The following is a 62828-nucleotide window of genomic DNA, read 5'->3' on the forward strand; positions in this document are numbered from 1 at the left end:
TCCCTCTGATTTTGTCCTCTAATTCATGGGAAGTTTCAGTATTTTCTCATGCATTTTTTACATTATTTCTGTCTTTATTAAGCCTTTTATATTGATAATGCAGCAGTGATATCTTTAGCTCAGGCAAGTTCTAATATCAAAATGAAATCTTTTTAGTATAAATGAGAGCTTTTTCACTTAAGAATCTAAGATAATAAACTTCATTCATGTTTTGTACTCTTTGGTAAGGCAGCATTTTTTTTTTTTCACATCATTACTGGTCTAGTGACTATGGTACTCCCATTGTGTAGAACAAGGCCTTAAAGTAATTAAAATTATTGATGTCTGCCAATAATTTGTAAAATCCTCACTTTCCATCCGTATTTACTATATTTTTTTCAATGCAAAAGAACATGTGGTGTGTTAACTTTGCTGTCCTTCCTATCTAACAGAATTTCCCTTCCAGCCCACTTTGTGGTTGTCAACTGGTACGTGGCAAGTAAGTTCCAGCCCCACAGATGGATCAGTAGTGGCAACCACACAATTGCTGAGTTTTGCAACACAGGTGCTTGGATTGGCTTTGCCTGCCCCTGCCAGCCATATACAGATTTTTGGCAGATCCCTACAGTGGTGAAAATTTGGAGAGAGTGAGCACATACTCATTCAGCTGGCACTCGTCCTCCTCTAGACTGGGTCCCGTGGTTGAGCCAGATCCACTGCTAGCTTGCCTTTCAGTTTCTGAATCACTGCAAGATTCTTGACCCATCTCTTCAAGTTGGGAAGAAACTTTGCTTTCATTATACATGAAATGTATTTCCATACCTTTAGTATGGGGATAGCATGTTCCTTCATGCAATGTTATTACCGTTCAAGGAATGGAAACCAAGAATACTTCAAGACAATACTTCGACTTCTCCATCTAAAATAAAATGTTTCTACAATAAAATTAAAGCACATTACAAAATGGTTTGCTGGCGGCGCCTGTGGCTCAGTGACTAGGGCGCCGGCCCCATATGCAGAGGGTGGTGGGTTCAAACCCAGCCCCCACCAAAGTGCAATAAAAAAAAAAAATAGCCGGGCGTTGTGGCGGGTGCCTGTAGTCCCAGCTGCTCGGGAGGCTGAGGCAAGAGAATTGCCTAAGCCCAAGAGTTAGAGGTTGCTGTGAGCCATGTGACGCCACCGCACTCTACCCAAGGGCGGTATAGTGAGACTCTGTCTCTACAAAAAAAAAAAATAATAAATAATAAAAAAAAATGGTTTGCTTTGATAAAAAAACATATTTTTGCTATCAGTTTTTGAGCCACGCTTTGTTTTCTGACTATATCTTTGTCCTTCCTATTTTAAGATCTATCCAGAGAGAGTGATTACTGTTTATAAGCAAGAGTGTATATGAAAATACTGCTTGTGAGTGTAGTACAGCATAAGTGCATTCAAAAGTTTGTTTTTAGTGATATTTATAATAGTTTCCAGAAATCTTAACATGAATTACACATAGACTCACTCTTGAGGAACTTATGGGAGAGCTAATGAGAATGTCAGCTGAGACCTTCTATTAAAAACTATGAATAAAATCAAATGTTACTGCTGGGATAAGGCATTGTTGCTCACAAGGGTCAGGGGAAGCTACAGAAAAAAAACTGGCACAGTTTTAGGGCATCCTGGGTGTGTAGTGTTCACTAGGAAAGTGTGCGAATGTGAGTAGTTAGGGCAAAGGGAAACAGAACAGCAATTTTGTTTGGAAGATGAGATTTGCGTATGCTTGTTGAGATTAACTAGAGCTGTAGTTGAAGAGATAGTCTTGGATCAGAATCGAAGATGGAATAATTTATCCTAAGAAATACGGGGCTTATCTTCATATAAGCAATGTAAATTATAAGCATGTCTAGAGAAGAACATTTGAATTATTCCCTCAACTAACAAATTTGTTCGCATGTGACTTCCCCATCTCATCTCAGCGCACCCTCGTATGCTCAGTTAATCAAAACCAAAACCACAAATGCTCCTTTTCTGCGCCTTCCATAGTCAACACATTAAAAATACATGATGGTTTTACCTCCAAAGCATATTCCAGTCTCTTACCTGAACCTTTCTACTCCGAATCTCTTTATAGCCACAATCATTTAAGCCAAAACTTATTTTTTTTGGGGGGGGGGGGTTTGGACTATTTCAATAACCTCTTTATTGGTCTCCCTGCTTCTACTAGGAGGACGGCTTTTCCCAGGAACCCCTTTGTCACATGGAAGGTGGAGAGATATTTCAAAATCTAAATCACATCATTTCATTCCCACACTCATTATCTTCCTACTAGTTCTTCATTGAATTTAGAATAAAATGTAAAGGTCTAATGGTCATACAAGAGCCTACAGGATTCACCATCTCCACTGGATATTCTTACACTTTCTTTTTTTTTTTTTTTTTTTTTTTTTTTTGTAGAGACAGAGTCTCACTTTATGGCCCTCGGTAGAGTGCCGTGGCCTCACCCAGCTCACAGCAACCTCCAACTCCTGGGCTTAAGCAATTCTCTTGCCTCAGCCTCCCGAGTAGCTGGGACCACAGGCGCCCACCACAACGCCCGGCTATTTTTTGGTTGCAGTTTGGCCAGGGCCGGGTTTGAACCCGCCACCCTCGGTATATGGGGCCGGCGCCCTACCGACTGAGCCACAGGCGCCGCCCTATTCTTACACTTTCTAAACTCAAATCTTTTCTTCAAACACAATAACCTTACTTTTGATTTGGGGTTTCTGCACTATCCCCCAGTGCTCTCCTTCAGATCTTTGCCTGATGGTCTCATTATTGCCATTTTCATCTCAGAACTCATTGTCACTAACTCTTGACCACCCAACCTGAAGTGAGCCTCCAGACATGCACTATAACAGTGCTCTTCTAAGTAGGATATTTCTGAGTGCTGTAGCTGGAAATAGAAATAAGGAGTTTGAGCCAGAATGTAAAACAAGGTACTTCTTTCTTTAGTGAGCAAGTCTTGGTGTATAACAAAAAATCCTATGTAGAGTGTCTATGTGTAACAGTCATACCTTCTTTATTCAGAAACAACAGAAGTAAGTATGGTGAGGGTGGATCTATCTTTATCAAAAACCAGATCTGAGACTGATAAAGACTCTGTCTGGGCATGATGTTTTGAAATTTTGCCTTTTGTTATTCCCTCCCTGTATATCTTAACAATGGAAAGACAAAGGGAGTTTTTACGGGTAATGGCCTAAAGGAATGATGGTTGGGTAAGGTTATAAAGCCAAAGGTGCTAGTTTTCCTTTATTTTATGAGATGGGGAAATGGGATAGGCCTCAGGCCATTCCTAAATTCCATTTTATTTTCTAACAACCTAAGAAATACGAAGATATATTCAGATATTGTTGAAGCAAATTATAAGTGACCATGTTAACATTTTGTTATAGAAATTAGAAATAAATAGCATTTGCATTTAAGAAACCCTACTGTTTATTTTTCTTTTCTGTAAAAGAATCAATGTCTTGGTTGATAACCCAGAGTTCTATATCACGGGAATGGAAGAACCATTCTGGCCTAGAAATGTGAAGGGTGAGTGTTCCTGGTCATTGGAGAACTTTGGTAGAGATCTTATCCTGTGTAAAATTTTGAGTAGCACTGTCTTCATGGGTCCTCTAGCACTATTCATCAGTAAAATGCTGCTCCAGGTAGTTGAAGGTATTAATATGTTGAATGGAATTATTTAGGATTATCCCTTCTAATGCTGGACAAAAGCAGCAGTATTTGTTGTTGTTGCATTATTTTCTCCTGGTAATAGTTAAGCAATGATGCTTGGATGCTTTTGGATGCTTTTTAAAACTAAATTTTATTATGTTACGGGATAGGCAATATTCAATATGGGACAGGCAATATAAAAGGCGCTCAAACGCATAACACAGAGCATGAGAAATCATTCTCAGCCCCACATCTGCTTCTCAGCTATCCAATCCCTTCCCTAGAGGAATTCACCGTTTTACTTTCTAAATGTGCACTCCAAAGATAAACAATGCATATTCAAACATAGATACCATACATACTGTTTTTTACATAGAAATAATAATGCATCTATAATATTATAAACATTAATCTGTCTTGATTTTAACAATCTCAGAGATTTTTCCATATCAGCACAAACTGCATCTAACTGTTGTATTCTATTCTATTTTATGAATAAAGAAAATTAACTTATTTGCTAGTGGTGGACATTTAGATTGTTTTCTAATCTTTTTAATAAAGAAGGATTTTTAAAGTCTCTCAGCCTTCCTCAGATATGTGTACTTCTTTAAAATTTTTTCCCTTGAGAAATAATGCTTTTTAAATTCACACACGAAAAGCTTTATTTAATATAATTTTTCTTGAATTATATTTTTTGTTATTTTTTTTTCATCCTGCCAATTCAGTTCTCAGATCTTAACATGACTGTTGTATTGGATTTCCTTTTAAATCTTTCCAAATTATTTTATGTCTATTTTTACTTTTGTTTCTTTTTTAATTTCAGTAAATTTAGGTGGTACAAGTGGTTTTCTATTACATGGATGAATTGCATAGTGCTGAAGCCTGGGCCTTTAGTATATCCATCAACCGAATGGTGTGCATAGGACCCAATAGCACTGTACACACTGTGTTTTCACCCCTCAGCTCCCTTCCTCCCTCCCCACTCTGAGTCTCCAATGTTGGTTATGTCACTCTGTGTGACCATGCATACCCATGACTTTGCTCCATTTATACACAAGAACATGTGGTATTTGATTTTCTGAGTCGGTTTGCTTGGGATAGTGATTTCCAGTTCCATGTAAGTTGCAGCAAAATGTATTCCTAGTAATCTTGAATGATCTTTTGTATTTCTATGGTATCAATTTTAATCTTTGTTTTCATTTCTGATTAAGATCATTTGAATCCTCTCTCTTCTTTTTTTTTTAATTTTTGTTAATTTAGCTAGTGCTGTTTTCAATTTTATTTATCTCTCCAAAGAACTTTTTGTTTCATCGATCCTCTGTATTTACTATTCTTTGTTTTAATTTCATTTGGTTCTGCTCCAATCTTTGCTCTTCCTTATTTTCTTCTATCTTTGGTTGTGGCTATTCTTGTTTTTGTGGTTTCTTGTTATTGTTCTGTTTAGTTCATTTTTTCAGTGCTGTCATGTCCTCATTTCCATCCACGATTGTCCTCATTTGTGTTACTCCTAATCCAGGCTACATAACCAAGAAGTTATTTTCTCCCTTCTACTCCTCTCTCCTGTGCTCTGCTAATTCATGCATTGTCTGTGAGCTAAGACATACTATCCAAATTCTTGCATTTGTACTTCAACGTACTAATTTATGTTGTATTTTGTTCCATTTTTTTCTAATTAAATGATAATACATTTGGTCGTAATTTTTATCTGTTTCTTCAAATAATTTTTCTTTTCATAAGTCTTTTATGACTCTTCTTTATTTTTTTTGTTTTCTTCCTTTGTATTCTAGTATTTTCCTGTAAACATAGTGCTGCTTTCTTAATTTGACTTGAGTTCTGGAACCAATACTATATAGAAAAATTGTGTAAGAAAGGAACTTTCTTTAAGGAATTAAGACATCATTTCCTTTCTTTGTCATGGACATAAATTATTATATTCAAAAGGCATTCAATTTTTAATTATAGCATTTAAAATGTCTTAGCTTAGCCATCCCTACTTGTTATCTTGACTTTCATCAAGCAATGCTATTTTAAAATAATACAAAGATGTGCAAGTGGTGACTTGAACATGTCTAAGCAAAAAGAGTTGATTGATTCTAATTCAAGGTTAACACCATGTCTCCTGACCCTCCATTAAAAAAAAAAAAGCTACACAATTCAATGAATAAAAAAGTCTTTAAATTCAACTGGACATAAAAACATATTATGACTAAATATGTCAGGATTATTACCCACAGTACAAGGAAGTAAAATCCTCAGTAGAGTTCTAGTTGAACAAACTATATTGATGTCATTCGGTAAAAATAACTTCAGAGTTCTTATAGTACTATCTGATTATGCTACCAGACACTGGCATGTCACTTTTAGTAGAACAATTATTACCAATTTTTGATGACCAGCTAATAGCCCTGTAGCGGAGTTCCTTACACTATAACTGTGACACTTACCATTGAGATTCTGGTGAAACATTTCCAACGCACTGATTTTTTTCTATCAGTTTTAAAGATATACAGTTTATTATTTTTTTTTTTTTTCAGGATAAGACTTTCTGGGTCAGAATCACACATAATTCCAACCTATACTTCTTTATATTTTTAAGACTTAAAAATTCGATACCACGCAGGTCAGTACCATTTGTGCTCTGTCATTTAAACTAATTGCATTCTCGGTACTGCAAACTGAGTTAGGCAAAGAGAGAGCAGATCTCTGAAGATAAATCCCAATGACCATGCTCATGTGAGTCTGAAATAACATTAAATAGAACAGATAAACACGAACTAACATGAAATGGAGCATTGCTTAGATAATTTTCTGTCTATCACACCTATCTTGCAGAAGAAAGTCTCTGGAATCAAGAAAAATAGCTTTTCTGTGGCAGAGCTCTCCACAATTTCTTAGACCTTATAAGATGTTGAATTTTCACATTGATAAATTAAAACTATATTTAAATATAATCTGTTTCTTTTCCTTTTACTTTTGTCTGGAGAATTTGACCAGAATTTTCTGCCAAAAATTATCTCAATGTTTATATAATACTGTGTCAGCATAGACTGATAGAAAAATAACACCTTTAAAAAGCATGACAATAACCCAAAATTATATGCTTCTGAAATTCTTTTAGTTCAAAAATAATGGGACATCTTTAGACTACTTATTAATATATGATAACTTATTTTCAAAGAATTACTGGAATTTCTGACATTTATAAAACTGTAACTGTGAGTCATAAAGAATAAATTGAAATAAGAAAACCAATATTAAATTTAAAAAAGTTATTAGATTACAATTTTGGTGATAATAATAATGGATTAGATATAGAAGACAAATATTGAAAAGAAACAAGCACAGAAGAAACATTTCTCAAATTTTTGAGGAAAGGAATATTCTGAGGAATTTTGAGGAAAGGATATTTCTGAGGAAAGGAATAATAAATAATTAAAATGAAGCTAAAGTATGACCGATTTAGGTAATAGTGCTCACTGGGGTTAGATGATTATCTCAGGGTTGTTTTGGTTTGCATTTCTCGAATAATTAGGCACAATGAGCACTTTTTCATATCTGTCTTCTTTAGAAGAGGTTCTATTCCTGTCTCTTGCCCATTGATATATGGGATTGTTGGCTTTTTTCTTTTCTTTTTTTTTTTATTAAATCATAGCTGTGTATATCAATATGATCATGGGGCACCATACACTTGTTTCATAGAATATTTGACACATTTTCATCTCATTAGTTGACATAGCCCTCCTGGCATTATCCTAGTTACTTTGTCAAGACATTTACATTCCACATTTGCCAAGTCTCACATGTACCTTTGTAAGATGCACCACATGTGTGATCCTTTCAATCCCCCTCCCTCTACCCACCTCCCCCCTCCCTCCCCACGCTTGCCCCCTTCTGCCTGTTCTTAGGTTGAAACTTGGTTATAGCTTCATGTAAAGGTCCTAAGTTAGATTCATAGTAGGGGTGAATACATTGGATATTTTTTCTTCTATTCTTGAGACACTTTACTGAGAAGAATACGTTCCAGCTCCATCCATGTAAACATGAAGGAGGTGAGGTCTCCATCCTTCTTCAAGGCTGCATAGTATTCCATGGTGTACATATACCACAATTTGTTAATCCTTTCGTGGATCGACGGGCACTTGGGTTTCTTCCATGACTTAGCAATTATGAATAGGGCTGCAATAAAGATTCTGGTAACAAATCTTTGTTATGATGTGGTTTTGGGTCTTCTGGGTATATGCCCAGCAGAGGAATTACAGGATTGAATGGCAGATCTATTTTTAGATCTCTAAGCGTTCTCCATATATCTTTCCAAAAGGAATGTATTAGTTTGCATTCCCACCAGCAGTGCAAAAGTGTTCCCTTTTCTCCACATCCACGCCATCATCTCTGGTCTTGAGATTTTGTGATATAGGCTAGTCTCACTGGAGTTAGATGATATCTCAAAGTAGTTTTGATTTGCATTTCTCTGATGATTAAAGATGATGAGCATTTTTTCATATGTCTGAAGGCCGCTCGCCTTTCTTCTTCGGAGAAGTTTCTTTTCAATTCTCTTGCCCAGCCTGTGATGGTATCCCTTGTTCTTTTCTTGCTAATGCGTTTGAGTTCTCTGTGGATTCTGGTTATAAAACCTTTGTCAGAGACATAACCAGCAAATATCTTCTCCCATTCTGTGGGCTGTTTGCTTGCTTTACTTACTGTGTTCTTGGCAGTGCAGAAACTTTTTAGTTTGATCAAGTCCCAAAAGTGTATTTTTGAAGCTGCTTCAATCACCCGGGGGGTCCTTCTCATAAAAAAATCACCCAACCCAATTTCTTCAAGGGTTTTCCCTGCACTCTCTTCTAGTATTTTTATAGTTTCATGTCTTAAGTTTAGGTCTTTAATCCAGTAAGAGTCTATCTTGGTTAGTGATGAAAGGTGTGGATCGAGTTTCAGTCTTCTACAGGTTGCCAGCCAGTTCACCCAGCACCATTTGTTAAATAGGGAATCTTTTCCCCACTGGATGTTTTTAATTGGCTTGTCAAAGATTAAATAACGGTAAGTAGCTGGGTTCATCTCTTGGTTCTCTATTCTGTTCCAGACATCTACTTCTCTGTTTTTGTGCCAATACCATGCTGTTTTGATCACTGTCGATTTGTAGTATAGTCTGAGGTCTGGTAGCGTAATTCCTCCTGCTTTGTTTCTATTTTTGAGTAATGTCTTGGCTATTCGAGGTTTTTTTCTGATTCCATATAAAACGAAGTATTGTTTTTTCAAGATCTTTAAAGTATGACAGTGGAACTTTAATAGGGATTGCACTGAAGGTATATATTGCTTTGGGTAGTATGGACATTTTAACAATGTTGATTCTTCCCAGCCATGAGCATGGTATGTTTTTCCATTTATTAAAATTCTCGGCTATCTCTTTTCTTAGAGTTTCATAGTTCTCTTTATATAGATCTTTCACATCCTTTGTTAGATAAACTTCCAAATATTTCATCTTCTTTGGCACTACTGTGAATGGGATAGAGTCCTTAACTGTTTTTTCAGCTTGACTATTGTTTGTACATATAAAGGCTACCGATTTATGAATGTTGATTCTGTAACCTGATTTTGTAACCTGCTGTATTCCTTGATCACTTCTAAGAGTTTTGTCATCTCTACACCGTCTCTATCTCAAGAGTGCAGGTATTATTCAAACTTTCTCTTGTATCTGTGCTGGGGGAGAGGGGAATGCGTGAAGTTGTTTTATGTAAAGCACACAGTGGTACTGGGATTTAGTTTTTAGAAAAGTGACACTTGGACTGTGCTGTGCAAATAAGTACAAATCTCCTGAGGAAATATATACACTCACAGATACACCCATAATCAGTACACATAGACTTACTCCTGGATAACTTCCAACCCTCATGCAAACAAACCCAGGCCATCCAAATGGCACAGTTGCTTCCAGAGACTTTACCTGACATTCAGCTATTCAGTAGACCATCTGTTTCTTGCACCACACCCCCAGTCCTTGTCTCCAGCAGGAAGCTGGAACCAGGGTGGCTGTCCAGACAGAAGCAACCAAGAGTATCTCACTTTCTCCTCACTTGGATTTTTCCTCAGCGAGGGAGCAATCCCAGAAAAACACATAGTTTTCCTTTGTTCTTGGGTCCACCTGAAATTAGAGAAAGAAGACTTAGGGGATCAGGGGTCTTTTTTCCCTCAGTGATGTTAGAAAATTGTGGCAGAGGCAATGGCCCCAAAATATAAAGCATAGAGGATGCTTATGTAAAGACAGGATATTTTCATGAAAGATTTCTGAAGTCTATTTTCATTGTCAAATACAAAATTCCTTTTTAAGAACGACTACTTACAAAAAAAAAAAAAAAGACTACTAAATACTGGAAGAAAGAAGATGTTACCTTCACAAAAGAGGGGACCCTCCTCGTCTGACCTGTGTGGTGACAGTAACTGACCGGCCAATAAAGGCTCCTCCACCAGGCCCTCAAGGGGCTTTCCCTGCTCTTCCATCCTCATACCACCTTTGTGGCAGCTGCTGTGGCTGGGTGGTGACACTCTGCCTTCATTTGGAAGGTGTTTATGGGCCAGATAATCCTTGGATAATAGTGTCTACCCAAGGACTGGTTGTAAAGCAGCTTCTAGAAGCAGATAAATAATAGAAATTGGCCTCTTTTGTCCCAGCCCCTGGGACAACAGGCATCTGGGGACCTCGCTGCATCTGGCCTGACCCTCAGTCCATCCATGCTGACCTATGTCTTTCCAGTTTGGGTCAGAGGACTGGAGCCTGACTCCTATTCCCTGCCTCTCAACACCTTCCACTACAGAAAGGGCCTGGTGTGTCATAGTAGATGGAGAACATGACAAGACAAGAAAGAAGTCCCTGAGACACCTCAGAGATGTCCATGAGGTGCTCATTCTGGCCATGGCACCTAATCATCCTCACTTGGAAGGAGCAAAAAACTCACACCAGGATGGCTGGGCTGCGGCTGGACTCAGGTGATGAGGCCACACAGCTTCGCTTGAACTTACAACCCTGAAATCGTCTTCCTCCCAAGTCCATGTCATCCTCACGTGGCCTGGGTGCTCCTGTTACTTCCTTCTGTCCATCTTTGTCTTTTCCTTTTAAGGTCCAGCTCATGGTCCTGAGACCGCTTCCTCCCATGGAATCCACTAGGCAGCTGTTTCTGGATTCCTAGAGCCCTTTGTCTTCATCTCACTAATTTTAATATTTAGTCACTGACATCTGGCTCCCCCTCAAGTACCACTGGGAAACGGCTGTCTAGTGATTAAGGACTTCTAGGACAGTCTATTGATGAGAAGCACGTTTATGGTGGTGAGAGACGGATGACACTTTTCAACAGAGCTGTCCTTTTTGTTTTGTTGAGGGAAAAAATTCACAACTCCAGGGTAATCAAATTCTATGGAAATACAAAATATTTCACACAGCTATTCAAGGTTCAAAGGGGTCCTCAAGCCATAATTTTCCTCATTTTATATGTATGTTTTCTTGAACAAATGCTTTAGTTTGCAAAGGTGTTCCGAGGAACCAAAAACCTACATTAACTGGCAGGTTCAACGGGGACTTGATTGTGGGCTTTTCTGTCACCCATGGGTGAATTTATCTTTACTTGCAGTACACAATGAACCATGCCCACCTTTTAGGAAGGGAGCCACGTGTTCACCCTGACATTCAGACCCAGAAGAAGCCCTCTCATTTCTTTGCAAAGTGATGGCCCCAGGACACAGCAACCAGAGTTGGTAAAGGCATGGGAGACATATTTTCCATGTGGAAATGTAATTTCCTATTTTCAGCAACACTGTCTGAAATGGAATATTGGGCATCAATTGGGACAGTTGGTCTGAAATTGCCCCAACTCTGCCAGGAGGTTCCTTCTTCCTTATCTACTGACTAGAACTGAGTGTGGCATATGGCTCCACTGGGGGCTCACTTCAGAAGGAAGGATCCCTGCCCAGCACTCCTTGCTTTTGAGATAGGTGAAGATTAAATCTGAGGTTTCATGTAATGAAAAAAGCTCTGGGAACATGTAATGAAAAGGGACACCAGATTCCTGCCAATGAGGAATCGATGAGGTTAATCTGTGGTGCCTGCTTCCCCACTCACTTGGTGTGCAACTCTGTGTAATTCATACACATTCTCAAGCCCTCTTTTTTCATAATTCAAATAAAGATTATCTGGATTCATTTAAGGATTAAGGATTCTTTTATTTGATCAATCAAAATTCTGAGACGGGAACATAAAAACCCCTCATAATTGAGATTTATAATTAAATTATTTGACTCGTAAAAGGAATCCCAAGACACAGTTTGTCCATTTAGAACCTCAGGACCGTTTTTCTATATGGCAAAACTATGTCTTTCTTGTTTATAAAGAAATTCTTGGCATACAACAAACTGCACATGTTTAAAGTATACAATTTGATCCATTTTGATATACTTACTGTGGCATAAGTAAGGATATATTTGGTCTCTGTCTCCAGCTGTTATCATGGAGATTCAAAAATCCTTATAATTTCCTGTATAATAGCATTTCTTTTTATATTAACAAGGAAATTCAATGTGATCCCCTAGATACTTTCTGGGTGACAATAAAAGACCAACCACATGAACAGAGGATGGTAACTTTGGGCCACACTGACCTCCAAGAAGAGGGAGGGGCAAGAGACTGGCTTCAGTCCTGTGGACAATGTTTGAATTAGTCATGCCTACATGATGAAACTCCAATAAAAACTCTGAGCCCAAAGCTCAGTGGAACTCCCGGGTTTGTGAATAACTGATGGCTGTGAAGGAATTATCTATCCTATGACTCCACAAGGTTAGGGCATGAAAGCTCTGAGTTCAGGACCCTACCAGATCTCACCTATGTGTGAGATTGTGGTAAAATTGTAATTGCAAGTATAGGGCTTTCCTCGGTTCTATGAACTATATCTAGCAAACTACTGAAACTGAGGGGTATGGGAACCCCCAAATACAGGGTCACTCTGTTTGACATTTGGGCTGCCTAAGGGACCCCGAATTGCATCTGGTGTCTGATTTAAGATCAGTGTGGATAACATTGCCCTTATCTTGTGGTATCTAATGCTAACTCTGGGTGGCTGGTGGCAAAAATGTCATAATGTGCTGCAATAGCATCCAGCTGGGAGGGGGGATAAATGACTTCGTGTCACAGATGTGGGATTTTCTGGAACAACTTTGACTCATTGAAACACATGGTTTAGGAATAGAAAGGATGAAAGGCTGTGGAATGAGCATTCTTTGATTCCTGGGTGGCCACAAGGTCATGCATGGTATAGAACAGCAGCTATGTTGCAACCAATTATAAAGCTAAAAGTTACCAGTTATCTACTTACAATAAACTAACTGGTCTTTTACCAAGCAGACAACAGCATACGATGGGGGAAAGAAGGCCTATTCAATAAATGCTGCTAGGAAAACTGGATAGCCATATGCAAAAGAATGAAATAGGAAGCCCGTCTCTCACTACTCACAAAAATTAATTCAGGATGGCTAAAAGATTCAGATCATTTAAGGAAAGAAACTGTAAGAATTCTAGAGGACAAGGTAGAGAAAACTCTTTTCAATATCAGCCTAGGCAAAGAATTTATGAAAAATATACCAATAGCAATCTTGGCAACAATTAAAATTAATACATGGAATTTGATTAAACTAAAATGCTTCTGCACAGCTAAGGAAACAATCAACAGAGCAAATAGACAACCTACAGAATGGAAGAAGCTACATGAGGCAATAAAGGGCTCGTAAACAAAAATTTACAAAGAACTCAAGCAAGTCAGCAAGAAAAAACAAACAACCCTATCAAAAAGAGGGCAAAGACATGAATAGAAGCTTCTCAAAAGAAGAAAGACAAATGGCAAAAAAAAAAAAAAAAAGAAAGAAAGAAAAAAATGCTCAACATCACTAATCATCAAGGAAATGAAATTAGAATCACAATGAGATTTCAGCTTATCCTGATGAGAATGGCTTTTATTAAAAAGTCCAAAACCAGTAGATGCTGACGTGGATGCAGAGAGAAAGGAGCACATACACATTGTAGGTGGGACTGCAAATTAGCACATCCTCTAATAGAAAACTGTATGGCAATTCCTCAAACAACTAGAAATAGACCTACCATTCAATCCAGCAATCATGCTATTGGGTATTTACTCAAAGGAAAAGAGGACTTTTCGCCAAAAGACATCTCACTCAAATGTTTATTGCAGCACAATTCACAATTGCAAAGATGTAGAATCAACTCGTGTCCATCAGTCTGAGTATATTAATAAAATGTGGTATATGTATACCACAGACTACTACTCAGCAATAAAAAAATATGAATTCGGGTGGCGCCTGTGGCTCAGTGAGTAGGGCGCCAGCCCCATATGCCGAGGGTGGCGGGTTCAAACCCAGCTCCGGCCAAACTGCAACAAAAAAATAGCCAGGCGTTGTGGCGGGTTCCTGTAGTCCCAGCTGCTCGGGAGGCTGAGGCAAGAGAATTGCATAAGCCCAAGAGTTAGAGGTTGCTGTGAGCCGTGTGACGCCACAGCACTCTACCTGAGGGCGGTACAGTGAGACTCTGTCTCTACAAAAAAAAAATATATATATATGAATTCATACCTTTTACAATAATCTGAGTGCAACTGGAGACCATTCTCCAAGTGAAGCATCTCAAGAATGAAAAAAGAAATACCACATGTATTCACTATTAAATTGGAACTAACCAATGGGCACACACATAAAGGAGAGTAAAATTCAGTGGAAATCAACGAGGGAAGTGGGAAGGAGGGCAGGTCAAAAACCTGCCTAATGGGTATTATGAACCCTCTGAGTGATGGGCATACCTTTAACTGTGACTCAAATATTAAAAAAAGGATTTATGTAACCTAAAACATTTATACATCCTTAAAATGTTTTAATTTAAAAAAAAAAGTTACCAATGGAATTTAGAGATGATAGATTTAACTTCCAGAAAATTTGTTCACTAGATGCATAGGGATATATAAAATAATACGTAAAACACAGAATCCTTCTGTTAGTGCTACCTGTAATAACTAAAATATAATTTTAAAAGAGAGTGTGAGGTCAGATCTTGATGGCCAGGCCAAGCTCATATTTTGGTCCACCTGAGCTATGGCCACTAGCTTCAAAGATGCTTCAATTTTTCCCAAAGGAAAAATTATGTTGGGACAATAGATAGTACCTCTAAGATCCTTGGTCACAAAGAAAGGAGTCTTTGTGGGGTTAGGGGGAGAAAAGCCAAGAGACTATTGAGGGAGTACAGGGCGAAGGAATTGTCTCATGTTGTGAATCAGAATTGCCATCTTCCTAAAGAGTTCTTATGGAAATGGATGGTAAGACTAATTTAGGGCCAGTAGCTCTGGGCTTGAATGTCTTTTTTTTTTTTTTAATTGAATCATAGCTGTATACATTAATGCTATTATGGGCTACAACATGCTGGTTTTATATACTATTTGAAATATTTTCATCAAACTAATTAACATAGCCTTCACCACATTTTCTTACTTATTGTGTTAAGATATTTATACTCTACACTTAGTAAATTTAACATGTACCCTTGTGAAATGCACCGTAGTTGTGTTCCCACTGATTCCCCTCCCTCCACCCATCCTTCCCCGCAAAGGGCTGATTCTCTTGCCTCAGCTCCCCAAGTAGCTGGGAGGCTAAGGCACCAGCCACAATGCCCCCCTATTTTTTGGTTGTAGTTGTCATTGTTGTTTGGTGGGTCCAGGCTGGATTCGAACCCACCAGCTCTGGTGTATGTGGCTGGTGCCTTAGCCGCTTGAGCTATAGGCACCGAGCCACAACTAGTCGAGTTTTTATAAAATTGATTAACCAATTGTAAATACAAGGCCCAATCAGCAAACCCAACATAAGGAGGATTAGAGACCTGGCCAGACTACTTATCAAAGTTGTTAGCCAGGAATTCCAATCAAATAATTACCCCTGATTTATTTGCATAAAAATAAGAGGCTTCTCCTAGGGCTGCACATAAACCTCTTTGACTTCAAGGGAGATACAGTTAAATTATAGCCTGGGCTATGAAGACAGTTTGCCTAACCAGTCACATCTCCTAAAGTAAACGGTGGGGCTAGCTGGGTCCAAGAGAAAAGGTTTTTGTTGTTGTTGCTGTTGTTAGTGATGGGGGGGGTGTCTTGCTCGCCTAACCCTATGTAGTAGACATAACCAACAATGAGAAGCTAAATCAGGTTGAGTTATATTCAAAAGACGTTGCATACCATTTAACATACTTAACAGGAAGCAAAAGGGAGTTTTTTGTGGGTTCTTTGTAGGGCAAAGGGCCTTTTAGGTCTGGATTAAAGAAATTGAACAGTGGGTCTTTCAGTCGTGCCAGTGTCCCCACTGGTCTTGGGTGGGTCTCCTGGGTGGCACAATTGACTGTATTGGGCCAGCATGTATAGAGCTAGAGTTTCCAAGTCTATTTTTGTCTCCTGATTCACTCAATTGGCCTCTGTACCTGGATTTTTACATTCCCAGCATTCCCCAAACTGGCCTTTACTACAAGACCTTGTTCTACGTGCTGTGGCATCCTGGGTGGCGTTAAGGTTAAAAGCACTGGATTGTAATCTCCTTTCCATCCAGCCACATGCAGTAGGAAGGGGAAGCAGCAAGGATGCAGGAAAGGAAAACATCTCTATCGAGATTGCAACAGTCTTAGCTTGATAAGGTTTTCTCCTGGGACCACTGTCCAGTGGGCTCCGCTGTCTCCTTTGGTCTTCTTCACCCGTGTTTATTGCATCCATTCTGACAAACTCTCCACTCTCACAGCCATCAGGGTAGTGAGGATGACGGTGAAGGGGCCCTTCCACTTCGAGGGGAGGCCTTCTTTCTGGAATGACTTAACCTACACTCAATCTCCAGGCTGAAAGGCATTTTTGGAGTCCTTTGCAGGCCCTCTGGGGTCCCGTAAGTATCTTAAATTGGGGGTGGATGTCCCTTTGGATCTGAGAGAGAGACTGGAGATACTTTAAAGAGTATGGTTAGTTATTTCTGCTGAGGTTCATGCACACGGGGGCAGAGGGGGAGGTCTCCCATACATGATTTCATAAGGAGTAAAACCTGCTCTGTATGGAGTATACCTTGCTCTGAGAGTTGCTAAGGGCAGGTGCTCTGTCCACTTTCCACCAGTCTCATCAATACGTTTGGTTAAAGTTACTTTTAGGGTCCGGTTCATTCTTCCGGCTTGTCCTGAGCTTTGGGGATGGTAGGCACAATGTGTACCTAGGGCTTTACTAATTACTTGGGTCAAAGCAGAAGCAAAAACTGGCCCATTATCTGAGCCAATTGAAAAAGGTAGCCCATATCTAGGACTAATCTCATTCAGAAGCATTTTTGCAGTGGTTAAAGCAGTTTCATTTATGGGGGGAAAGCTTCTACCCACCCTGAGAATGTATCTACCTACTAGCACCAGGAGATATTTATATCTCTTACTACCTGGATGGAGTTCAGAAAAGTCAATTTCCCAAGCGTCTCCAGGCATGTGCCCCCTGAGGCAAATTCCCATTGGAAGCTTTGGTCCTAATTTGGTGTTGACCTTCTCACAGGTGACGCACCAGGGTAGTGTTGACTGGGCTAACATTGAAAGTCCCCTAAATGCATATCTAAGTTGCGATAACTCTTGCATTTTCTTCTCTAAAAGGCCAGACTGCATAAGCATGGCAGTTTTTTCTTTCTTTTTCACCTCATCGATTTTTTCTTGAATTTCTGCATCTAACAAATTTTCCAGGAAATAGAGCTTCCTCAGTTTATTTTTGTAAGCTGAATTGCTGGGTCCAGGTTCAAGAGGCTGAGCCTTTGTATTGTTTTTCATATGACTTAGGGGCTTCTCTCCTTCCTGCACATTTGAGAAAAGCAGTTTAATGAATGGCAATAATGTCGATTCTACATCTTCTAGATTTCCCTCTGAGAAATAAGGCAATATGTAATTAAGGGCACTAATGACATCGCTTTCATCACTGAAGTCCATCTGGTCGCTCGTGAAGCCTGACAAGCCGACGCCATTTTTATTTGCGGATACCTCTGGCTCAATGGTCAGCTCGGTGCTCGTGTGCTTCTTCCGGGCCTGTAATACCTTCATGAGCGCTCCCTCCGCATTTCCTACACTTGCTTCTTCAACTGTCAAAAAAGAAGAGACTGTTTTTGACGATGGAAGGCTGATGGCATAGCTTTTTGCCAATCCACAGCCATATATCCCAGTCAAAGAAATTAGGAGTCAGCAAACAGAAGAGTGCCACGTAGAGAGGAAAAAAGAAACCCCAGTTTAAACCTATACAATGGAATAATAAAAGGAGAAAAAATATCTTTGGGAAATGTGGCTACCTACTCAGAACATTCCATAATGTGACATACAGTTACTCTACTTGGGGTTATTCCACTGGTCCCCCAAATCCACTCGCCCAGCACTCAGTAAACACCCAAGATGGGAGACCCTTGCTCCCTGCTCCTGGCTGAACCAGCCCTTCTGCAGCCCAGACTGTCCTGCCTCAGATGCAGAGGGGGCATGCTTGTAGATGACTCTGATGAAAGACAGTTCCCTGAGGGGACCAAGAGAAGAGATGCTAATGTGGAGGCCCCAATCCTATTGCTAAGACGTCCTTATCTGGACATGGCCTTGTCATCTCCCCACCCAGTTCCTCTTCTTGGCCCCTGCTCTCATGTATCCTAGCCCGGATAATAGGAGGTTCTGCACAGAAAAAACACGAGGTAGATTCTGGTTCTTTCCTCAATTTGGGCTGGGATCTGGGATGGAGGTTAAGAGGTTTTTAATTTCCAGATTATATGCTTATGTGGCGTGTTCAATAAATCTAAGGAATAACAGCAATTTTAGATAAACATTACTTGACTTCCTAAAATGCAGAAAGGAAAAAGCAACTTTTGTCAGACGCCCACTTTGCTTTCGTTTCATTTCTATAATTCCCAGCTTTACTTGTGGAACCATCCAAAGCTTCCAACTGCATGAAAAACAAGTGTACCATCGTGTAGCTGGGTTCCTGTCCAGAATTAAAAGTTTCGGTGGTAGTGGTTAAGGGTCAGAGGAGTTGGTAAGCATCATGAGAAATGAGGAACATGGGCTATGGAGAACCCAAATTTGGGGACAGAGGGCCTGAGAATAGGCTACAGCACTTAACGCCTCTGATCTTGTTTTTCCTCATCTGTAAAACAAGATTAAAAATGTTTGTTCTGCCTACTTTCAGGGAAGAAGAGACTAATACAATATAATATAATATGTGAAAAATTGTTTTGGAAAGTATGCAACTTTAGTATCACGGGTAGAGATCTGTATTCAAATTGTCTGGACATGAAAGCAGTCACATTTTGATGAAGTTAGTGCTAATAAACGTAATATGAGAAAAACACTTAAAAAAGCACCCGAGTGTTTGTTCTGTGGATATAAAAGCTTTAGATTTAGAGCAAGTTCAGAGTTGGAAAGTCTAAGAATGGAAAAGCCCTCTGTTTCTTTAGAAGGGCCAGGTAGCAATTTCTGGTTATGTAACCGGAAACTCTCAGGCTCCAAATATCACTTATACTCTCTGTAAAAATAAACAAAGCAAAACCCGATCTATACCTGTCCTATAAGGAAAAGAGCTCTTGAGACCTAATGGATATAAAACCAGTTACAAACTTTGAGGAGCTGTATAGACAAGTTATTGGTGGGGGGTAAAACACCAAGCAGAGACACAGTACAGAGTATGTGGCCGCTAATGTTATACTCTCTCCTTCCGTTCCTTCCTCTCTGTCCTTTATGGATGTGGAACAGTTACATTATTAAATTATGTAATAATAACTGTGAACCTGACTTTCAGCCAGGGAGTAGTTCAGAAATACAGGGAGTTTAACTCTGAACGAATAAGTAAGAATAAAGCAATTCCATCATTAGCTTAAAAATTCTCAAATTAAAAACTTAAAAAACAAAATAAAAATTAAAAAAATTTATCATTAAGCAATTTAAACTCACAACAATCTTCTGTGCTGTTTCCTATACATGCATCACAATGTAGCTTCACTGTCTTGCAGACAACCTCAATATTATTTTTAAATTGGCAGAGGCAGCAGGCCATATGGCTAGGTAAGATCCTATAAATGGAAACACAGAGAATTAAATTAATGGTAAAGGGATGACTTCAGTTGGTAGAAGAGGGAGGTTGAAACTACCGCAGGGCTAGGCAAAAAGAGTTCTTGAGGCATATGGCCTGGTCAGTTGTTGGGTAGGAACCAGAAAGCCAAAAGGAAAGGAGACAGAGAGATGGGTGAACACAGCAGTGGTTATGGTATGCCTAGAGTAAACGTGATAGAGATTAGAGGTGCCAGGTATGGTAGCTTTCACCTGTAATTCCAGCTACAGGGGAGGCTAAAGCAGGAGGATTGCTTGGTGCTAGGGTTTGAGACCAGCCTGGGCAACATAGCAAGACCCTGCCCCTACAAAAAATTTTTTTTAATTAGCTGGGCATTGTGGTGTGCACCCGTGGTTGCAGCCACTCAGGAGAGTAAGGTGGGAGGATTGCTTGAGGCCAGAACTTTGAGACCAGCCTAGGCAAGATAGCAAGACCTCATCTCTAAAAATAATAAATTTTAAAAAAAAGGAATTAGAATTGGGTGACACTGATTTGTAGTTTCATTCAGAAATTATCTTCTCCCATAGAAGACAGAAGAAGAAAATCTGTCTCACTTTGGGTTGAGAGGACACAGGAGGCAGACTTCTAAGAAGAGTCTGGAGGCCCCAAACTTCTAGAATTCCTTTCTCAATTACTGTTCGGAGTGGTAAATATTAGAAATTACTCTGGGCATAAATGATAGCTTAGTTTAAACCACTTTATAATGTAATAATGATTACATTGGCCAAATGTGGACAATTTGAGCCTTCAAAATAATAATGATGATAATAAGGTACAACATAATTACTATAAAGAAGAATCCATGAATTCACAGAAGAAGAATCCATGAATTCACAAAAGGAAAAGAGGGCCAGCTCTTCTTTAATATTAATAGAATAATGCCAGCTATGTAGAAGGAATGATATAATTAGAAAAGTGTCATTTTGCAAACACAATAATAATGGATTTGGATAGTGATTATCACTGATGCACAGTTGGTTGGTTTGTTTGTTTTTTAAGACAGAGCCTCAAGCTGTCGCCCTGGGTAGAGTGCCATGGCGTCACAGATCACAGCAACCTCCAACTGCTGGGCTTAAGCGATTCTCTTGCCTCACTGATGCACAGTTGGGTAAAAACATGTTTTGAAAGCAGGATCTTCACTGATCTCAAAGCATCACCCCGGAGATTATTTATACTTATTATTGTTTCTCCTTGGACTTTTGTCTAAGATCAAATGTATTTATACATATTAACAATGGAAAAAATAACTTTATAATGGAGAGCTCTAGAAGATATCACTCTGTAATCAAGTGATCAAACTTAGCATTATGGGCCATCTGAAGTCATGAGGTAGGAAGAACACATCGTCTATTTATTAATAGTATTCTTCCTCAAAATGTTTTACCTGAATCTAATCATGAGGAAATAGACAAATCCGGATTGTGGGAGAATTTATAAAACAACCCTGTTAGACTCTTTAATGCATGAAAGACCAAGAAAAAGTAGACAAATGTTTTAGACTAAAGGAAACAGAGACATAACGAGCAATGCCTGATCTCTGATTGATCCTGGATCAAAACAAAAAAGATTTAAAGATTATTATTAGATTCTAGCCAAGATGTAATAACAAGGACATTGCACCGCTGGCCAGAAACAACCAAAATACCAGATAAAAGAAACAAAACAACAGTTTTAAAGACACTGGACATCAGGCAATGAAGGACAGTGATTCTCCGTAAGATGTGAAATAAATGAAGTGAGCCCCGTGACTGCCCTAGCTTACTTCTTTGAGAGAGTTTCCAGGTCATGGTGCTAGGAAAGGAAACTGGTGGACTCTTTGATTAAGGAAATGGAGCTGAGAGTCTGGGAAAACCAAGGTGGCTAGAAGTCTCAAAGCAGAGTACTAGAGAGAAAAGAGGCGCACAGAACATGAACTCTGGAGACACACAGAGGGAGCTCTTGAGTGTTCAGCAAAGTACTGATTGGTGCACGTGTATGAGGAAACTACTTGAGGCTAGGAAAAGAACCACCCAAAAGTATCAGAAAATAATTAGATGTCGCTCAAGATTAGGAAGACTGCCTGTTAGCATAAGCTAGATAGGACCATCTCACGATCCATGGGGCAACACGTACCAAGATCCAATAGAAAATTACCAAACATGAAAAGAAGCAAGAAAATGTGACCCATATTAAAGAAACAAAGCAATCAATAAGAACCAACTCAGAACCTACATGGATAGAATGAGCAGGCAAGGACATTAAAATTGTTATTTCAAAAACTTAAAACTTCCCAAAATGAAACACAAGGAAAACAAAATAAAACATGAATAGAGCATCAATGAGCTATGCAACAATATTCTGGGCCATAAAACAAATTTTAATAAATTCAAAAGAATTCAAGTCATTCAATATGTGTTCTCTGATCATAATGGAATTAAATTAGAAACCAACAGAAAGATCTGAAAAATCGCCAAATATTTGGAAACTAAACAATACCTACTGTTTCCTTTCCTTTTCTTCCTTTATTTTTCTTTTTGAGACAGGGTCTCACTCACACAGGCTAGTGTGTGGTGGCATCTTTATAGCTTGCCGTAACCTCAAATTACAATTTACAAAACCTGTGCTGTAACCTCAAATTACAAATTACAAAACCTGGGCTAAAATACTTTTAATAGCATGAAAAGACAGGCCAGGCACAGTGGCTCACGCCTGTAATCCTAGCACTCCGGGAGGACAAGGTGAGTGGATCGCTTGAGCTCAGGAGTTTAAAACCAGCTTGGGCAAGAGCAAGACCCCGTCTTTACTAAAAGTTGAAAAAGTAGCTGGGTATGGTGGTGGGTACACAGCTACTTGGGAGGCTGAGGTAAGAGGATCAGCAGATCCTTATATTTCAGTTTTCTGGTTTTGAGCCCAGGAGTTTGAGGTTGCTATGATTTATAACACCATGGCAATCAACCCAGGGTGACAGTGTGAGACTCCTGTCTCAATAAATAAATACATACATACCTACATACATACATACATACACACATACATAAAATTTAAAAAGAATGAAAAGACAAACCACAACCTGAGAAAAGAGAAAAGATAGTTACTAAACACATACCTGAAAGACTTGTATCTAGAGTACAAAAAGTACTCTTAAAACTAAACAAGAAGATAAATATCAATTAAAATACAGGATCAGATTTGAACAGATAATTCAGTACAGAAGATATTTACACATGAATAGATATTCAACAGCATTAACTATTACAGAAATGCAAATTAAAACCACAATGAGATTCCACTATACATCTACTAGTAGATTTTTCAAGAAAACTGAAATAAGGATCCGCTGAATACCTGTAGCAACTGCAACTTTCACATTGCTGGTGGGAATACAAAATAGTACAGCCGCTTTAGGAAAGAAGTTAGCAGTTTCTTAAAAAGTTAAATATGTCCTTAGGATGTGATACAGTAGTCCCACCCTAGGTACTTACCTGAAAGAAATGAAAACGTATTTCACACAAAGACATGAGTATGAGTGTTCTTAGCAGTTTTCATAATTGCCAAAAAATTGAAAACAACCCAATTGTTCATAAATTGGTGAAAGGATAAGCTGATATAGCCATACGACACTGTCCCTTGCTATCTGTGGGGAACTGGTTCAGGACTCTGCAGATACCAAAATCTGTGAATGCTATAATATTTGCATATAATCTCTAGTATACTTGAAATCACCTCTAGATTACTCTTAGAATATTATGTAACACAGTGTAAAGGCCATGTACATTGTTGCTATACTGTATTTTAACACATATTAGTTTTTATAGTTTATTCTCCCCCCACCCCCCGACCCCACCCCAAATATTTACCATCTGTGCTTGGTTGAAGCTGTGAATGAGGAGAGGACTAACTGCACTGACAGATACAACATGAATAGTAATATAATATCAGAACAATGATGCTAAGTGAAAGAAGCTTCACACAAAAGGGTTACATACTACATCTGATTTCATTTCTAAGACAGTCGGGAAAAGGCAAAACTATGCGGATGTAAATCAGATTGTGGTTGCCAGGGGCTGATGGTGGGAGGAGGGGACCGACTGCAGAGGAACATGAGAGGCTTTTTTTAGGGCGCCAGAAACATTCTATTTGGGGAATGTGATGGTGGTTACATAATTATACATTTGTCAAAATTCATTGGTGCACCTAAAAAGAGTGAGTTTTACTGCATAAAAATTATACCTCACAAAAACTGACTTAAGAAAATATAAACCCAAAAAAAGTACTAAGTGAAAATAAAGCTAAGAAAAAAATAACTTACAGTTTTTCCAATTCAAGAGTTGTCATGAGGATGTTCTCGACTGTTGTAAGTGGGGCTTGTGTTGTTCCCATGTCTCTGAAGGAGAAAGTCCGAAGAGTCAAGATATTAACCCCAATAGAAAAATTCTGTACTTAAAAAGATATTTCAAGGACATGTCAGCACTTCAATTTTTGTTTCTATATAAAACAAGCCAGCTCAAGAGTTTATTTGTCAAAGAAGATGATTACAGAGCTTTTACTGAAGAAATGTAATTATCTTCATTTGCAGCATCAAATTAATGACATCAAATAATGGAATGTATACACTTTTTAACATTTATCTTCCCATTTTCTTATTGGATTCACCTCCCTGGATTACTTTATTTATTTATTTATTTTTTTTACGGGGGAGGTGTTTTTTTTTTTTGCAGTTTTTGGCTGGGCTGGGTTTGAACCCGCCACCTCCGGCATATGGGGCTGGCGCCCACTCCTTTGAGCCACAGGCACCGCCCTTTATTTTTTATTTTTAAAATAGAAGCATCTATTCTTTTTTGCTTTCTGGGATAAATCATATTCCTACATGCATCTATATATATTATATTTATCTACATTCCTCAATACTACTGTTCTCTTTCCCTGCTGGCTGTCTTGCCCATTCATTACACATCCATTCTTAATCTCTTTTCTTTGCCAATAACCTTTTTTTAATAACCAGTTAAAGTTTAAATTATGACTTTTTAGCCTAAATTCAACATACTTAATCTTTGATGAAAATAAAAAATAACAGCAGAAATAATCTCATGATTCATGAGATGACCGCAATACTTACAGATATTTTAATGCTGGCAATTTATAAAGATATGAATCTTCAACAGTTGTCAGAGGATTACGATTGAGAATTCTGAAAAATGCAATTGAATTAAAATTACCTGCATTTCAATGTACATGTAACTCCACAAAGAGTTTATAGTCGTTTTTTAGTATGAAACTTGTAGGTAAAAAAATGAAAACATTTTCTTTTTTTTTTTTTGGCCGGGGCTGGGTTTGAACCCGCCACCTCTGGCATATGGGACCGGCGCCCTACCTGCTGAGCCACAGGCGCCGCCCTGAAAACATTTTCTGTTTTTCCCTTAAATCATCCTAAGACTCTGCCAAGCACTTTTCCTTTGGGAACTACCCAGGTTTATTATGCCATTTATCCTCCATAATCTGAGGTGTTTGTCTTTCATCTTTTGAAAAATTTTTTTAAATCCGTGGTTTAATTTATCTGATTAAGAAAATAATGGACCAAATCCTTGGCTTTAGAGCTAAAGAAAAAGGGATAAATCTGAGAGAAGGGAATTCTTGTCACACACTTGCACTGATAGTTTTGTATCACATCACAGCCTTTGTTACTGTGCTTGTAATCACCTGGGCACTCATCAGTCTCCTGGACTGTCAGCCCCTGAGAGTGGGGACTGCCGCACCCCCGGCATCTAGTCGTGGTGAGGTGGCGCTGTCCGCGTTGTAAAACGCATGGTTAGGTGGTCTGTGCTCCCCGGAGCGATACCCCCAGCCCCCCTGGTATGCGACAGCAGCGCAGAAGTTGCCTAGCATACTTTTTGATGAACGTAATGACTCACGAGGTGCGGCATAAAGCCTAAGAAACCTTTGCCCTGAAACCTGTTTGTTAAGTTGAATGCCTGATTGTTGTAAGAAACCAAGAATAAACATAATGACTTACTGATCCATAATCACACATAGCCGATGGAGACTCAATGTCTCCAGGGGAACGATGCAGGAGCACGCTCCCACCATAAATGTCAGTGAATTGAGACAATGCATTGAGACAATGCAGGAACAGCAAACAAGATGCTCCATCTAGATATGTACTTACACCACCCACAGCCACCCACGACTTAAAACTTTCCACATACCTTTACATTTCATATATTTCCTAGTACTATAATCACTTACATAATTTACACATATATGAAATCTTTTAATCACATTAGAAGTAAATAATTTGTGAATTATTACTAATACTAGTAGTTATAAAGAAAGAATTTTCACGTTTTAAAACTCTAACCTTTAAAGCATTTACTTAGATAAGGGGAAGTGAAAGACACAACTGATAACCAGCAGCCTTTGTTCCCCCTCGCGGGCAGAACCCCTTGCGGACAGGATATTGTTTAAGTGAGATGGTCAAATACTCACATCTACAAGGTTAGATATTAACTTGTAAAGCTCAGCAAGTTGTAAAAATACCTTTTGTAATTTGTAATGCTTTGTCAAAAATGTATAAAAACCAATCTTAAAATTCAGTAAAGTACAGCTGCTTTCTTCATCACTCGTGGTGTGTGGCAGTCTGTCATTTCATCCTGCGTCGACCTTTCAATCAACCTGCTCCGTTCGCCCTGAGCACCCTCGGACTGAGGCCCATCGACTGGCGGTCCGCAACAGGGGACCACAACTTAGTGACATTGTCATACCTGTGCCTGGCATGGTGCCTGAAATTTACTAGATATTTAATCAATGTTTGTTGAAAAAATCATTTTATTTAAATATCAGTAAAACGAATAAATTAATTTTGACGCAAATTTGTATTCCAAAATGCTGGAACAGATTTTCTTTTCCATTCTTAAAACAAACAAACAAAACAAAAGAGAGAAATAGCAAGAAAGAAAAGAAAATCTGCCTTTAGGTTAACTCTACTCAACAATTATTAGCGTACTTCTGCAGAATATTATAAAAATAACAATTATATAGCTAATATCTATTGGGCTGCCGGTCGTTTGTGATCAGCATTTTACATTTAGTCCTCAGAATAAGCTTACGTGGTAAATATTATCTTTTATAAATGAGGAAACCGAGGCACAGAGAGTTTATATAACTTGTCCTAGACCACTAAGCTAGTTAGAAGCAAAGCTGAAATTTAAAGTTAGTTCTGATTTGCAAAGCCTGTGTTTATCTTCTCTGAAGAAAAAAGGTTTAAAATAGCTGTTACTTTAACCTTAATTCTGTGACAACTAAATATAAAATAACTTTCTAAACTTCATCTATTCATCTGGGAGAACCTCTTGAGAATGACATTTCTCTTTTTACTCCTTTTCCCAATCACTTCCCGTGATTAAATATTTAATTAACCCATGGCCATGGAGACTTTAGAGATTTAAAACCATATTGTAGGCTGGGCATGGTCGCTCACACCTATAATCTTAGCACTATGGGAGGCCAAGGTGAGTGGATTGCCTGAGCTCACAGGTTCACAGGTTCAAGACCAGCTTGAGCCAGAGCAAGACCCTGCCTCTAAAAAAAAAGAGAAAAAAAAAAAAGCTTGGCGTTGTGGAGGGCACCTGTAGTCCCAGCTACTCGGGAGGCAAGTACTCTTGTCTGAGACAAGAGAATCGCTTGAGCCCGAGAGTTTGAGGTTGCTGTGAGCAATGACACCAGGCAACAATACTGAGGGTGACAAAGTGAGACTCTGTCTAAAAAAAAAAAGGGAACAAAACCATGTTGTAGGTGACAGCAGTGAAAATGGTGGAGTAAAGACATCTGAAAATTCATCCCTTCATAAAAACAACAACAAAAAAAAATATGGCCAAAATGTCCAGAATCAATGTTTTCAGAACTCTAGAAATTTAATCAAAGTCACAATGCAGCAACCCAAGGAGTGTTTATTTAGGAAAAATGGCTAAATTTCAGTAAAAACAGTGAGATTTGTGTTGTTTTAGCTTACCCTAGACCATCTTTTGCTCCCAGCTCAGTAGTAGCCTTAAAAATAGCACACATCTGGGTGGCGCCTGTGGCTCAGTGGGCAGGGCACCAGCCCCATATACCGAGGGTGACGGGTTCAAACCCGGCCCCAGACAAATTGCAACAAAAAAATAACCGGGCATTGTGGCGGGCGCCTGTAGTCCCAGCTACTTGGGAGGCTGAGGCATGAGAATGGCCTAAGCCCAGGAGCTGGAGGTTGCTGTGAGCTGTGTGACGCCACAGCACTCTACCAAGGACAATAAAGTGAGACTCAACAACAACAACAAAAAGTAGCCCACATCTCTAGTACCAGAGGGAGCAAAATGGAGCCAGAGCTCTTTCGAAGCCACAATTCCAATGAACTGTCATTATTTGACCTGTTTGTTACATGGAAGACCTTCCTGGAAAGGCTTGCTTCTATTTAACCTAAAAGGGTGTTTGTGGAAGATAATTATAAGAAGTGTCTTAACATGGCAGCTACATGAGGCGATGGGTAAAAGTTGGCACCTTTTACCAATAGATGGCTTGGCACCTGCAGCTCAAGCGGCTAAGGCACCAGCCACATACACCAGAGCTGGCGGGTTCAAATCCAGCCTGAGCCTGCTAAACAAGAATGACAACTACAACCAAAAAATAGCTGGGCGTTGTGGCAGGCGCCTGTAGTCCCAGCTACTTGGGAGGCTGAGGCAAGAGAATCGCTTGGGCCCAGCAGTTGGAGGTTGCTGTGAGCTGTGATGCCACCGCACTCTACCCGGGGTGACAGCTTGAGGCTCTGTCTCAAAAACCAACAAACAAAACTTAATAGAAAAGGCCTAGGAATGAGATATCCATAGGAACTCTGAAATACTCCAACATTTCCTTGTTAAACTGGAAGACCATGAGTCACATTCCTTGAAATCTGGAAGGTCATATACATATTTAGGACTGTGAGCATTGTCAGGAAACATCAGAGAAGTCCCTAACCTCTCATCCATGTCTGATTCTGAGGTTCTGCACAAAACAGGCAATGAAAGCTAAGGCAGAGCTATAAAACCATCTTGCTGAGTGCTGAAGGTACGCCCTAACACGCACACAAGCCCCTTGGGAAAATCTCGGAGACTTACTGGTTCTAGACTTTTAAGGAAATCTCTGTTCATTCATCAGCAGACTAACCTAACCTAGTAGAGATTTCAGTGGCCACACATGACAACAAATACAAGCCTTTACCAAATTAGTTCCAAAAAGTCACTAAATAAATTAATAATAACTACTATAATAAGCAGCAGTACACACCAAACCCTGGGGGCAGGGACCTGATTTCTAGAATTGTTACATTATACGTAGTATTATTTAAAATATCCAATTTTCAACACAATTTATAAGGGACACAAAGAAACCATGCACAGGGGTGGGTGTGGGGGTTGGAAATCAGTAGATACTGTCCCTGAGGAAGTCAAGATATTGGGCTTACTAGACAAGAATTTAATTCAACTATTTGAAATATGTTCAAAGACATAGGGAAAACATTTAGTTCTATAGATTAAAGCAGATCATGATCAAGGATGGGTACACAGAAGCCTAAACAAATACTAAACGAGAAACTTTGTCTTTTTGGGCCATGTGGTCCAAACATCCATCCTGAGCATAATTGTCCTCAGGATGGGGTTTATACAAAAAGAGATGTAACAGGAAATTTATTAGCCACCTTAGGACAAATCACTAAAGAGACTAAAATAAGGTGACACAACAAAAGTCTCTAAATTCCTTAGCTTAAGTGATTAAGTTTCTAAATTCCTTGGCCTTTTTGTTACAAGCCTGCAACTAAAACCTCAAAATATAGTAGCACAACACAGATCAATTAATTTTGTAGCCTTGCCTTTAACATTTTGATTTTTACCTTCATGTTGTCTAGAAGGTTTAAAAGCCTCCATGAGTACCTGTCCACCTCCAGTCCCATCTGGCCTAAAACACTTCATGGATGTAAGTCCTTTTGGCTCTTCAGTTCTCTTGGCCATTAGGGTCCCACCAAGGGCCTAGATGGAACCAGGGCAGGGGCCATACCATCCCAGCTGTTGGAGCCTAACATAGCCACAAAGACAAAAGACTTTGTCTTTCCTCCAAAGACAAAGACACAAAGGGTCTAGTTACCCACACCCCCTCAGAAATTCACAGCAAAGGACCCTAACATTCTGGGCAAGCTGTAGAATTTGCCTACCAGCTACCCTACACCCCTGTATTTGAAAGAGTTCTCTAACTGCCCCTGAGCACTGCCCAGGTGAGTCACCCTTCCCTTCTAACAAACCTGGCCCGAACATCCAGTCTTGCTCTCGGGATGGGACAAAATAAGAGTCTGGCCATCAATGGTGCCTCTGGTGGATCTGGGCCAAAAGGGAAGAATTGTGAACCAAAATAAAATCTTAAGCCGGGGGGGTGGGGGTGGGGGCACAGATCTTGGCCAAAGGGAGAAATTGTGAACCAAAATAAAATACTTAAACCAGGCGTGCTGGCTTAAGAATTTTTTTTTCAAGTTTCAAATATTTTGTCTTCTTATTCATACAGTATGAAGTTCTCTAAAGATCCCACAACGTGATGTACCATGCAGAAGAGAAACTAAACATTCAACATAAACCACCGCTCCCCTACCCAACCCACACACAAACTAAAAAAACAAAGAAAGAAAAGGAAACAAACCCATTCCCCAGTAAGGAAATAATGTCTGCACTATTTTTCTGTAACGCCAGCCAAGATATGCACAAGCAAGAGAAATAGAAAGCATTTGCTAAAATATTTGTAACAAATACTAATGTACAAAAAAGTCACAAAGACTAGGTTCCCCCTTGAAGCAGAGCACATGGCAGTTGACACTGGAACAGATTAAACCACTGGCTGAGATTATAAACCAGAGGAAGATGTTACATGAAGTGGAGATTTTCAGTTTGAATATTAACATTTCCAAAGTTTGGCAACATCGTCTTTTAAAATTATGCAAATTATGTAAACAAGAGGTACATTTTAAATTGATCTACATGCAAAATTCCATGTCATGCAAGGACACCAAGCACCGGGATTTTTCTCTCACAGGCAGAGCCCACGATGTGCAGCACTCAGTTGAAGGAACAGCCATGGCAGGAGGTGCACTCAGCTTAAGATTCAGTCACCTCTGGGCGGCACCTGTGGCTCAGCTGGTAGGGCACCGGCCCCATATGGCCAGGGTGGTGGGTTCAAACCTGGCCCCGGCCAAACTGCAAGAACAAAAAAAAATAGCCGGGCATTGTGGTGGGCGCCTAAAGTCCCAGCTACTTGGGAGGCTGAGGCAAGAGAATCGCTTAAGCCCAGGAGTTGGAGGTTGCTGTGAGCTGTGTGACGCCACGGCACTCTACCAGGGTGATAAAGTGAGACTCTGTCTCTACCAAAAAAAAAAAAAAAAAAAAAGATTCAGTCAACTCGATTCAACCTGCCCTTTTCCACTCATGATTATAAAACCAGTTTTTACAGAAAAACTATATCAGGAAATACTGTCATACGAAGCTACCCAAAACGTTTTTCTTCCAGCCAATAGTACCTTTGCAGAAAAGGGAAGGGATAACATCAAGTGGTAGAACAGGATATACTACTTTTATATCACACACATCTATTAAGTTATTACCCATTACCAATTATATGGGCAAATCAAGGAAAACCGTTATGCATTCTCTATGCCTTACAGTAAAGAGAGGTACAAATTTGAATAGAATTTTGCTCTTCTGTGACATATAATTAGCAAGATTTCTCCCATTTTAATCACAAATATATATGGGTGTTTAGTACATATAGGCACATTTAATGTCCCCAGTTTTTATTTGTTGCAAGTCTTTTGAAACATAAAGGGAAATTCATGGTTCAAACACAAGTTTAATGACAAATTATCCATTTAATGAAACAAATGGATATCCTAAGCAGTTACACGATTATTTCAGGTATTCTTCATTAAGTAAGGCATATAATAAATCATGACTGCCTAAGCTAGCTTCTGGCCTTTATGTATAAAATCACAACTGGTAACTTACCCTTACTCAGGGACATTCAATAAATGCAATGACTCCTAGATGTAAAGTAACAGAATGAAGCAGCCATAAGCACTGTGCAGTTATCACATGCACACAAGAACTAGCTCTTGGCAGTAGCGCCGAACTATACTTTCTCCTCAAGGAGAGGCATATTAAAAGCTGCTCAGCAGTGAGACGTAGTCCCTGGAAATATATTCTTAAGTATAAATAAAGTTACAGACTCCTTTGTTACAAAAATGTAATTAAGGTAAATAATAAGACATTAACAAATGCTTTGTCAATCTCTCAAAGGAGAAAGCACAGGAAAAGGAAAACAGCTGGCCTAACACCGGGCTCAAATTGTACAATCTCCTATCTATATATAAAACTGTGTGAAATAAAAACACAAACAAACAAACAAAAAAAAAAAAAACTGTGTGAAATAAAAGTAAGGATGTTTTATGTTCTGCTTGGCACTTTTACTCTATTTTGTTTCTGAATCAAAGTATATTAAATTAAAGCCAACCTACTACATACATAGAAAGCTACATATAAATATTTACATATGTATATATACTTTCTTCTTATAAAACATGAAGAAAAATAAATTAAAAAGCCAACCCCTTCCCTTTCTCCACCACATTGATATGCTCTTTTCATGCTGCTGTTCTTCAGACTTTAAAGTGCTACACTGAGTCATTCAGAGAGTAAGTTCAATAACACTTGGTTGGCTTCATGAGGCTCATGTTGGAAAACGTGGCTTCACAGAGAAAAATACTTCCATTTAAATACACAGAGAGCATTGCTGGGCATCTTGAGCAGATCTTCAGAGATGGATGAGAAAGCAAAAGTGTTGAGTGGTACTCTTTAAAAAGAGTCACACAACGGGCGGCGCCTGTGGCTCAGTGAGCAGGGCGCCGGCCCCATATGCCCAGGGTGGCGGGTTCAAACCCAGCCCTGGCCAAACTGCAACAAAAATAGCCGGGCGTTGTGGCGGGCACCTGTAGTCCCAGCTGCTCGGGAGGCTGAGGCAAGAGAATCGGGTAAGCCCAAGAGTTAGAGGTTGCTGTGAGCCATGTGACGCCAGGGCAATTTACCCAAGGGCAGGATAGTGAGACTCTGTCTCTACTAAATAAATAAATAATCCTGACCCCAAGCACTAGCAGAGTAGTTTCTCCTTCCTCTTCCACACCCTACCCTCTGGGGATCTTTGACCCAAGTAAAAAGTCATTTAAAAAAAAAGAGCCATACATCTACCACCATCTCTTTGTGGATGTCTAGGCCACCTACAACAGCACAGAATTCTTCAAAGGATATTCTTCCATCTCCATCCTTATCTGCATTTATTATGGTTTTGTCTACGATTTGCTGTAACTGTGTCTCTTTCAGATTGTTCCCCACCATCATCTTCAACACCTGCAAGAGTTCCCCATTGGAAATACAGGCATCCTTATCCACGTCTTAGATAGGAAAAGCAAACCTTAACTTCTGCCCCTTATCTCCTTTGACACTCAACTGAGAGACTCCCTCGATAAATTCTTTGAAATCTACTTCTCCATTCCCATCTGTGTCGAATCTATTACTCGCTGTACTAAAGAATTCTGTTGTAACTCAGGCAGAGACACGAACTCTTCCACACTCAAAGAACCAAACTTGTCCAAATCAAGCTTCTTAAATCTTTTTCCTAACGTTTTAATTTCATCTGCACCAAAGTTTGAGCACATTTCCAAAGAATAACTTGCCTCATTTCCCATTTTGCTCGGCGGGTCGGAGGCCCGCTGACCTGGAGAAGTGTCGGCGCTGAGACGGGCTCCAGGCCAAGCAGGCCCAGCTGCGGCCCCCGTGTGGCCTGCGGGGAGGGGGTGGCGGTTGGGGGAGCGGAGGAGGCGTTGCAGGGCCCACGCGGCCTGGTGACTGGGCACGCGAGGGACCCGGCAGGGCGGGGTGGAAGAAATGAAGGTCGAGATTCACAGACCGAGAGCGCGGGAGGAAGAGACGGCGACAGGGAGGAGAGGCAGACAGGCAGAAAAGAGGGGGAGAGGGCTGGGTGGCCGGGGCTGCAGCCGCACGCTCACGCTGGAGGCTCTTGCTGACCCGCAAGCTCAGGCGCGAACAAGGCGGACGGCGGGAGAGGGAGGGGAGGGCCGAGCGCAGCAGCGCGCGGGGCGGAGGTGGGGGGCGCGCGCGGGCCGGCGGCGGGGGCGGGGCTTCCGGGAGCTCCGTTCATCCGGAACCCGCGTGCCCGGCTCGGCTGCGGCAGGTGAGGCCTTCTAAGGAGCTGTGGTTTGTAAGGTTTTATTTTAGTTCACAACTCCCCTTTTGGCCGAGATCCGCCAGAGGCAGCATCGACGGTCAAACTCTTACTCTGTTATATTGGTCGCCAGTGAAAGGTGTAAGCGGAGATGAGATGACACCACAGCACTCTACCAGGGGGTGACAAAGTAAGATTCTGTCTCAAAAAAATAATAATAATAACTAAAAATAAAATCTTAAGGCTCCCCCCTCCAGCTGACTAATTGGACCCCCCTCTTGGCCAAAGGGCTGAGTTGCTAGCGCTAAGAGGGGAAGTCAGAAATGCCTCATCAAGCCCCCTCCCTTCTGGGAGACTCCTTAACAGGCCTGAGGCTATAGAGGACAAACCTGTAGGTCCTCTGCTTACTTAACAGTTCACTGGAGTCTAGGTATTTGGCAGACCTGTTGTCTCTAATTAACAGATGTCCTTAACTTAAAGGATCCCAAGCCTTTAGCCCCGGGGTCCTCAAACTGCGGCCCGCGGGCCACATGAGGCCATGTGATTGTATTTGTTCCTGTTTTGTATTTTTACTTCAAAATAAAGTTTGTGCAGTGTGCATAGGAATTTGTTCATAGTTTTGTTTTTTTTTTTGAACTATAGTCTGGCCCTCCAACGGTCTGACGGACAGTGAATTGGCCTCCTGTTTAAAAAGTTTGAGGACGCCTGCTTTAGACAAAGCTTCATTTCTTTAACCAATTACAAATCAAAGAGTTTTAAGACCCACCTATAACCTGTAAACCTCCATTTTGAGATGTCCCACCTTTTTAGGCCAAACCAACTTACACCCTGCCTTGTATTGATTTATGACTTTACATGCAACGCCTGTCTCCCTGAATTGAATAGAATCCAGTCACAGTGAGTCCACTTGCTCAAGGTTTCTTGGGCATGGGTCCAGGCCATGGTCCTCAAATTCAGTTCTTAGAATAGACCTCTTCAAATTATTTTACAGAGTTTGCCTTCTCTTCTGTCGACAATGTTCAGTGAAGGTGGTGAGTTCAAGACATTTGTACTGATTCCATCTAAATCTCTTGGTGGAGGGAACTAATGAATCTGGTTCTTTGGTGTGAGGGCAAAAGAAAAACAGACCCTTGTGTTCTTCCTCTATGCAAGGCATCAGTAAATTAACAAGGGAAGAGAAGAGGTCCCTATAAGACCAGCCTCTGTAGAAACTGTTAATCAGTTCCACACACACCCTAAACCCCTCCCTCTAACCCAAAATGAATGGTGTGAAATTAGACTTCCAAACCTCAAGACAGGTGGACAGTCTTTTCCAAAGTCAAGTTTAGAAGAGGATCTTCACCTTGAGTCTGAAATTTCCTTCAGGCCATAGATCATATATACCTACCATGATCTGCTTGTGTCACAGAGAAATTATTGAATTTTGAGCTGAAAGAAAATAAAACCTACATAGCTTTTTTTTTTTTTTTTTGAGACAAAGTCTTGCTTTGTTGCCCTTTGTAGAGTACCATAGCAAGACAGCTCATAGCAACCTCAAATACTTGGTCTCAAGTGATCCTCTTTCCTCAGCCTCCCAAGTAGCTGGGACTACAGGTGTCCACCACAACCCCTGGCTATTTTTTTCTTTTTTAGAGACAGGGTCTCATTCTTGCTCAAGCTAGTCTCGGACTCCTGAGCTCAAGAAATCCACCTGCCTCAGCCTCCTAGAGTTCTAGGACTACAGGTGTGAGCTACTGTGCCTGGCCCCTCTACATTACTTGTTGAAGGGTAGTCAGGAAAGCAAGTATATGGAATTAGGCTAAAGTAATGTATTTTCTCTCTGAACATTTTTTGCACTATAGCTTAACATGAACACCATTTTCCCCCACAGTGCAAAGATGCCCACAGATCATTCTTCATAGGTATATATTTTTTAAAAAAATAAGGTATGGGGTGTCAGGGAGAGACGTGCCCTATGGCAGATTTTCTGGAATTCTTTCTGCTTTATTTATTATTATTATTTTTGGCAGGTTTTTTGGCCGGGGGCTGGGTTTGAACCCGCCACCTCCGGCATATGGGACAAGCGCCCTACTCCTTTGAGCCACAGGCACCACACTGGTTTAAAAGAAAAGAAACTGACTCTGGGTGGCACCAGTGGCTCAGTGCGTAGGGCACCGGCCTCATATACCAAGGGTGGTGGGTTCAAACCCAGCCCCGGCCAAACTGCAACAAAAATAAAGAGCCAGGCGTTGTGGCGTGCGCCTGTCGTCTCAGCTACTTGGGAGGCTGAGGCAAGACAATAGCCTAAACTCAGAAGTTGGAGGTTGCTGTGAGCAGTGTGACACCACAGCACTCTACCGAGGGCAATAAAGTAAGACTCTGTCTCTACCAAAAAAATAAATAAATAAATAAAGAAATAAAAAACTAAAAGAAACTGACTCCGAGAAAACATGTTTCCCCTTTTGCACCCTGGAGGACTTTGTGTTACGCTTCATCCTTTGTGGCTAGACGCTGTATACATTTCAGCCGTTAGAAACTCTGTACATGAGTAGGAATCAAAGTTATATTCAAACGTAGGATTTCAAGGACAATTCACATATCAAAGCAGCATTGTTGGGGCTCCCAAGACAATGCTAATTTGAGCATTACTTGCTTGACATCTTTTATCACCCATTCCAAAGATCATTTCTAGGGAAAGCAGAGCATGTCATATGGAAGTTACACAAGTCTCCTGGCCTCTTTGTACCTTAGTTTCCTCACCTGAAAATATTGGATTGGTCCTTCCTGTGAAATATAAATATAACTTTAAAAAAAATTAAAAAAGAAAAATTGGATAGATCTTAAGATATGCTATTCAGAGTTCATAATGAGCTGATACCTAGTTAACTGATAACTGAATGATGCTTTTACACATAGCTTTTTATGTGTTCATCTATTTAACTTACACCTTGTGTAAAAATTGCATTCCATGCCACGCCTGAAACGTTCGGAAGCTCAGTTCAGTGATTAAATTGCAACCAAGATTTCTACAAAAAACAACAAGAAAAAGGAAAGACATAAGCCGATAAAGAAGAAGAAAAGATATTCTTTCAGAGCATTTATCATTTGGCAGTGATTCTAACTTCTATATGACAAAACATAACCTCAGTACTTTCTCTGTACACGAAGGAAATTTTGCCGTAGAAGATATTGGCTTATGATTTATACTTTATTGCATTTACTATACATGCAATGTGTAGATACGAAACAGTGAATGCTCAGCCAATACTTGTGTTGAGAGATCTTTATTTCTCTATGACAGAGTTTTGCAACTTCAGTGCTATTGATATATTAGCTGTATAATTCTTTGGGGGATTTGTCCTGTACATTGTAGGTCAACAACATTCCTGGCTTCTGCCCACCAGGTGTCAGTAACATACCCACAGTTGTGACAACTGAAAATGTCTCCAGGCATTGCCAAATGTCGTCTGGGTACAAAATCCCACTAGTTGAGACCATTGTTCTATTATGATCCCCTCTGATCTGTGTAATAATTCTCACACTAATAATTTTGTGTGTAATAATTCTCACACTAATCTTTGCTAGAGATTAAATGAATTTGCTATAAATTTTAGTAACTTTCTACTAGTAAAATTTTAATCATATTTCAAAGTGAATAGCAGAGGGTTTATAAGTTTAATAAAAGTTCCAAATGTAATGAAGTTCTATTTGTAACTTACACATACTGCAGAAATGGTAGTGATTCAAAGGTACGTCTTTCAATAAATTGGATTTTATTGCAGGATAAATCTCTAGAAAAAGTAAAAGAAGACACTGCCTTGATTTGATACCAAATTAGTGGGAACAACTAGTAGAATTTAGAATGATAATAATGAATATGTAGCTTTTGTCTACATTCTAAACTTTTGGACTTGTATTTGAACTTTCCATAGCCCCCTAATGCTCCCTGTATTTCATGATTTTCACCAATAAAATATACAACTGTAGATCTTAAAAGATTTTGGATGTAATCTTTCCCTGGGCAGCAGGAGACTTGACTCAACAACCTTTTGTAGCCTCATCAAATTCTAGATTAGAAGCTTCAAGTTTTTATTTTTCTATATAATTTCTAATATGAAAAGGAATAACCTCACATTTTACACCTTTCTGGTTTAATTCTGTTTTTCTAAGCTAGTTCAATACCAAAAGAGATAAAAGATATCCTTTCACATCCTTTGAAAGGAAGTTACCCTTCTAATTAATACATAACTTTGAACTAATTCAGAATTATACCATATTAATAGAAATTCATTTTGGTTTTATATTGCCTTAATATTCCATGAAAGCAATTTTTTCGGTGGTACAGTGATGGGACGTAGCAAAAGGCAACACGGAACTGGATTTTTATTTGAAAACACCCCTTAACTATAGTTGACTATTTCACTTGACTCCAGTTTATCCCTCGCTCTTCACCTGGCTGTTGTCACTCTGTGCTGACTGGTATCTCTTCCTTCTAAACCAGTGGTTGTCAACCTGTGGGTCGCGACCCACAGGAACTGTGTATTAAAGGGCCGCGGCATGAGGAAGGTTGAGAACCATTGTTCTAAACTATCCTGCACACAATTGACCAGATGAACTCTCCAGAAGTGATTCTCAAAGACCAGCATATGGGAATTTATGAAAGATGCAAATCCTTGGCCTTACTCTAAACTGACTGAATCAGTAGCTGTGGAGTTGTAGTCCAGAACCAAGGCCTAACAAGACCTCCAAGTGCTTGTGGTGCAGACTTAAGATGGGCGTAAAGCATGGTGGTATAGCATGGTTCCCTGCGATGGCTTTTGCTTGGCATTCAAAGCCCTAGAAAGTCTGGCTCCAGTCTCCTACTCTCTCTCCTTGCACTCTACAGTTACTCAAAGCATTCCTCAAATACTTTGCTGTATTTTGCCTTTCTCCCATTTCCCTTTTCCAAGTTTGGACTATTTCCCCCCAAATCTGTCTAAGGAAATCTGTCTAAGGATATCTGATGGCGTTCTGATAGATCCTGTTCTAGCAGCATTGCTCTAGGAACATCTTCTCTGATCCAAACTCAAGTCTTTTCTCCTTCTTCTGTGCTCCAGAAGCAGTTTGTCCCTCTTAGTGCCCATAGCTATGTCTTCTTTCCAATGTAGTTATTTTTGCTCCCATTTCTTTTAAGTATAAACTCCTTGAAAGCAGGGATTAGGTCTTGCTCATCTGCAAGCCCACTGTGTTTAAAATTGACACATGAGAATACAGTAGAACCTCTCTAAGCTGATCACTTGCTGGACTATAACAAACCAGGCAACTACAGTGGTGGTCGGCATAAGGAACTTCCATCGAGCACATGTGGCGCATGTCTGGTCTGTGAAAATGAGGTAAAATTATGGAGGTGGTCAACCATGGAGGTTCTACTGTATTTATAAAATGAGTGAAAAGCTGAGAACGAGGAGAAGAAGAAAAAAAATGTTTTAAAAGAAATGCAATTTTATTACTTTGTATCCTTCTTCTGGGCCTTTGCAACCAGCCCTTTGTCATCCTCTTAGTGCTTGTCTCGTTATGGTTGATGCTTACATGTTTGTTTCCCCTGTGAAATGTTAAGTTCTTAGAAGGGTAGGAATCCTGTCTTACTCATCTCTCTGACTCTAATATTAGGCAAAGTGGTTGGCATATTCTCTTTGTTTTTTTAATTGGTTGGCATTTTTTAAATGAATGAGAATATATCCTAACATGAAAGATTAGCTTACAAAATATGCATATGTCATTGTGGAAGTAAGGAAGGGCCTACTCCATTGAGCAATTACGTCATTTACTTTTTTCCCCAAATGTGGCAGAGGTGCCTAAGAAGACCAGTACAAAGGTGGTCATGCCTTTAAGGCCTAGAAGGTTAGATCATTCAAAGGACTATTTTTAGTGTCATGTACCTACTTCCCTTAAGTCTTCTACATTTGAAAGAAGAATCTATTTGCTAAAGAGCAACATTAGTGAGCTTAATAAAGATTAATGATGTACACACTTCTTGACCACACTTCTTTGCCGTGGGCAAAGGATAAAACTCAGACTTTCATAGCAAGGGATATAGTATCTTCTTATCTTTAAAAAGATAGAAATAAATACTATGCAAATATTCCCTCCTTAGCAATAAGGCAGGAGAAATTTTCATTTTGTAATTTGGGAAGAATTAGGAGCATTGGTAATATGCTTATTCATTGTAAACATTTCTAGCTATACCATTTAACCATAATTTAAACAACTTTTTTTTTTCTTTTTGAGGCAAAGTCTCATTCTGTTGCATCAGGCCAGAGTGCCATGGTGTCAGCCTAGCTCACAGCAACCTCAGACTCCTGAGCTCCAAGCTATCCTCCTACCTCAGCCTCCCGAGTAGCTGGGACTATAAGCACCCACCATAATGTTTGGATAATTTTTCTATTTTTTAATAGATACAGGGTCTCACTCTCAATGAGGCTCGAACACATGAGCTCAAGGGATCCTCCTACCCTGGACTCCCAGAGTGCTAGGATTACAGGTGTGAGCCACTGCACCTGTCCTTAAACAACTATTTTCAATAAGAGTATAGTAATTTCTGCTATGAAATCCTCACTGCCAGCCTATTCTCTTAAATATATATATTTACTATATGATTAAATTAAATCATATCTATATGATTTTAATATCATGTTCTTATATTAAATATTTAATATTCTTTAATATTTTATATTCTTAAATATATTTATTCTTTATAATTCATCTGCTTATTTAATAGTTAAATGTTAATTTAATTCAGATTAAATTATCAAAAAATTCTGGATTAATGGCATTCAAACTAGTGTAGATGGTCTATATTTTCCTTTCCTTTCCTTTGAGCAACAACTTAAAGTTTAATTCTTCTCATGCTACTAAACCAACTTTTTCAAATCCTTCTTCTTTCTTTTTTTTTGCATTTTTTTCAGCGGGGCTGGGTTTGAACCCACCACCGCCGGCACGTAGGGCTGGCACTCTACTCCTTCGAGCCACAGGCGCCACCCAAATTTAGCCTTTTTCTGAAGGCTAAATAGTAATATTTTAGGCTTTGTAGGTCACATATGGTCTCTGTTGCATATTCTTGTCTTTCTTTTTCTTTTACAGACCCTTTAAAAATGTAAAAGCCATTCTTAACTTACAGGCTTTAAATAAAAACAGACTGTGGATTAGATTTGCTCTATGGGTTGTAGACTAAATATAAATATAAGCAGATGATATATAAAACTTATAAAACAAGGTTCAATGGGTGTCAATAATTGCTCAGATGTTATTACCACTTTTTCCTTATAAGCAAAGTTTTTTTCTATCTGTATCTTATCTATATGATTTTAAAAACTAAAAATGCACAGAGATGGGCTAGAGACGGGCTAAAACGCTACACGGATTTAGAGAACTGCAGCATTTTATTGCTGAAAGAAGTTTTAGAGATTATCTAATTTGAACCCCTGATTCACTTTACAGATAATATCACTAAAAGCTCATAAATAAATATGATTAAATACTGGAGGGATAGCAGGCCTTCAAATGAATCTTTATGTAATTCGGTCAAATGATTTTCACTGAGAATTCTGAAAAAGGATAAGGTTATTTGTTATTTCTTTTTTAAGATTTTATTATTGTTTCGGGTTAATCTGAGGGCACAACGAAATAGGTTACAATGTTTGCATTAGTTAGGTAGAGTTCCTCTTATAATTGTGTACTGCCCCCAAGAAGTGTGCCATACACTCGAACTTTGGGCCCATTGAGTGGGAGCACCTCCATCCTCCTCCTTCCCCTCTCCCTGCTCCCTCTTTCCCCATCCCAGACCTTGAATTGATTTGAGTTTTTCTCTTATGTGGGAATGTATCAGATTATCTACTGGCCTCATGTTAGTATTGAGTACATTGGATTCTTGCTTCTCTACTCTGTGATACTTTACTAAGAAGAATGTGTTTCAATTCCATCCAGATTAATACAAAAGATGTAATGTCCCCATCTTTTTTAATGGCTGAATAGTATTCCATGGTATACATATACCACAGTTTGGTATATCCATTCCTGGTTGGTGGCATTTAGATTGTTTTCACATTTTGCCAATTGTAAATTGAGCTGCGATAAACAACATAGTACAAATGGCTTGAAGATAGAATGATGTTTTTTTTTCTTCTGAATACATGACTAACAGTGGGATTTGAGGAATCAAATGGGAGATCTAATTTGAGTTCTTTGAGGATTCTCCATACTTCTTTCCAAAGAGGTAGAATTAGTTTGCAGTCCCACCAACAGTGTAAAGGAAGAGGTTATTTCTAAATAAAAATGCAAACAATTTGCCATATCGGACTAACTCCTATCTGTGGAGGAAACCTGGGTAATGGTGCCAATTGAATACACTCATTCTTATTTAATTTCAAGGTGGCAACATCTGCTTTGTTTTCATTCAAACCTTTCTTCACATTTTCCTTTTGTGTCTGATCTCTACACACACACACCCCTACCCACTATTCCCACCAAATCGTATATTTAATACCTACTCTCTAGATCACAAAATACCTGTTAGAACCCAACTCTTGTTCTAATTTAAAACCAGCAGAACTGCCATTTCCTCATCTCTTTCCCCCCAATTTTTTTTTTTTTGTTGTTGTTGTTGTTGCTTTTTTTGAGACAGAGCCTCAAGCTGTCATCCTGGGTAGAGTGCTGTGGCGTCACAGCTCACAGCAACCTCCAACTCCTGGACTTAAGAGATTCTCTTGCCTCAGTCTCCCAAGTAGCTGGGAGAACAGGTGCCCGCAACAACACCCAGTTACTTTTTGGTGGTAGTTGTCATTGTTGTTTGGCAGGCCCAGGCTGGATTTGAACCTGCCAGCTCGGGTGTATGTGTCGGGCGCCTTAGCCTCTTGAGCTACAGGCACCGAGCTCCAAATGTTATTATTAAAGCCCCACATGGACCTATGTCAGGCTACAAGTGAAGTCATTAGGCTTTTCCCCCCATTTAAAAAATGTTGTTGTTTTTTTTTTTTTTGAGAAATACAATGTGCATAAAATGCATATAACTTAAATGTTCAGTTTAAATAATTGTAAAGCAGGTACCCATGTAATATCATCACGTCAAGAAAGAGTACCATGAGCATCCAGAAGCTCGTGTGGCCCTTTCCAATCACGACCCTCTCTCTGACCTCTGAAGATAACCACTATCTTAACTTTTATAGTAATTTCCTTGTTTTCAAAATATAGTTTTACCTGTTATATGTCAGTCATACACAACATACTTTAGTTTTGCGTCTTCCTGAACTTTATATAAATGGAATCATATTACAAGGGGACAAACTTTCATGGAAAATAAAATGACATCTCTATTTTCAAAAATGAAAACTCAGAGATCACCTATACAAGTTGAACTGATGACACACAAACTACTGTATTTTTCCAAAATAACTTATGTATCTAAATTGACTGCTTTAATAAATTAATAAGAAAATGATAAAAACAATTGAAAAGGAAAATGGATAAAGGACAGAAAACTCAGAAGAAACACAAATGTTCACCAACTTTTAACAAATAAAGGTATTTAAATTCAAGAGTAATCAGAAAAATTCAGACAGGACCCTTTTTGTTCACCCATCATATCAGCAAAGAGTTGGAGAATACTCAGTGGCAAAATGCTATCATATTCTGTTGAGTATAGTATAAGTTGGCACAACTTTTTTGAGGACAATTAAAATTTAATACCTACATTGTCCTCATATCAACCATTCCATTTCTAGATATCTGTTCTATAGAAATATTTGCCCAAGTTTACAAAGAAGCAGCAATGTACCTAACAAGAAAACTGGACATAGGAGGGTGTCACCTGTGGCTCATTGAGTAGGGTACCGGCCCCATAAACCGAGGGCGAAAGGTTCGAGCCTGGCCCCCACCAAAATGCACCAAACTGCAACAAAAAAATAGCTAGGCGTTGTGGCGGGCGCCTATAGTCCCAGCTACTCGGGAGGCTGAGGCAAGAGAATCGCCTAAGCCCAGGAGTTGGAGGTTGCTGTGAGCTGTGATGTCAGGGCACTCTACCGAGGGTGACACAGTGAGACTCTGTCTCTAAAAAAAAAAAAGAAAAGAAAACTGGACATAATCTAAACATCCATCCATAGGGGAATTATTAAATAATTCATGCCACATCCATAGTATGGAATCCATAATATGGAATGATGCAAGAGTTTAAATGAATGGGGTAACCCTCTAAGTGCTGTGAAAGAAAAATCTAACATGTATCATGAAGTGAAAGAATCAAGTTGTAAGATGTTACCATTTCTATAAAACAAAAAACGTAAGGCCACACAAAAAATTCATTTTGCTATATGTAAATATGTATGTAGGCAAATACTGGGGAAAGGTCTGGAAGGATATGCACCAAACTTAGGGGTAGTGGTTACCTCAGGGACCAGGCATCAGGGCACAAGGAGGGTTTCCATTATACCTGTTATTTAGTTTTTATATATTAAGAGTATAATGTGTATTACTTACATAATAAAAATACATTTAAATTGCCTCTTTCTTTTAAAGAGAGCCCAACAAATTTAATTTTAAAATAATCATAGAATTATAATCAACAGACATTGATTTGAGATGTGGAGGAAGAAATACCTTTCCTTAGAAGCCTTGACCTCAAAATTCTGGACCAGGAAGGATCTTACAATGCAGCTAAGTTTTTGTACTCATATCTGGAGAGAGTATACTCACAGTTTCTCAGTCCAACGGTATGATTTCCATACATTCTCATCAATGTAAGAAATAGCATTTCCTTGGAAATTTCTGTGAAGAAACACAGGAGATATTCGAATACAGAAAATACTTCCAGTTTTCTCATTTCCAGAGCTATGAGCTTCCTAGTTTGCACAATTAATCAAGAAATAATGTGGGGATTCCTGGAGATTCCAGGTGTCTCTGCAGCAGCCTCTGTCACCCTGTGACCTGCAGGTACTGGGACATCTCGGGAGCTGGGAAGTGATGCACAGCCAGAAAGAAGAAGGCGGCACCGAGGATTCTGAGCAGCGTTTGTCTCTGGAGTTGGGCTCTGAGCTACGGCCTCCTCTTCAGCTGTTCCCTTTCCTGGGGATCCTAAGTGTCTCTGCAGCAGCCTCTGTCACTCTGCTTCTGCAGAGAATTGACCTGCAGGACACCGGGACATCCCGGAAGCTGGGAAATGCCCAGAGCTGTCTGAGCAGCTGTCTGCCTGCAGCGCCCAGCATCCCCCCTCGTGGTAACATTCAAAAGGTCCTCAGGGAAGATACCAAAGTAGTGTTGACATTCAAGGACATGTCTGTTGAATTCTTTATGGAAGAGTGGGCCTGCTTGGACCCTGCTCAGCAGCATTTGTATGGGGAAGTCATGTTAGAGACCTACAGAAACCTGTTCTTCCTGGGTCTTACTGTCTCTAAGCCAGAACTCATCCCCTGTCTGGGGCAAAGCAAAGAACCCTGGAAGGTGAAGACACACCAGACACTAGTCAAGCACCCAGCTCTATATACTCATCATACTGAAGACCGTTTTCAAGAGTGGGGCACAAATATTTTATTTCCAGAGATGATCCTGACCAGATATCAAAGCTATGGCTCCGAGAATTTAAACTTAACAAAATATTGGGAAAGTGTGTATAAGTGTGATGAGCAGAAAGTAAGTTACAGTGGACTTCACCAATGATTAACAGCTACCTATGGCAAAGTATTCCAATGTAGTAACTCTTTGAACACCTTCAGACAATTGTTAAATCTCAATGGACAAATAATGATATATACCTTAGAGAAAACTTTTACTTGTAAAAGCTATAGGAAAGCCTCTAACTTCTGGTCACTTGTTACAGAACATAAGATCACTCATATTGGAAAAAACAGTCCAATGCAAAGAAGGTAGCCAAGTTTTTCAGTCTCGCTCAAGATTCGATACTGGAGAGAAACGACATGTGTGAAAATGATGGCAAATGTCTTAGCCACAGTTCAAAATATCGTAAGCATGAGAATTTTGATACTGGAGGAAGAACCTGCAGCTATAAAGAATGTGACAAACTTACCAAGCAACACTCACACGTTTCTGGACGAGAAAAAGAATTGATTCTGCAGAGAAACCTTTCAAATGTGAAGAATGTGGCATAACCTTTAACCAGCACTCTCTCCTCTTTAGACATCAAAGAATTCATTCTGGAGATAAATCCTACAAATGTCAGGAATGTGGCAGAGCCTTTAACAAGTACTGAAACCTTTCTGTACATCAAAGAATTCATTCTGAAGAGAAACCCTATGGATGTGAAGAATGTGACAAAGCCTTTAAACACCACTCACACCTTTCTAGACATCAAAGAATTCACTCTGGAGAGAAACCCTACAAAGGTCAAGAATGTGGAAAATCCTTTAAGTACTACACAAGCTTTTCTAGACATCAAAGAATTCACTCTGGAGGGAAACCCTACAAATGTCAAGAGTGTAGCAAAGCCTTTAACTGTGACTCAAACCTTTCTGTACTTCAAAGAATTTACTTTGGACATAAAACTTACAAATTTAGAGAATGCACTAAAGCCTTTTTCCTTAGTTAAACTCATAGTGAACATAACAGAATTTCTTGTGGAGAGAAACTCCACAAATGTGAAGAAGGGGGCAAGGCATTTACACTGTACTCGACCCTTTCTGTTCATCAAAGTAGTCATTCTTGAAAGAAACTACAGTGGTCAAAATGTGGCATAGACTTTCATTAGTTTGTGAACATTTCTAGACATTGAAGAATTTATTCTGGAGAAAAACCTTTTAAATATGGACAGTGTGGCAAAATCTAACTCAAAATCAATCCTCACTGTACATAGAGGAAATCACACAGAGAGAAACCCTCCATTTGAAGACTGCGGCAGTGCCTTGACCTGGTGTTGATAGCATGCTAAGCATCGAAGAATTCAAACTGGAGAGTAAGCCTACAAATGTGAACAGTGTGGCAATGACCTTAACCAGAGCTCAAACCTTAACATACGAACATTCATATTGGAGAGAAATCTTCCAAATATCGATAATGTGGCAAAGGTTTTCAGTGGTCCTCAGTCTTATTAAACATCACAGAAACCATAGGAGGGAAAATGGAAACGATGTGAAGATGTGGCAGAGCCTCATGCCAGTATGCACTGTTTTCTGTACACAATAGAATTCATGTGGAAGAGAAAGTCTAAAAAGAAAAAGGAAAAAAAAACCCCAAGACTTCAGCCAGGCACAGTGACTCATAGCACTCTGGGAGGCCAGGATGGGTGGATTGCTTGAGCTCACAAGTTCGACACCAGCCTGAGCAAAAATCAAGACCCCTGTCTCTACTAAAAATAGAAAACTGAGGCAAGAGGATCACTTGAACCCAAGAGTTGCAGGTTGCTATAAGCTATAGCACCATGGCACTCTACCAAGGGTGACAGCTTGATACTTTGTCTCAAAAAAGAACAATCCAAGACTTCAGATGAAAGGACCTGATTGGGTTGTGGGGAGAGGTATGAATGGTCCCCTATCATTGAAGGTAAGTGGATGTACCTGAATTGCCTCGCCACCCAGAATTGGTCATATTCTCCATTAGTTGGGTCGTGGTCTTCGTACTTCTTTCCAGTGTTTTTGTGGCATATAATAAAAAAAAAAAATGGCCATCTATAATAATTCATTTGCAAATCTTACTTGATTTTGAAGCTATAGGATGCATCAACTGTTAGCTGGGATTCCTGGAGTTTAGTTTTTAATTCTAATAGCAAAACACTTCAAAGTCTACTTTAAGATCCTAAGAAGGACCTTTAATGCAAAATCTTAACAGCTTCAGGAGCTTTCTCACCTTGAAGAAAGGGAAAATGAAGATATTGTGGCACTTCAGAAGCAAAGCCTGACGTCCTTCTGTGCTTTAGAGGTGCTGCTGCCGTTCTATGAGTGCAGGAGCCTTGGAGCTGGCGGCAGAAGAGCCTGTACATAACCTGGAGGAAGGTCTGTTTTCAGTCGGGGAAGTATCTCTCTTTTTTCTTAGTTTCTGAAACTTATCATTTTAGATACCTATCAGCCCCCCACCCCTGCCCCCCCCGCTAAGCTACTAAAGTCCTGGGCAGAGTTTTTCTCCCTTATTATATAGGTTTTTGTTTTAGGCAATTCCTGATAGAGCCTTTAAGTTAACAATTTTAGAGCTGACTTCCTACCAAAAAGCTGAGGAGGAGGAGGAGGGAGATAATGTTTTTCTAGTTTTTGGTGAAGACCTTGCTTTGTGTTAAAATATTCCTTCAGATACAGATCTCTTGTGACCTTCTGTTGTCTCAGCAAAATCATCATCTGAAGATTAAAAAAAAAAAAAAACTCCTGTGTAAACGTTCCGTCCGTTTCCTACTCATGGAAGGGCTTGAGTCAAAAAAAGAGTCACATATGGATACCTAGTTAGGGTATTAAGTTGGTACTGATACTAAATTTTTCTATAATCCATGGCCCCCAAGCTTAGGGCTGTGACTTAAGAGAGAGAGAGGTGGAATAGAGCAGGTGCCTGTGGTGACAGCCAGGGTCGAGCCAGACCATCTGCACTACCACCAAACCCTTGATGGGTAGGGTCTATAGTGGTGTAGCCTCAACTGGTCAATTTGAAATCTGTGGGTGGTATAGAATTGTACCAAGTTCTTGGCTTGTATCTCCCTTCTAGTTCTTCAGGAACTTCCAGCTTAGACAGAAGCAGTAAAACAAACAAACAAACAAACAAAAAAAACGAGCCCTGCCAGTATGTGCTTACAACAGTGCCATTCATTCAGCCATAGGCTTGTAATCTGTCTGCCCTAATCACTAAGATAGCGATCTAAGAATCATGAATGTATTTTCATTTTTTAAACACTTAATAACCAATTATCATTCAAATAAGCATTTAAAAACCATTTGTTTTGGTTGGATTTAGGACCATTATCATTCCTTATGAAAAGGAAGATAGCTCAGAGGCTTGCTATTCAGAAAGCTTTGTCAGATGCATTACAGAAACTATTGATTGTGGTTTTAGGTAAGACTTCTTTAAATTTAATTTTTCTCATTCATGTGTATGTGTGTATCTGTATGTGTTTATCTATTTTTTGGGAGGCAGAGTTTAACTCAATTGTCCAAGCTAGAATATAGTGGCATCATCATAGCTGACTACAACCTAAACTCCTGGGTTCAAGTGATCCTCCTGCTACAGCCCAGCTAATCTGTTTTGTAGAGATGGTGTCTTACTCTTGCTTAGGTATGTCTTGAAGTCCTGGCCTCAATCAGTCCTCCCACATCAACCTCCCAGAGGACTACAGGCGTGAGCCAGTAAGCTTAGATATTTTTATAATTTTAAATAATACTTATTTTTTTTTGAGACAGACTCTCACTTTGTCACCCTTGGTAGAGTGCAGTGGTGTCACAGCTCACAGCAACCTCAAATTCTTGGGCTTAAGCGATTCTCTTCCCTTCACCTCCCAAGTATCTGGGATTACAGGTGCCAGCCACAATGCCTGGCTATTTTTTTGTTTGTTGGTTTTTGTTTAGCAGGCCCTAGCTGCGTTTAAACCCACCAGCCCTGGTACATGTGGCCAGCACCCTAACCACTGAGCTACAGGCACCAAGCCAAAATCTGTTGTTGTTGTCTTTTTCTGTTTGTTTGTTTGTTTGTTTGTTTTATTTTGTTTTATTTAGCAGGTCCAGGCTGAGTTCAAACCCACCAACACCGGTACAGGGGGCCAGCACTCTAACCATTGAGCTATAGGTACCCAGCCAATTTTAAATAATTTTTAAAAATAGAGACAAGATCTCACTATGCTGCCCAGGGTAGTCTCAAACTCCTGGCCTCAACCAATATTCTTGCCTCAGCCTCCCAAAGTACTGGGATTTTGAAAAGTTAAGTGGATGAAAATATGGATATCTAAAACACTCCATCTTATGTTCTTATTCACTAAATTCTTCTACGGAAATGGTCTCAGATTTGTTCTCTGTGACATCTGTGAGAAAAATGACAGCAAATATTATTGTACGCATTTTGTAGGTGTAGAATGACTTGCCTCAGTTCACATAGAAAGTCTTTGATCCAGGTATTCTTTCTCAATTGTTTGCCTAGCATGCAGAATACTGATTATGAGATTTTTTTTTTTTTTTTTTTTGAGATAGAGTCTCAAGCTGTTGCCCTGGGTAGAGTGCCGTGGTGTCGTAACTCATAGCAACCTCCAACTCTTGGGCTTAAGTGGACCTCTTGCCTCAGTTCTTCTATTTTTAGTGGAGACAGCCTCATTTTTGCTCAGGCTGTTCATGAACTCGTGAACTCAAGCAATCCACCTGCCTTGGCCTCCCAGGGTGCTAGGATTACAGGCATGAGCCACCAAGCCCAGCCTGACTATAAGCTTTGAACACCTGGGTTCAAGTTCTAACTCAATCTCTTCAAGATTTTTTATGTAATTTAGGTTTTATAACCAGAGAGATTTGAAGATGGTTAATATTTCTAAGCTACAGTCATTTTCTCTGCAAAATGAAGTTAGTAATTCAACCTACCATATGGGAGATAATTGTATGAGTAAGTGAGGTGACAAATGCAAAAACTCAGAACTATGCTTACGTAGTAAACAGACAAAATATGTTAACTATTATCAGTGTTGTTTTCTACCTGAATAAATAGATAAATGAATTCTGTTGAAGAGAAAGTTTATTAGATTATGTTTTTTGAATCAAGAATTCAGTTTCAGCTTTCATTTCCGGCATTGATATTGGGTGAATGTGATTCCTATGTAGTACACATAATTGGCTGCTTTCCTGTGAGCTGTGAAAGTGGTTGTGCTATTGAATGGCACTGATTGTGTCCCTGTTGAGTTCTACAGCATTGTGACTGTTACAGGAAACTTGATGAACAGGAAGTGCCTGAACAGAATTGCTGTCTGCTTCATAGCCCTGAAGGGTCAGAGACTGAAAAATCAGAGATGGCCCTGATAAGTCTCAGCCTTCCAACCTGGGCAGCCCTTCTACTGGAAGTCTTACTTCCCTGCTCAGCAGGTAGACTGTTTTAAAAGAGATGGCCCTGATAAGTCTCAGCCTTCCAACTGTCAAGTCTGAGTAATAACCTTCAAGCACCAGACTAGATGTTTGTGTTGTTTATCTCTCCCTAGTATGCAAAGATATCCCTCATACATACACAAAATCCTTAGACCAAAAGCCTATGGCTTTAGTTTGCCTTGAAGGAATTTGTATTGTCTACAATATATAGGCCAGTTTCTACCAATAAAATGTTCAAATGCTGTCTATCTGCGAAGCTTTGTATATTGTATTTGGTGGAATTTTGGTTCCCGGGGAGTCAATACTTGTCTCTTGCTTCTAATATGTCTACAGGGGTCTCTATCCCAGGTTTGAACTCACTTTGACCCTCATTTTGACCCCCATTTAATGCCTTACTATTTAATCATATGATGATTGAACTTTTTTATTTTGAGACTGAGTCTCACTCTGTTGTCCAGGCTATTGGAATCAGCCTAGCTTATAACAACTTCAAACTCCTGGTTTCAAATGATCCTCCTGCCTCAGCTGCCTAAGGAGTTGGGACTACAAGTACTGCCACAATGCCGGCTGGGTTGTTTTTTTTTTTTTTATTTTTGTCTTTAGTAGAAACAGGGTCTCACTCTTGCTCAGGCTGGACATGAACTCCTGAGCTCAAGTGATCCTTCCACCTCAGCTTTCTAGAGTGCTAGGATTACAGGGATGAGCCACCATGCCCAGGCATGATTGAACATTTTTGTTTTCACATTTTTTATTTCCTATAAATTGTAAATTCCTTAGTTCCTGCCTGTAAGATCATAAAGTTTTTTGGACCAAACACAGTTGATACTTCATACATATTTTTAATAAATGGTTATTGTTGTGCCCAAGTCACAAGATCCCCCACATAAATCACCCGGAGACCAAGTCTTTATTTATAAGCTTGAGCCTGGGCTCCTTGGTCCTGGTGCAGCAGGAGAGCAGAGAAACCCTCATCTCGAAAAGGAGGGAGGATTTTAAGGGTACAGAAAGGATAGAAAAAGGAGGGGGTGTGAGGTGAGCTGCTGGGGCGAGCTAATAGGGGTCTAGGGGACTGAGCAGTATTTGTCCTTGGGTGTCTGGGAGAGTGTTGCTATCACTCGGAGCAGACATTATGCAAGGGCACAGATCATGGGGCAAGGACAGGGGGGCAGGGAAGGGAGCAGGTTGCCTAATGCCTTTGGTATGCAGCTGCAAAATGAAGACTGAGGGACAAGATGAAGTTAGTTTTAACAAAATGGAGTTAACTTGGTCGTTACAGTTATGTTAAAAATTAAAATGTGAGATGAGGAAATTTCCAGGAAAATGCCCTTATTTTCTGCTTTTAGAAATCAAAAGAATGTCTCATTATGGTGTTGGCCCTTTCCCCATAATTGCATTTTTTTTAATGATGCATTTTTCAAGCTCCTCCTCATATGGCAAGCAAAGCATAACTGTATGTGAAGTCCCTTAATTAGGGACTAAGTTGCTAAAGTAATTTCTAAAGTTATCATTATTTACTATGTATGAGATTTTTTTTTAAGGAGCCAAAAATGTGTTTTGTGTCAGGGGAACTTAATTTGGGGCTAGGTTTTTGATTATTTAACTTGCTCCAGAGTTGCAAAGTGTTTTGTTTTGAAGAAGGGAGTGAAAGAGAAAGTGGTTGAAGTCTGAAAAAGTATTTGAAGTTTTATTCTATTTAAGGCAAATTATTATAATTCTATTTAAATAAAACCAGTAAAGAAAATGTCAAACTTTAAGAATACTAGTTTCTTCCCAGCTACTCGGGAGGCTGAGGTAAGAGAATCGCTTAACCCAAGAGTTTGAGGTTGCTGTGATGCCACGGCACTCTACTGAGGGCCACATAGTAAGACTCTGACTCAAAAAAAAAAAAAAAAAAAAAAGAATACTCATTTCCTGTGAAATGTGAGAGGAAGGAAGAAAGTCAGCACCAATTTCAGAAATCTGATTCTAACAACAGGTCATCTCTAAATGAGGTAAATCTTGGAATCACCTCCAACTTTAAAACCATTACTGTGCACCAAGTCATATGCTAGATTCTGGGAAAAAGACGAAGTACTATTTTATCTCCAAGTGAGAGAGACAAACCTCTCTCCTGTGTCTGCACCCATATTAGAATTCTAACAGTCCTCACTTCTGCTCTCCAAACTTCAAATAAGGGGTTAGAGCCAGGAGCCAGGACTTTAGTAAAAGCACCAGAAATATTCTCAGAGTTCCACATTTTCCTAAGAGTGATACACACTGAAGAGTTGTGAAATAAGTCACTTGGGTTCTGTTATAGTAGTATTTGAAGATAATAATTTAACATGCTGACTTTAACACACTATGTGTCTTTCTCCATGTGTGCGTACAGGATAGACCTTCTAGATTATTGACTGTGTTTGCCCATTGCTGACCTAAAGGGCTATTCACTTGCAGCAATACCTTCTCTGCTAAGTTGAATTGCTCAACTCTTAAAACCCTTCCTACAGAAATTTCAGAGTCATCTCTGATTCCATGGCAGCCCCCACATGATAGAGTGGTGAATTAATTGTCAAACATGGAAGAAAGGATACTGAAAGTTGAGCAGAAATGGCAACATTTTGGAGTAAATATCCAATGGAACAAATGTGTGTTCTGCCTGCCGCCCTAACTGGTGCTCATTTTTTTTTATCTTTTCAGTGGGATTTATTTACGTTTAAGTAAAAGTAGCAAATGTTACATAAGTTATTTCTTTAAGAACATTTAATTTATACAACTACATTGTTATCAAGCAACATTTATGGAATGTGCCCTGGATCTGGGATATTGAACTTTGTAACTATTGTAGCATTCTCTTTTCCAAGTTTAAACATGACCTTGTGCAGTGAAGAAGCATGGCTTCTCATTGTAGAGTTATCATGTATGACAACCTGACCTGCAGGAAGGCTTTGGGTGTTTAATCTTCTATTGATTTACAAAATGATTTGTGTGTGTGATTATTCAACCCATATGATTGTTTCAACTCATTTTTCTTCTGCTGTGATTAAAATAAATCAGCTAAAACTAAGCTGTTTAGCAACATAGTCAACCAAATAGATATGACGTTATATCTTCTATAGGATGTCTTAGGCGATATTGATGTTTTATATTACACATATGTAGTTAATATACTTTGGGCAATAAAAAGTTAAAACATGTCTGGTAAACAAACAAAAAGAAAATTCTGAAAATCAATGCATTGTTTTAATAATCCCCCAAACCTGGATTTGTGTGTGTGTGTGTGTTAGAGTAGAGTCATATTAAAATATAAAAATCTTGACACCTGCAAGATTTTTTTCATATTCCTATTTTATACATTTTTAGATAATGGAATAATTCTATAATTTTATTGCTAAAATCTTACTACTTGTTAGTCATGATTATCAGATTTTCATTATTATCTGAATTTGCTGCTCTCATATTTGTGAACATCGATTATTTCACTGTTTACTTTTCCAAACATGTACTTACACTAAGATTCAAAAACTCTAAAGAGGAGTCATTGATAATAATAAATGTATAATGATCAGTTGGGACAATGAATAATCTTAAAGATTGAAATTTTTGTTGCTATGATAAGGATTCTGACTATCCAGTTAAGTTAGCTGTACAGAGTAGTATGGGGGGATCAGGAAATGCATGTTTCCAAAAAATGATATTGCACGCTTATTTGATTGGGAGAAATTCTCTGGTCTGATGCATCACTGGTATTTAGGAGGGATTCTACCTACATGCAGCTTCTTCAGCGAGCTTGTTGGTCCCTCAGGGAGCCCAGTGATGATACGATGTCTTACAGCTTGTCACTGCAGATGTCTGTCTCTGCTCACTGCCAGAAGGGTTGCAGATTCTCCACAAAATCCAATGCTAGATTTAGAACTGAAGGAGCTTTGTTACAGATACCTGTAATACCAAAATAATCTACTTAATATCCTGAGAGTTAGGATTTTTGCTTAAATTTGGCTTCTTGGTACAGTTGTTTAGCTTTTGCCCTATCATACTCCTAATTGAAACATCATCCATATTGGTAAATAATTGTTTTGTTACTCCTATGATTTCTTGAACTTCATTCTGATTCATAGCTGGTTTTACGGCTTTGTCCCTTGAAGTACAGGATTTTGTTCCCGTCAGGCTGTGTGTGGCCATATATTCATTTGTGTATAGCACTTGCATTAAGTCATTAATAAACTTCTGAGGCTTGCTCTTATTACAACGGGCAATCTGCCATTTCTCAATCTTGAACTGCTTCTTATCAGCCTGATGCTCTTCCTCAGCCTTCAAGGAAACTGGTGAACTGCAATTAGAATTAGAGTTACTGCATGTTGAAGTAAATGAATCTGGGGAGGAGTTGTTTGTTGCTCTCCAGGGGGTGGATGCAGACGTAGACGTGGTTCCTACACCTTTAAGCAGGGCTTCTGCCATACCAACCAGCTCTGCAAACTGGGTGACTGCCTGTGGTAACACTTGAAGCATGACCAAAGACTGTCCAAGTCCGCTGTTTTCTTTTCGTGTTTGTTAGTTTTCTTTCAGGCTTTTTATTTTGGTGCACAATTCCTCCTTAGACAGTTCTGCTAAGGGCTCTTCATCCTCACTGGAGATCTCACCGGGCAGAAAGGCATTTCCCGAATATGGGTCTCTCGGTCCTTTATCCAGGTCATTATTTGCATGTTCTGAGTTCATTGTCTCTGTCCTTTTCCTCTTTCTTTTTCTAAAAGCTTGAGTATTGGCAATTTCATCTGTTGGAAAGATCATCTGCATTTTCTCAATTTGTTATCAAAGATTTTCTGAGATGGTAGGAGGAAGGAATGTCCATGTAGATGATGCTATTCTGCACGTGGCCCAAAAGTTAATGTTTTCCCGGGCTGCCTGCTCCAAAGCCCCAGCCTCGGGGCTGGGCGCAGGGAGGTGGGAGGTAGGGGGAGCACCGCCAGGAGGCTCCCGCCAGTGCCTCGCCGTTCCCCCTGGCTCCGTGGCACCCCCTGACGCCGTACTCCCCAGCAGTTCGGCCTAGTAAGGCTGGACAGGCGAAGGCCCCCAGGTGTCCACGAAGCGAAGAGGTGCCTGGCCAGTGCACCTGAGGACAGTGCGGACAGGCCGGCGGCCCCGCGGGAGGGCACTGGGCGCTGGGCGCTCACTCCCGAGCGCAGCCCGCGGCCGCCGCCGCAGGTGCCGCAGCTGCCGCAGGCATGTCCGCGCACCCCGCAGCAGCCTCCTGGCCGTGCTGTCCAACTGGTGATCATTTTGCAGGTCAATTGTGTTTCTTGGAAGCAGTACTGCTGGGGGGAAGAAGAATATCTCTGGGATTTCAGCTTGGAGGAAGACGAGTTCAGGCTGCCAGAACTGAACTAGCACTTCTGAATGTGCCAAGAGGCGAGGCCCTGTGACGTCCTTGGGAAGCTCCGGGGCGCCCCTACCATAATGGGCTGCTGGAGTCCTGAGGCTACCCTAGTCTGTGGCCGAAATCTTGCTCTGCTAAGGGCGGGAGGGATGTTCTGGTGTGAGACAGTTGTATCTCTGTGGGGAGGGGGTTTGGGCTCAGGGACTGTGGGCAACAGCTCACCCTGACCGCATGGAGCCAGCCCCAGCATAATAAAGGTTGCTGCGTAAACAAAGGTTGTCGTAGATAAAGGGTGGGGGCGGGGCACACAGTTGCCGTGGGTGCTAGCGCTGCGGAGCTGCCATAAGAGTTCCGACTCTCATTGGCACCGGAGCCTCTGGACATTATGTCCCTACTGCGACTGTGGACCCCACGGGTCCTTCTCACGGAGCAATTGTTGTGGCTGCTGATACTGGCAGCTGCTATTTGGAGGTGGCCCCCTGACAGGGTCCAGCCTACCTCCGAATCCCCAGGGCCGAAAGAGCCCTGGTCTTCCCTCTCTTCCGATCTCTCACCCGAATCCCCTCATGTGCCTACACCCCCAGCAGATCCTGGGGACTTTGATTACCTGGGGTCTTCTGCTCCTTCCCACTTGGTGGCTTCACCTCAGGAGTTGCCTGAGAATTTGGCTCCATTCCAGGACACTGATTCAGCTCAAGAGCTACCTCAAGGGCCAGATAGGGTTACTATTCTACGTCGTCGGCTTCTGAGGAATAAGCTAAGGAGACGACGAAGCCCTCCAGAGGTGGTTCCAACGCCCGGTTGGGATCAGAACCCAGTCCTAACTCTGCCTCCTCAACTCATAAGCAAGATTCAAACTGTAAGTCCAGATGAGGTTACAGCTCAGTGTCCATTCGTGGACACGAATTCAGCTCAAGAGGTACTTCAAGCGGCAGATAGGCTTACTATTCCATGTCGTCGGCTTCTGAGGAATAAGCTAAGGAGACGACGAAGCCCTCCAGAGGTGGTTCCAACGCCCGGTTGGGATCAGAACCCAGTCCTAACTCTGCCTCCTCAACTCATAAGCAAGATTCAAACTGTAAGTCCAGATGAGGTTACAGCTCAGTGTCCATTCGTGGACACGAATTCAGCTCAAGAGGTACTTCAAGCGGCAGATAGGCTTACTATTCCATGTCGTCGGCTTCTGAGGAATAAGCTAAGGAGACGACGAAGCCCTCCAGAGGTGGTTCCAACGCCCGGTTGGGATCAGAACCCAGTCCTAACTCTGCCTCCTCAACTCATAAGCAAGATTCAAACTGTAAGTCCAGATGAGGTTACAGCTCAGTGTCCATTCGTGGACACGGATTCAGCTCAAGAGGTACTTCAAGCGGCAGATAGGCTTACTATTCCATGTCGTCGGCTTCTGAGGAATAAGCTAAGGAGACGACGAAGCCCTCCAGAGGTGGTTCCAACGCCCGGTTGGGATCAGAACCCAGTCCTAACTCTGCCTCCTCAACTCATAAGCAAGATTCAAACTGTAAGTCCAGATGAGGTTACAGCTCAGTGTCCATTCGTGGACACGGATTCAGCTCAAGAGGTACTTCAAGCGGCAGATAGGCTTACTATTCCATGTCGTCGGCTTCTGAGGAATAAGCTAAGGAGACGACGAAGCCCTCCAGAGGTGGTTCCAACGCCCGGTTGGGATCAGAACCCTGTCCTAACTCTGCGTCCTCAACTCATAAGGAAGATTCAAACTGTAAGTCCAGATGAGGTTATAGCTCACCAGGCATTTGAAATACTTCTTCCACCTCTAGATAGTCACAGTTCAAAACCAACAACATTCATTGTTTCACCAAAGAACCTGAAGGAAGATCTAGCTCAACATCCACAGGTCACTAAAGTTGTTGGAGCTCTAGACCAATTTGAATCAAAATCTCGGTCTTACAAACAAATTCTGCAGAATGACGATTATACAGATCAAAGTATGGATTTACTTTACCCTGGCAGCATACCTCTGGGATTTGTGAGAAACCCAGAGGTGGCTCAAGAGGCCCGTGCACAAGGTGAACTTTCTCAGGAGGAGACCCCAACTCAACATCTAGAACATCCTGAGGAGGAGAAACCTTCTGCCACCCCACAAGAGACCCCAACTGAGTCTCCAGGCTCTCCTGCAGAGGCTGGACATTGCCCCAGTGAGGAAGAGCAGCCACCTCAGCCTTTTGTGTCTCCGGGGGAGATTGAACCTTCTCAAATACAGCAGGAGGCCACAGTTCAAACTCCAGAGTCCCCTATGGAGAGCATAGCTCAAACTCTACATAATCATGAGCTGACAGGTAAACCTCTGGATGTGGAGGTTTCCATAACTTCAGAGCCTGTGACAGAGGCTGAATCTCCTTCAGCCCAGCAGGAGACTCCAACTCAGCCTCCAGAGCATCCTGAGGAGGTGAAACCACCAGCCATCCAGGAGGAGACCCCAACTCAGTGCCGATACTTTTGTAGGAAGGCTGAGCCTTCCCCCAGTGAGCAGGAGCAGCCACCTCAGCCTTTTCTGTCTCCTGGGGAGACTGAACTTTCTCAAATCCAGCAGGAGGTCAAAGCTCAAGCTCCAGAGTCCCTGATGGAGAATATAGCTCAAACTCCACCTAATCATGAGGTGAGAGTTCCACGTCCAGGTGAGGATCAACCTCATCTTTATTACTTGCCCAATGTTACAGTTAAACCTCCAGATGTGGAGGTTACCATAACTTCAGAGCCTACCAAAGAGGACGAATCTTCTTTAACCAAGCAGGAGACACCAATTCAGCCTCCAGAGCATCTTGAGGAAGCAAAACCTTCTGCCACCCAGGAGGAGAACCCAATTCAACCTCCAGAGCATCCTGAGGAGGGGAAACATTCTGCCACCCAGGAGGAGAACCCAACTCAGCCTCCAGAGCATCCTGAGGAGGCAAAACCTTCTGCCACCCAGGAGGAGAACCCAATTCAGCCGGAACAGCATCCTGAGGAGGTGAAACCTTCTGCCACCCAGGAGGAAACCCCAACTAAGTCTCCAAGAATTCCAGCAGGGGCTGCACCTTGCCCCAGTGAGGAAGAGCAGCCACCTCAGCCTTTTGTGTCTACCCGGGAGATTGAACCTTCTCAAATACAGCAGGAGGCCACAGTTCAAACTCCAGAGGACCCTATGGAGAGTATAACTCAAACTCTAAATAATCATGAGTTAACAGGTAAACCTCAGGATGTGGAGGTTTCCATAACTTCAGAGCCTGTGACGGAGGCTGATTCTTCTTCAGCCCAGCAAGAGACCCCAACTCAGCCTCCAGAGCATCCTGAGGAGGTGAAACCACCTGCCATCCAGGAGGAGACACCAACTGAGTGCCTATGCTTTTGTGGGGAGGCTGAGCCTTACCCCAGGGAGCAGGAGCAGCCACCTCAGCCTTTTGTGTCTCCTGGGGAGACGGAACCTTCTCAAATCCAGCAGGAGGTCACAGCTCAAGCTCCAGAGTCCCCCATGGAGAATATAGCTCAAACTCCACATAATCATAAGGTGATATTTCAAGCTCTAGGTGAGGATCAACCTCATCTTTATTACTTGCCCAATGTTACAGTTAAACCTGCAGATGTGGAGGTTACCATAACTTCAGAGCCTACCAAAGAGGCCGAATCTTCTATAACCCAGCAGGAGACCCCAACTCAGCCTCCAGAGCATCCTGAGGAGGCACAACCTTCTGCCACTCAGGAGGAGAAACCAATTCAGTCTCCAGAGCATCCTGAGGAGGGGAAACCGTCTGCCACCCAGGAGGAGAACCCAACTCAGCCTCCAGAGCATGCTGAGGAGGTGAAACCTTCTGCCACCCAGGAGGAGACCCCAACTCACCCTCTAGAACATCCAGAGGAGGGTAAACCTTCTGCCACTCAGGAAGAGACCCCAACTGAGTCTCCAGGCTTTCCTGCAGAGGGTGGACCTTGCCGCAGTGAGGAAGAGCAGCCACCTCAGCCTTTTGTGTCTCCGGGGGAGATTGACCATTCTCAAATACAGCAGGAGGCCACAGCTCAAACTACACAGTCCCCTATGGAGAGTGTAGCTCAAACTCTACCTAATCATGAGGTGACAGGTAAACCTCCGGATGTGGAGGTTTCCATAACCTCAGAGCCTGTGATGGAGGCAGAATCTTCTTCAGCCCAGCAGGAGACTCCAACTCAGCCTCCAGAGCATCCTGAGGAGGTGAAACCACCTGCCATCCAGGAGAAGACCCCAACTGAGTGCCCATGCTTTTGTGGGGAGGCTGAGCCTTCCCCCAGTAAGCAGGAGCAGCCACCTCAGCCTTTTGTGTCTCCTGGGGAGACTGAACCTTCTCAAATCCAGCAGAAGGTCAGAGCTCAAGCTCCAGAGTCACCGATGGAGAATATAGCTCAAACTTCACCTAAACATGAGGTGAGAGTTCCACGTCCAGGTGAGGATCAACCACATCTTTATTACTTGCCCAATGTTACAGTTAAACCTCCAGATGTGGAGGTTACCATAACTTCAGAGCCTACCAAAAAGGCCGAACTTTCTTTAACCAAGGAGGAGACCCCAACTCAGCCTCCAGAGCATCCTGAGGAGGCAAAACCTTCTGCCACCCAGGAGGAGAAACCAATTCAGTCTCCAGAGCATCCTGAGGAGGGGAAACCGTCTGCCACCCAGGAGGAGAACCCAACTCAGCCTCCAGAGCATGCTGAGGAGGTGAAACCTTCTGCCACCCAGGAGGAGACCCCAACTCACCCTCTAGAACATCCAGAGGAGGGTAAACCTTCTGCCACTCAGGAAGAGACCCCAACTGAGTCTCCAGGCTTTCCTGCAGAGGGTGGACCTTGCCGCAGTGAGGAAGAGCAGCCACCTCAGCCTTTTGTGTCTCCGGGGGAGATTGACCATTCTCAAATACAGCAGGAGGCCACAGCTCAAACTACACAGTCCCCTATGGAGAGTATAGCTCAAACTCTACCTAATCATGAGGTGACAGGTAAACCTCCGGATGTGGAGGTTTCCATAACCTCAGAGCCTGTGATGGAGGCAGAATCTTCTTCAGCCCAGCAGGAGACTCCAACTCAGCCTCCAGAGCATCCTGAGGAGGTGAAACCACCTGCCATCCAGGAGAAGACCCCAACTGAGTGCCCATGCTTTTGTGGGGAGGCTGAGCCTTCCCCCAGTAAGCAGGAGCAGCCACCTCAGCCTTTTGTGTCTCCTGGGGAGACTGAACCTTCTCAAATCCAGCAGAAGGTCAGAGCTCAAGCTCCAGAGTCACCGATGGAGAATATAGCTCAAACTTCACCTAAACATGAGGTGAGAGTTCCACGTCCAGGTGAGGATCAACCACATCTTTATTACTTGCCCAATGTTACAGTTAAACCTCCAGATGTGGAGGTTACCATAACTTCAGAGCCTACCAAAAAGGCCGAACTTTCTTTAACCAAGGAGGAGACCCCAACTCAGCCTCCAGAGCATCCTGAGGAGGCAAAACCTTCTGCCACCCAGGAGGAGAAACCAATTCAGTCTCCAGAGCATCCTGAGGAGGGGAAACCGTCTGCCACCCAGGAGGAGAACCCAACTCAGCCTCCAGAGCATGCTGAGGAGGTGAAACCTTCTGCCACCCAGGAGGAGACCCCAACTCACCCTCTAGAACATCCAGAGGAGGGTAAACCTTCTGCCACTCAGGAAGAGACCCCAACTGAGTCTCCAGGCTTTCCTGCAGAGGGTGGACCTTGCCGCAGTGAGGAAGAGCAGCCACCTCAGCCTTTTGTGTCTCCGGGGGAGATTGACCATTCTCAAATACAGCAGGAGGCCACAGCTCAAACTACACAGTCCCCTATGGAGAGTGTAGCTCAAACTCTACCTAATCATGAGGTGACAGGTAAACCTCCGGATGTGGAGGTTTCCATAACCTCAGAGCCTGTGATGGAGGCAGAATCTTCTTCAGCCCAGCAGGAGACTCCAACTCAGCCTCCAGAGCATCCTGAGGAGGTGAAACCACCTGCCATCCAGGAGAAGACCCCAACTGAGTGCCCATGCTTTTGTGGGGAGGCTGAGCCTTCCCCCAGTAAGCAGGAGCAGCCACCTCAGCCTTTTGTGTCTCCTGGGGAGACTGAACCTTCTCAAATCCAGCAGAAGGTCAGAGCTCAAGCTCCAGAGTCACCGATGGAGAATATAGCTCAAACTTCACCTAAACATGAGGTGAGAGTTCCACGTCCAGGTGAGGATCAACCACATCTTTATTACTTGCCCAACGTTACAGTTAAACCTCCAGATGTGGAGGTTACCATAACTTCAGAGCCTACCAAAAAGGCCGAACTTTCTTTAACCAAGGAGGAGACCCCAACTCAGCCTCCAGAGCATCCTGAGGAGGCAAAACCTTCTGCCACCCAGGAGGAGAAACCAATTCAGTCTCCAGAGCATCCTGAGGAGGGGAAACCGTCTGCCACCCA

At 41.0% G+C, this 62828-nt stretch overlaps 1 protein-coding gene and 1 long non-coding RNA gene across 2 annotated transcripts; one reads left to right on the plus strand and one right to left on the minus strand.

Moving 5' to 3' along the window:
• The first annotated feature begins 47911 nt into the window (after positions 1-47911).
• Positions 47912-50918, plus strand: LOC128584248 (uncharacterized). The gene is made up of 3 exons (XR_008379665.1): positions 47912-48007; positions 48948-49046; positions 49703-50918. It is a non-coding gene; the product is annotated as an uncharacterized LOC128584248 (long non-coding RNA).
• Positions 50919-54936: 4018 nt separating this feature from the next.
• On the minus strand, positions 54937-55531 carry LOC128584238 (BEN domain-containing protein 6-like). Its single transcript, XM_053589299.1, has one exon. It carries the CDS (start codon positions 55526-55528, stop codon positions 54977-54979), a length of 552 nt encoding a protein of 183 aa, XP_053445274.1. The 5' UTR covers positions 55529-55531; the 3' UTR covers positions 54937-54976.
• Positions 55532-62828: the final 7297 nt, after the last annotated feature.

Source organism: Nycticebus coucang, chromosome 4 (genome assembly GCF_027406575.1).
Source record: "Nycticebus coucang isolate mNycCou1 chromosome 4, mNycCou1.pri, whole genome shotgun sequence".
Taxonomy (NCBI): domain Eukaryota; kingdom Metazoa; phylum Chordata; class Mammalia; order Primates; family Lorisidae; genus Nycticebus; species Nycticebus coucang.

Coding starts and splice junctions, on each gene's coding strand:
- LOC128584238 (XM_053589299.1), bottom strand. CDS start 55,528: ATGCTTCAAGTGTTACCACAGGCAGTCACCCAGTTTGCAGAGCTGGTT.